The sequence below is a fragment of the Schistocerca nitens genome, chromosome 5 (genome assembly GCF_023898315.1).
Source record: "Schistocerca nitens isolate TAMUIC-IGC-003100 chromosome 5, iqSchNite1.1, whole genome shotgun sequence".
NCBI classification, from domain to species: domain Eukaryota; kingdom Metazoa; phylum Arthropoda; class Insecta; order Orthoptera; family Acrididae; genus Schistocerca; species Schistocerca nitens.
Window position 1 is genome coordinate 61277258 of NC_064618.1, and position 72089 is coordinate 61349346.

Here is a 72089-nt window from a genome sequence, read left to right on the forward strand (position 1 = left end):
AAAAACTCTCTCTTACAGCCGTGATTATCCCAAGTCATAAACCTGGATAGCTATCCTATCATAGTGAATTTCATTCCGAGTGTCCTAATTTATTATGAGAAAGTGGTTGAACATGAATTTAATGTTTACTTCCCATTTACACAGCCAATAATATTTTTCAGTAGGTCAAAAGACTGCTTATCAAAGCACATTTGTTATTTGCAGAGTCAGAGTTTGTTGTGCTTAACTTAGTTAATTATTAATGATAAGAATACGTATCTTTTCTCATAATACTGGTGTAGTTTCTTTAATGAGCATGGTTCTTCAAACCATGAAAGTTTAAGGGTCCTCATATACCAGCCCAGTTAGTTAATGAAGCACTGCAAAGGCTCCTTCAGAGCCAGTGTAATTAGATTTTCATTCAGTTTAATTGCTTCAAACGGAGTTTAAGAAAGACCTATTTACCGTATTATCTATTCTAATGTAAGTTGGTTAGTGCACAGGCATAGAGACCCTGTACTAAGCAGTGCAGTGTCAGAATATGATCATTAACAGACTCCCTGATTTAAATTCAGGATCTTTTCCCTGTTCAGTATTGATACTAGTTTCATGTGTGTCGGTATTTGGTTTTATAAACTGCTGCACCTAGCTCATTTATGACACGTTTTGTTGAGAGGCACATGTTCCTGTGTACTGTATCAATGGCCATTTGCGTATCTGACTTACTAGTTAGGAGCACATTTATCTGCAAGTTTAGGTTACTGTGTTGTAGTGGGTACAGATTTACGAAAAGAGTTTAGTGTGTGTGTCAAGGAAGGTTAGGCTTAGCACTGCCTTCTGCTTTATCATTTTGATTGACACAAGAATGCCTAATTAGGATTTGGACCTGTTTTAATATGTAATGTTACAACTTGCTTTTGTGCTGGGAGAACGGCTGTGCCTGACCCACCGGCTACTATCGCTTATACTCTGCTGGAGTATTTCGGAAACGAATCCTAGTGTCCTTGATATGTTTCCATTACGTTATCTCACGGTCTACTTTCTTAAAAATTCCTAGCAGAGTTATAACGTTGGCACTGATTGTCTTTGAAGGCGACCGGTCGTACCGTTACAAGATACAGGGTGTTTCAAAAATGACCGGTGTATTTGAAACGGCAATAAAAACTAAACGAGTAGCGATAGAAATACACCGTTTGTTGCAATATGCTTGGGACAACAGTACATTTTCAGGCAGACAAACTTTCGAAATTACAGTAGTTACAATTTTCAACAACAGATGGCGCTGCGGTCTGGGAAACTCTATAGTACGATATTTTCCACATATCCACCATGCGTAGCAATAATATGGCGTAGTCTCTGAATGAAATTACCCGAAACCTTTGACAACGTGTCTGGCGGAATGGCTTCACATGTAGATGAGATGTACTGCTTCAGCTGTTCAATTGTTTCTGGATTCTGGCGGTACACCTGGTCTTTCAAGTGTCCCCACAGAAAGAAGTCACAGGAGTTCATGTGTGGCGAATAGGGAGGCCAATCCACGCCGCCTCCTGTATGTTTCGGATAGCCCAAAGCAATCACACGATCATCGAAATATTCATTCAGGAAATTAAAGACGTCGGCCGTGCGATGTGGCCGGGCACCATCTTGCATAAACCACGAGGTGTTCGCAGTGTCGTCTAAGGCAGTTTGTACCGCCACAAATTCACGAAGAATGTCCAGATAGCGTGATGCAGTAATCGCTTCGGATCTGAAAAATGGGCCAATGATTCCTTTGGAAGACATGGCGGCCCAGACCAGTACTTTTTGAGGATGCAGGGACGATGGGACTGCAACATGGGGCTTTTCGGTTCCACATATGCGCCAGTTCTGTTTATTGACAAAGCCGTCCAGGTAAAAATAAGCTTCGTCAGTAAACCAAATGCTGGCCACATGCATATCGCCGTCATCAATCCTGTGCACTATATCGTTAGCGAATGTCTCTCGTGCAGCAATGGTAGCGGCGCTGAGGGGTTGCCGCGTTTGAATTTTGTATGGATAGAGGTGTAAACCCTGGCGCATGAGACGATACGTGGACGTTGGCGTCATTTTGACCGCAGCTGCAACACGGCGAACGGAAACCCGAGGCCGCTGTTGGATCACCTGCTGCACTAGCTGCGCGTTGCCCTCTGTGGTTGCCGTACGCGGTCGCCCTACCTTTCCAGCACGTTCATCCGTCATGTTCCCAGTCCGTCGAAATTTTTCAAACAGATCCTTTATTGTATCGCTTTTCGGTCCTTTGGTTACATTAAACCTCCGCTGAAAACTTCGTCTTGTTGCAACAACACTGTGTTCTAGGCGGTGGAATTCCAACACCAGAAAAATCCTCTGTTCTAAGGAATAAACCATGTTGTCTACAGCACACGTGCACGTTGTGAACAACACACGCTTACGGCAGAAAGACGACGTACAGAATGGCGCACCCACAGTCTGCGTTGTCTTCTATATCTTTCACATCACTTGCAGCGCCATCTGTTGTTGAAAATTGTAACTACTGCAATTTCGAAAGTTTTTCCGCCTGAAAATATACTGTTGTCCCAAGCATATTGCAACAAACGGTGTATTTCTATCGCTGCTCGTTTAGTTTTTATTGCCGTTTCAAATATACCGGTCATTTTTGAAACACCCTATACAAAGAGTGGATTTACTACAGGAGACGGCTCCCCCAACCTGATCTCGAAATGCAGCTGTTGGTACCCAGTAGTCTCATCATCTGGCATGGCACTGACATTGTGGTGGTGCTGCTGGACTCTGAATTAATTTCCCTCAAGAACCATTGTTATTTATACGGCTCTGAGGCACGTTAGTTGCGCTTGATATTATCTAGCCCCCAGTCACATTGCTCATTACATGGTTTTTGCTCTGGCTTGGTGATACCGTCGTGCCCGCTCTGGCTATTAATGCAACGTGGTGCAGCTTCCACCAAGCACAGCTTAGCCGCCACGCAATCCCCATGCATAAATCTTGAAATAACCTACACTGATCAGCTACATCATTGTTACCACTAACCTACTATCGATATAAACCCATCCAGTCTATACCAGCGTCACCTAGTGTTGAATAACTGCTAGTCAGATACACGCACAGTGCATGTAGCCTGAGTGAGTGTTTTGTGTGCGTAATGTGGAAGGAGTGCGATCTGTCCGACTTTGACTGACAAGGGGAGGCCGCCAATTGTGAAATTCAGATTCGATTCATACTGCGCACAATAAAAGCTCATGGCCAGAGGTGCAATGTGGCAAAGCACCAAGATGCACTTCTCAGCCGTTGTCGAGAAAATCGACAGTTAAAAGAAACCGTTGCGATGAAATACTCTCTACGATTAATACTTTCCCACAGCGTCATGGTGCAGCGGTAAGCGCTCGGGTTCGTAATCCGAAGGTTGCCGGATCGAATATCACGCCATGCAACTTTTTTTTAGTGTTTGTTTTTTGTAATTCATATATATATATATATATATATATATATATATATATATATATATATATATATAACGGAAGACGTAGTAACGATATTCCGAAACGAATACGTATAGTGTAAGTCAAACGTTCGAATTAGAATAGAGACCCCACGATATATATATATATATATATATGAACTACAAAAAACAAATACTAAAAAAAAAGGTTGCATTGCGCGAGATTCGATCCGGCGACTATCGGATTACGAACCGGAGCGCTTACCCTTGCGCCACGACACTGTGGAAAATTATTAATCGTAGAGAGTATTTCACCGCAACGGTTTCTTTTAACTCTCGATTTTCTCGACAACGGCTGAGAAGTGCATCTTGGTGCTTTGCCACATTGCACCTCTGGCCATGAGCTTTTATTGTGCGCAGTATGAATCGAATCTGAATTTCACAATTGGCGGCCTCCCCTTGTGAGGGCAGATTGTGATGGCCTGAAGGCCCATCACGAGAATTTCGGAACTGAGCGACTTGGTGGGTGTTCGAGGAGTGCTGTTGGGAGTGTCTCCAACATGTGGCGAAGTCAACGTGAAACCATGTCCAGACGTCGTGGGGCTGGGTGGCCAGCCATCATTACAAATGTCGGACATTGTAGGCTGGGAAGAGTGGTAAAACACGACAGGTAGCGAATTATGGCGGAACTGACATCAGACTTTGAAGGTGCCCAGAGTACAAGTGCATCCGAACACACAGTGCACCGAACAATCCTATTGATGGGCCTCCATAACCGACGACCTACGCATGCGCGAATGTTAACACCACGACAATGGTGACTACGACTGAAATGGAAACGTGACCGTCAGCACTGGAATTTGGCGCAGGACAGAGACAAGCTGGCAGTGGCTCTATTAAGCAATTGGCAACATTTATGTGGGCGTCCACGGGTCCAGTGGAGCTGGTGCAAGTCTCCATGACAGCCAAAGTGTATCGTACTCTAATTGCAGACCACATACACCCCTTCAAGACGTTTCCATACTGCTGTGGCATTTTTCAACAAGATAACGTGCCATGTCACAAGGTGAGGAGTGTGATGGTGAGGTTCGAGGAACGCAACGGCGAAATCCAGTTCCAGTTGATCTGTGCCCAGTCCCCTCGCCCTCCACGCAACTCACCAGATATGAAGCAAATCGTACACATCTGGGTTGTGGTTGAATGTGGCGTCGGAGCTCATCGCTGCCCAGAATTAATGAGAATTAAGTGATTTCTGTGTCTGGATGTAGTGACAACGCCCTCCAGCGACCCACCGTGTCATTGCTTCAATGCCACGATACGACACAACATGGCGCTGTTGTTATGCGTGCCAAAGGTGGACTTACCGGCTCTTAGGCAGATGGTCATAATGTTCGGGCAGATCAGTGTATAAGTTACCACACTGCGCTTACCGGCCAGTGGCAGCTAAAGCACGCCCCACTACAACTTTTTCTTAAAACGGTACAACGAAGCTACAGAGTAAATGATCTACCATTGACGAGAACGGCCTTTTCTATCGTTAACAAATTTATGTTTCAGCTGCCATTACAGTGTCAGTGATTCTCCGCAAAAACCTTAGGTGGTTAGTGATGGCATGATATTTTCATACTCAAGTTGGAGATCAAACTGGTTTCCGCCTTTCCTGTTTTAGCTTACTGTCGTTAAAGAGCATTTCTTACTAGACAGTTTGCGATTTAATTGATTCAGCAGCACCTGTGGTCATTGTTGTTGTAGTCACTTGGGCTGGCCGGTGTGGCCGAGAGGTTCTAGGTGCTTCAGTCTGGAATTGCGCGACCACTGCGGTCGCAGGTTCGAATCCTGCCTCGAGCATGGTTGTGTGTAATGTCCTTAGGTTAGTTAGGTTTATGTAGTTCTAAGTTCTAGGGGACTGATGACCTCAGAAGTTATGTCGCATAGCGCTCAGTGACATTTGAACCATTTTTTAGTCTCTTGTTAGTGATTATGGAGTTCTGTGCGTTTTTCTTCATTCTTATTAGGGACCGAAGTGTGTAAAAATCGTGGGTACACATATATTTTCCACAATTTTTCACCTGTTATGAACACTTTCCTATACGCTGCATTTCTGGTTTTTCGATTTTACCTCACTTCTGTAAACTGCTAACAGAAACAGTATTGCAGTTTTCACACCCTCCGCTCTCAGCACTGTGCTGACAGCGCTTTCATAAAACCCGAAATATTGAGAAAAGCGAGTGGGCAACCACGTTTAGTTTCTTTTTTATTTGAATCTCAGATAACAACGAAGGAAAAAGTACGTGACTTCTGAACATATGACAAGAGGAGAAAACACCAGCGAATATAAAAAATACTTTAGAAATAAAAGTGAAACGCTTCTTGAGAAAAATAATTTTTATATGTGTTAGCTTAGGACGGAAAAATCCGACAACAATTGATTATAGTAGATGTTCCGGAAGGTGCTCATGAAAACAATCACACCAACTTAAGGACTTTCTATTTGCTCATTATCTACGACTGTTGCTTACAGGCATGGAATAAAGGATATACTATCTTCGTAATTGATATGCAGCATTTTTGCTTGTTCCGATTTTGTAATACCACGATTTTCACAAAATAATGAATGATCATTACTTTTTTTACAACGTACGTTTACTCATACCAGTAATTCTGGTGATCCTTCTCAAATCAATCACCTTCTGATGCGATGCACTTGTTCCGGCGTTTCGGCAGGCTGCCGAGGTAAATCTCCTTTTTTTTATGACGGCAAATGGCTCCCGCGATGGTGTTTCTGCAGGTTTTGGAATAGAAAAATGACACACGGGGCTAAATCCGGACAATATATAGGCCAATTGCCCCACTTCACCTTGCTCCTCTTCCTTTAACTATTGTAGAGACCTGGCAGAAGATGATGAAGAAAATGAAATTCATGCAATTACCGAAGAAAATAGTGTTGTCCACAAGTCGGAATGCAACTCCATAACTGCTCCATAACTGTTCTTTCAGACTGCTCTCGTGCAAGATTTGAATTTGCGTAATTAATCTACCGAACTACTTGGCACACAGTTAAAAAGTAAGAATCTTCTGGAACCAGCAACACATTACTCATAGTACAGACATGAAGACTAAGAATTAGATCATGTTTTATTCACACACAACGAGTTATTGGTTTACAGCTATAACATAAACCAGTTAATCCACTTCTAAGGCATTGAACATTTTACTACACAGTGGAGACTTTTCTAGACTCGACAATGGGGAGCCCTAAAGGCGTGTTACTGCTTAATGGAAATGTTTACGGGTCCATTCTTATGGCCCATTCAGTGCAAATGAAAGCGACATATGAGAACATGAAGATACTCTTAACAAGTATTCAGTATGAGGTGACTTCAAAGTTATCGGAATACTATTGGGACAACAAGCTGGTTTCACGAAAATGCCTTGCTTCCTATGCAACTGGGACAGTCGGTTAAGGCAAAAACATCGGAGTTTGAGAGTTTGATCAGAGCGGAGAAATTTTGGGCACGTAACTAAAAATATCTTGCACGAACCGCTTGTAGAACAAAAAAAGTCTTGCTACCATCTCCACAAATAAAATTGGGCTTGATGGAGTAATTTGTAAAGGCTCTACCGCAGACTAGGCCCTGCACCAAGTACTTTTCCTAGAAATTTCCCTTCACCACACGAGACAAATTGAAGACTGGAATTTTTTTCAGTCGTCAAATAAAGAAACTGATGAAGGATGAAGATCCTGAGAAGACAATGTAGAAAAGAGAAAAAGGTGCACTACTGCTTTCCACTCAGTTACTGAGATCTTTCTATGGAATACCAAAGATCCTAATTACAAGGCCGTTGTTGAAAATAGTTGCGAAATTTCAAGAAAATGGGTAGCTAAATAAGAGTGAAAGCTCACTTTCTACATTCACATATCGACTAGTTTCCGAAAATTAGGGACATTATACTGAAGTGCAGAGTGAACGTTTCTACCGAGATGTTAAGGATATAGAGAGGAGGGCTCAGCGGCAATGGACTGCAGCTATGATGGCCGACTACTGTTGGATGTTGAAGAGGGACAGTTCATACAGACGGATCTCTAAGGAAATCAGAGAAGAGAAAGTATGAAAATTAATGGAATACTGTTGACTATTTGTTTCTGTACATGGTAGTCTCGAGACCAATTAGGGGAGTTCTGAGGAGTCTCTTTTTTTACATGTGTTTTGATCAAAAACTCACCTGGTGTGAAAATGGTTTTAGAATGAGCTTGTGTCTCAGAAGTGAAAATAGTCAAAATATTGCTTCTTATTTTCTGTAAAAACCTGACATGATAGGGGAAATGGTAGTTATTTCTAGAATCAGCATAATAATTGATACAAGAACACCTACAAATCATCTGAAAAAAAGTTTTAAAGTGCAGATTAGTGTAATATGCCGCTTTGAAATTCTGCTTTCGTCTCGACAAAAAATCATCTGCTGCAGGCTCTGCAGTGTTACAGGAGGCTTACGAAGAATCTGATCTTCCGTACAACACGGCTCGAAAACGGCTGAAATTGCTGACAACGTTGGACGAATTCCCTGGCGCTCCAGTTAGTGCTCTTACGGAAGGAACCATCAACAGCGCTGTTGTCATTTAGAGAGTGGATCTACGAATAAACTTACGAACACTTTCTGAAATACTGAAAATTTCGTTGGATTCTACCCACACACTGGTGACAGCAAACTTGTATATCGGACATACTTGTGCCCGGTGAGTTCTAGAAGTACTGATTCACGTAGGAAAGGAAATTTGCCTCCTTTTCTGCATGTAGTCGACGTTAGAGGAAGCTACCAAGTTGCTTTCTGGGGTAATCACTGCTGAGGGAACTTGCCTACATCATTTCGATCATGAGGGCAGACAGCAAGCTCAGTGTAGAAATATTCTTCGTCACTAACTCTCAAAGAGGAAAAGTGGTTACTTCTGCTGCGAAAGTTATGGTCATCTCATTCATTCGATATTCATTGAATGGTTTATGAAACTGGTGTATCTGGAGGCACACCATTAACTGGACGATAATAGAGAGATGTCCCGAAAACTTCGCATGTTCGTTTCAGGCTCGGAAGACCTCATATCTTGGAAACCGCTGGACGCCGCTCCAAAATAAAGCACGGCCGCTTGTTACAAACAGTGAAAGTAGTGCGACGTGCTTGTTGCAGATTAAGCTAGCAGAATGTCATAAGATTAGATTCTACCGCTATAAATTATGACTGTAAATAAAATTGTGGTCATTCCTTATTCAACAGCACTCGTATATCCAGCGCTTGTTAGAGAATAATTTTCCCCGCATGCGAGTTATCATTTGGGGGTCCCTATCCCTCGTACACAATTTTTTTTTCTTTTTGGCAGTATCCCTCTCAATTTGGCGTCCAAAGCAGCAATCTGCGTAGCTTCGGCTTTAAACTGGCTCTCCTTTTATGAGGTACATAGGGGATCCTCAAAGGCAGGACTGAGAGAAGAGACAGAGAATATCCAAGGAAGAGCGGCGCGTTTCGTCACAGGATCGCTTAATCGTCGCGAGATGGCTACAGAGATGGTAAACTGCTGACCAAGTTCCCGTGGTAGACGCTACAACGCTACAAGAGGCGCTGTGCTTCAACAAGAGGTTCGCTATTGAAATTTCGAGAGACCACTTTCCGGGTAGAGTCGGACAACATATTACTTCGTCCCAAACACTTGATGCGGAGTGACCACCACGAGAAAATTCGACAAATTAGGGCTAACATGGAGTCTTACCGACAACCATCCCTGCCACCCACATTTGAGTAGAACAGGGAAGGAGGGAATCGGTTACTGCTATCAAAATTACCCTCCGCCACACATCTTTAGGTGTCTAGTGGAGTACAATACAAATTTCGATTTATGTAAGTGTTTATATTTTTAAACGTTTATGACATAAAATTTAGGAAATTATTTATTCATATGAGGCATCGGGTCCATGGATTCATGAGGTTGTCTCCATACCTGTACACGTCCATCCGCTCGATACAATCTGAAACGAGACTCGTCCGACCAGGCAACATGTTTCCAGTCATCAACGTTCCAATGTTGGTGCTCACAGGCACAGGCGAGGCGTTAAGCTTTGTGGCGTGTAGTCATCAAGGATACACGAGCGGGCTTACGGCTTCAGAATCGCATATCGATGATATTTCGTTGAATGTTTGGCACGCTGACGTGCTGATGGCCCAGCATTGGAAACTGCAGCAATTTGCGGAAGGGTTGAACTTCTGTCACGTTGAACGATTCTCTTCAGTCGTCGTTGCTCCCGTTCTTTCAGAATCTTTTTCGGCGATAGAGGTGTCCCAAATTTGATGTTTTACCTGGTTCCTGATATTCACGGTACACTCGTGAAATACCGAGCGAGGTGGCGCAGTGGTTAGACACTGGACACGCATTCGGGAGGACGACGGTTCAATCCCGCGTCCGGCCATCCTGATTTAGGTTTTCCGTGATTTCCCTAAATCACTCCAGGCAAATGCCGGGATGGTTCCTCTGAAAGGGCACGGCCGACTTCCTTCCCCGTCCTTCCCTAATCCGATAAGACCGATGACCACGCTGTCTGGTCTCCTTCCCCAAACCAACCAACCAACCAACACTCGTGAAATGTTGTTGTTGTGGTCTTCAGTCCTGAGACTGGTTTGTTGCAGCTCTCCATGCTACTCTATCCTGTGCAAGCTTCTTCATCTCCCGGTACCTACTGCAACCTGCATCCTTCTGAATCTGCTTAGTGTATTCACCTCTTGGTCTCCCCCTACGATTGTTACCCTCCATGCTGCCCTCCAATACTAAATTGGTGATCCCTTGATGCCTCAGAACATGTCCTACCAACCGATCCCTTCTTCTGATCAAGTTGTGCCACAAACTCCTCTTCTCCCCAATCCTATTCAGTACCTCCTCATTAGTTATGTGATCTACCCATCTAATGTTCAGCATTCTTCTGTAGCACTACATTTCGAAAGCTTCTATTCTCTTCTTGTCCAAACTATTTACCGTCCATGTTTCACTTCCATACATGGCTACACTCCATACAAATACTTTCAGGAATGACTTCCTGACACTTAAATCTATACTCGATGTTAACAAATTTCTCTTCTTCAGAAACGCTTTCCTAGCCATTGCCAGTCTACATTTTATATCCTCTCTCCTTCGAACATCATCAGTTATTTTGCTCCCCAAATAGCAAAACTCCTTTACTACTTTACGTGTCTCATTTCCTAATCTAATACCCTCAACATCACCCGACTTAATTCGACTACATTCCATTATCCTCGTTTTGCTTTCGTTGATGTTCATCTTATATCCTCCCTTCAAGACACCATCCATTCCGTTCAACTGCTCTTCCAAGTCCTTTGCTGTCTCTGACAGAATTACAATGTCATCGGCGAACCTCAAAGTTTTTATTTCTTCTCCGTGGATTTTAATACCTACTCCGAATTTTTCTTTTGTTTCCTTTACTGCTTGCTCAATATAGAGATTGAATAACATCGGGGAGAGGCTACAACCCTGTCTTACTGCCTTCCCCACCACTGCTTCCCCTTCATGTCCCTCGACTCTTATAACTGCCATCTGGTTTCTGTACAAATTGTAAATAGCCTTTCGCTCCCTGTATTTTACCCCTGCCACCTTTAGAATTTGAAAGAGAGTATTCCAGTCAACATTGTCAAAAGCTTTCTCTAAGTCTACAAATGCTAGAAACGTAGGTTTGCCTATCCTTAATCTTTCTTCTAAGATAAGTCGTAAGGTCAAAAATGGTTCAAATGGCTCTGAGCACTATGGGACTTAACATCTTAGGTCATCAGTCCCCTAGAACTTAGAACTACTTAAACCTAACTAAACTAAAGACATCACACACATCCATTCCCGAGGCAGGATTCGAACCTGCGACCGTAGCAGTCCCGCGGTTCCGGACTGCAGCGCCTAGAACCGCACGGCCACCGCGGCCGGCGGAAGGTCAGTATTGCCTCACGTGTTCCAGTATTTCTACGGAATCCAAACTGATCTTCCCCGAGGTCGGCTTCTACTAGTTTTTCCATTCGTCTGTAAAGAATTCGTGTTAGTATTTTGCAGCTGTGGCTTATTAAATTCATTGTTCGGTAATTCTCACATCTGTCAACACCTGCTTTCTCTGGGATTGGAATTATTATATTCTTCTAGAAGTCTGAGGGCATTTCGCCTGTTTCATACATCTTGCTCACCAGATGGTAGAGTTTTGTCAGGACTGGCTCTCCCAAGGCCGTCAGTAGTTCCAATGGAATGTTGTCTACTCCGGGGGCCTTGTTTCGACTCAGGTCTTTGAGTGCTCTGTCAAACTCTTCACGCAGTATCGTATCTCCCATTTCATCTTCATCTACATCCTCCTCCATTTCCATAATATTGTCCTCAAGTACATCGCCCTTGTATCGACCCTCTATATACTCCTTCCACCTTTCTGCCTTCCCTTCTTTGCTTAGAACTGGGTTGCCATCTGAGCTCTTGATATTCTTACTCGTGAAATGGTCGTACGTGAAAATCCCCACTTCGTCGCCCTCGGAGATACTCTGTCCCAGCGCTCGTGAGCCGACTGTAAAACTACGTTCGAAATCACTTAAATCTTGACAATCTGCCATTGTAGTAGCAGTAACCGATCTAACAACTGCGCCAGACACTTGTCTTATATAGGCGTTGCCGACCGCAGCGCCGTATTCTGCGTGTTTACATATCTCTGCATTTGAATACGCGTACCTATACCAGTTTCTTCGACCCTGCAATACAAATATTAAAAGAAACAGAAATATTCTAAAACACTGAGCTTGAAGTGATGTTTGAGCTCCAATATGGAGCCGCCTGTCATACCGAAGTACTGCTTCTGTGAGGATAACGTACCTCGACATACGATCTTGTGTTTACGTTTCACTCCTGACACGAGAGAGAGAATTCTTTTTACCAGATACGAAGCACCGGCAGGACGTGTTATGAGAGCGATTTCCAGGTAACACACTTTGGCAGCGCATCAATGTTGTACGTGGCAGGCCCTCGAGGCAGCAGCCGTTACGTAAACGATGTTACGTAGGCTCCAACCTCTGAGCAAAATATTTATCGTTCAACACTTTTATGAGACAATTCCTATTTATTAGAGTGCCCAAGGGCTCCGTCAGAGAAAAAAAAATTCGCCAGGAGTTCGAGTAAATAAACAAACCAGTGTATGTAGATGACACACTGAAACGCTGATTTAAACATATTTCAACAGTATTTTGAGCCTCTTTTTCTGTCACAAAACAAAAAAGGAAATACATAGCATAGGATGAAACAACGGACAGTAACGAGAAGTAATAAGGTTCGTTGTCCAAGGAAGACCGAACCTCATTAATGAAAAAGAAGTGTCATTAAGAATAAAAATACAAATTAACGTAAAATCCTCTACAAAATTACAAAGAATGTGAAACAGATGAACGATAGCCAAAGTGCGAAATAATTCGAAACAGAAGGATAAATAATTTGAAGCATTGTAAAAGATTGAATCAAATTGATATGGTGATTGGTATTCTCTCAGGAAATAGTCTTGGCAACAGTATACACTAACTGAGACCAGTGAACCATTCCACACAGAGGCGATAATTATTCAACTACTAAAAAACAAACAAGGACACCCACAAAATATGCTGCAGTTCCTTTCAATAAATACAGCCTATATTAACATTATAAAAATCAACAAATATTTGAAAATCTTCTGTCAATAGCACTGTTCCTAGTAGAGTATCCAATCATTGATAGACTCAAACTTGAGCTATCCTCCAAACTAGCTAGTGGTGGAATTAATTTCCTCTGAAGACTATGACACTCATCTATAAAAATGCTAGTATGCAAAAAAAACCATATTGGACATAAATTTCTGTTACTACATTCTTTTCTGACATAGAATTGCTGAACGTACGAAGTATAAGCAGATTTTTTTTTTCAGTAGGAATAGTCAACTCCCTCACAGTTTCAATTTGGTAAATGATTCTCCATGCACACAGTGTCATTATCTTCATGAAAGAAGTAATACGAAGTTCGTAATGGAAGAACATTATGTAAGAAGCAGCAGAGGTTTCAGGATAAGCACAATTTTCGTACTTACTACATGTATATGCGTTGCCAATGATTTCCTTGTTCAATAATTTCAACATCTGATGAGTATTCAACAGTATAAATGACATTCAACTCGCCGGTTCAAATACAGAGCGCTAATGACAGTTAACTGCCGTTGTAATAATTCTCATCAAACAGTTAGAGCATTAAAACCGGCTCAAGTAAATAGTCATATGCTAATGAATCACGAATACACAATAAACTACAGAAGTTACAGGAATATCACATGATAAATTCCTTACAAGATGTGCAATTTTAATTAACATGCAGATGTTCCTTTAATGCAGTGTATTTCCTACTTAGAAGCTTCTGCCATTGCGACTTGAAGGTAGATATTTTGCTTATTTCCCGTGTATTAACTCACTACGCGTTTCAGATTTATCTTCTTTGGCAGTTTAGCTTAAGTGAATGAATTAATTATGTAACAATAGAATGTGGTAGCAATAGTTCAGCGATTGTGTTGTTCCCATCGGAATTGATAGATAACCAATGCCAACACAGTGTTTGAATGGTCACACATGGTCAAATACCTATTGTAATAGGTAGGAATAGTATAGATGTTTTTTAGGATAAGTCCATACAACCTTTTCCCTACACAGAGGCTATATATAGCAGTTTACAAAATTTTGGAGCAATCACTCACAAGATGGATTACAGCACACCAAATGACACTTGTTCTACATGCCCTAAAGAGAAGGAACCATTGGAAACAGCAGCATGCGACATTCCACAGACTTCACAGTCCTTCTTCAAACATGCAGTCAATAAAGAGTAAAATACAACAATTTCATGTTGAGCTCCGCTCACTGTCCTGCACAGTAGTTTGTGGCACTAAGTACTGCTGTAGAGTCACAGAACTCCGACATTCAGTCCTATGGTTGTATGGAAGAACTGATTCATATTGTAGGTCTGCTTCAAAGAGCTCACTACAACTCAAGACACAAACTGATTACAATAAGTGAAGAGAAATGCTTTCAAATGTCAGCCATTTACTTAACAGGGGTTGATAACACCAACAAATTAATCATTTTGTGTGTGCATCGATCTCCTAGCGATCGTATGAACACTTATTTCAATATATTAATATAAGTACTAGATAAAATCTTAAGCACGAAAGACATCATAATTTTGTGTGGAGACATGAACATAAAACAAATATCATAAGTCATACTAGTATCGCCTCCAACGATATGATTCAGAGTTTTGGCACAGTGCAACAAGGGTTACTACAAAGAGTACATTACTAATTCACCGTATAGTCATAAACATGGACAGGAAAAATTGTGGGTTGTAAACGATCTATCTTTTCTGTCGAATAATAAACATAAAATCGGGTCTGGAAAAATTTCATAAATTGTAAAGTTACAAAAGACACTTATCAGAATTCAAAATACAAGATTTTTCAAAACAATTAGCAAATCAATGCTAGGATGAAGTCTACAGGGAAACTAATTTAAAAGTGAAATTCTCTTAGTTCCCAAAGGTAAGTAAACTGAACGTAGAAAAGACGTTTCCAACAGTTCCTGCACCAGTATCACGTCCCACAAAAACAAATGGATAACATTAGATATTAGGAAGTCCTCCCTAACCCATAAGTTCTTCAGTGCAATGGAAATGGGTCATAATGAGCCAGAGGTCTTGAATTTATACCATAGTCACAAAAAGATTTATGGGAAGGTGCAGGTAACTGCTAAAAGTCGTATAATGGTGAAACAATATGTAATGCATATATTAAAATCGGAAGTCTCTGGGATGTCATACAAAACAGGGAACAGGAAGAGAAAAACTGAGGCATAAAAACATGCTGATAACGGATGGAAGATAAAGTAATAAATGATCCACATTAGGTAACTATGTGAGTGAGCATTTTTCGGGTACTCCAAGGGAGTTACAGCAAAAACTCCTAAAAATGAAAATTACACCTGTAAATGATGATGCACTAGATACAATGATGTTGCTGCCAACCACAGTGCTAGAAGTCAGTAAAATTCCACGATAACTAAACACTAGTTTGTCAGGAGGCTTACATGAAATGCCAAATTGTGTACTGAAACAAAGCATAGAGTGCATATAAGCTCCCATAACGAACAATAAACTCATGTTTCACATCAGAGAAATCCTCAGAGTATTTAAACCATTCAAGAATTGTACCTCTGCTAAACGAATATAATGCAGAAGGTACCGACGAGGCAGGCTCAGTTCCACACACAAATACACACACACACACTCAATTTAACTGTGCTATGAAGTGAGGATATTCAACGCTCAGAAAAGATGAATAAAAGGCTTAAATCAGTGATAATGAATTCTGAACGCTTCCTTACGTGTAAACGTATTACCGACGTGTGTGGGTTTTCGATCGCAGAAGAAGTTGTATGAGGGGCGATCAGAAAGTTTCCGTCTGAGAGCGTTGCGGCAGCTTATCCGTAAAGTAGCGTGACTCCGATGCGGGTGTATATCCACCGACGTGTAGGCAAAAGATTCGCGTGATATTTGTCACTTGTCGACGTGCGTACGGTAAATGTGGAAACGTGAACTGTGGCGACGTTATTACCAAATGCGTCCAAATACACTCCTGGAAATGGAAAAAAGAACACATTGACACCGGTGTGTGAGACCCACCATACTTGCTCCGGACACTGCGAGAGGGCTGTACAAGCAATGATCACACGCACGGCACAGCGTACACACCAGGAACCGCGGTGTTGGCCGTCGAATGGCGCTAGCTGCGCAGCATTTGTGCACCGCCGCCGTCAGTGTCAGCCAGTTTGCCGTGGCATACGGAGCTCCATCGCAGTCTTTAACACTGGTAGCATGCCGCGACAGCGTGGACGTGAACCGTATGTGCAGTTGACGGACTTTGAGCGAGGGCGTATAGTGGGCATGCGGGAGGCCGGGTGGACGTACCGCCGAATTGCTCAACACGTGGGGCGTGAGGTCTCCACAGTACATCGATGTTGTCGCCAGTGGTCGGCGGAAGGTGCACGTGCCTGTCGACCTGGGACCGAACCGCAGCGACGCACGGATGCACGCCAAGACCGTAGGATCCTACGCAGTGCCGTAGGGGGCCGCACCGCCACTTCCCAGCAAATTAGTGACACTGTTGCTCCTGGGGTATCGGCGAGGACCATTCGCAACCGTCTCCATGAAGCTGGGCTACGGTCCCGCACACCGTTAGGCCGTCTTCCGCTCACGCCCCAACATCGTGCAGCCCGCCTCCAGTGGTGTCGCGACAGGCGTGAATGGAGGGACGAATGGAGACGTGTCGTCTTCAGCGATGAGAGTCGCTTCTGCCTTGGTGCCAATGATGGTCGTATGCGTGTTTGGCGCCGTGCAGGTGAGCGCCACAATCAGGACTGCATACGACCGAGGCACACAGGGCCAACACCCGGCATCATGGTGTGGGGAGCGATCTCCTACACTGGCCGTACACCACTGGTGATCGTCGAGGGGACACTGAATAGTGCACGGTACATCCAAACCGTCATCGAACCCATCGTTCTACCATTCCTAGACCGGCAAGGGAACTTGCTGTTCCAACAGGACAATGCACGTCCGCATGTATCCCGTGCCACCCAAGGTGCTCTAGAAGGTGTAAGTCAACTACCCTGGCCAGCAAGATCTCCGGATCTGTCCCCCATTGAGCATGTTTGGGACTGGATGAAGCGTCGTCTCACGCGGTCTGCACGTCCAGCACGAACGCTGGTCCAACTGAGGCGCCAGGTGGAAATGGCATGGCAAGCCGTTCCACAGGACTACATCCAGCATCTCTACGATCGTCTCCATGGGAGAATAGCAGCCTGCATTGCTGCGAAAGGTGGATATACACTGTACTAGTGCCGACGTAGTGCATGCTCTGTTGTCTGTGTCTATGTGCCTGTGGTTCTGTCAGTGTGATCATGTGATGTATCTGACCCCAGGAATGTGTCAATAAAGTTTCCCCTTCCTGGGACAATGAATTCACGGTGTTCTTATTTCAATTTCCAGGAGTGTATGTCAATGTCAGAATACAAAGGCTAGTGAACGGGGGCTGACAAGTTGTTTGCGAACTTGCACCTCTTATTGCCCAAACTGATCATTTCTGAGCGAAAAATATCCTTCAGGAATGGGAAGAGTTACCCTAAAATACAATACCATATCACATAATCGAATGAAAACAACCAAAGAAGACTAATTTTCGTGTCGAACGATCACTTACTACAGATACGGTTCGAATTGTAAAAATGGCAGCATTAATTCTTTGAACACGTTCCTGAACGTGGGTCTTCTACGACAGTTTACTATCTGTATAAACACCTAGAAATTTGAATTGTTCAGGTTCAGTAATCATGTGCCCATTCTGTGAAATTAAAACGTCGGGTTTTGTTGAATAGTGTGTTAGAAACTCTAAAAACGGGTCTTACTGTGATGTAACGTTATTTTGTTTTGTACAAGCCATCGACTTATGTCATGAACTGCACGATTTGAAACATAGCCAATGTTGCACACGACATTCTTTACTACCAAGCTGGTGTTATTGGCAAACATAAATATAGAATTGACTGTATTACTACAGGGCATATCATTTATACAAATAAGGAACTGGAGTGGCTCCAACACTGATCCCAGGCCCCTTCCCCCATTTGACTGTGCCCCAGTCAAAGCCTTCTTTACACCCCTTGACCCACCATTCCACAACAGTGGCTTTCGAAAGACATGCTAACCCTTACACATCCTTCAATGTCTGATGCATATGTACCGGTGTCTGCTATTCGGAAAACAAGAAAAAAATAACGACACGTTGGTCTTACACTCCTGGAAATTGAAATAAGAACACCGTGAATTCATTGTCCCAGGAAGGGGAAACTTTATTGACACATTCCTGGGGTCAGATACATCACATGATCACACTGACAGAACCACAGGCACATAGACACAGACAACAGAGCATGCACTACGTCGGCACTAGTACAGTGTATATCCACCTTTCGCAGCAATGCAGGCTGCTATTCTCCCATGGAGACGATCGTAGAGATGCTGGATGTAGTCCTGTGGAACGGCTTGCCATGCCATTTCCACCTGGCGCCTCAGTTGGACCAGCGTTCGTGCTGGACGTGCAGACCGCGTGAGACGACGCTTCATCCAGTCCCAAACATGCTCAATGGGGGACAGATCCGGAGATCTTGCTGGCCAGGGTAGTTGACTTACACCTTCTAGAGCACCTTGGGTGGCACGGGATACATGCGGACGTGCATTGTCCTGTTGGAACAGCAAGTTCCCTTGCCGGTCTAGGAATGGTAGACCGATGGGTTCGATGACGGTTTGGATGTATCGTGCACTATTCAGTGTCCCCTCGACGATCACCAGTGGTGTACGGCCAGTGTAGGAGATCGCTCCCCACACCATGATGCCGGGTGTTGGCCCTGTGTGCCTCGGTCGTATGCAGTCCTGATTGTGGCGCTCACCTGCACGGCGCCAAACACGCATACGACCATCATTGGCACCAAGGCAGAAGCGACTCTCATCGCTGAAGACGACACGTCTCCATTCGTCCCTCCATTCACGCCTGTCGCGACACCACTGGAGGCGGGCTGCACGATGTTGGGGCGTGAGCGGAAGACGGCCTAACGGTGTGCGGGACCGTAGCCCAGCTTCATGGAGACGGTTGCGAATGGTCCTCGCCGATACTCCAGGAGCAACAGTGTCCCTAATTTGCTGGGAAGTGGCGGTGCGGTCCCCTACGGCACTGCGTAGGATCCTACGGTCTTGGCGTGCATCCGTGCGTCGCTGCGGTCCGGTCCCCGGTCGACGGGCACGTGCACCTTCCGCCGACCACTGGCGACAACATCGATGTACTGTGGAGACCTCACGCCCCACGTGTTGAGCAATTCGGCGGTACGTCCACCCGGCCTCCCGCATGCCCACTATGCGCCCTCGCTCAAAGTCCGTCAACTGCACATACGGTTCACGTCCACGCTGTCGCGGCATGCTACCAGTGTTAAAGACTGCGATGGAGCTCCGTATGCCACGGCAAACTGGCTGACACTGACGGCGGCGGTGCACAAATGCTGCGCAGCTAGCGCCATTCGACGGCCAACACCGCGGTTCCTGGTGTGTCCGCTGTGCCGTGCGTGTGATCATTGCTTGTACAGCCCTCTCGCAGTGTCCGGAGCAAGTATGGTGGGTCTGACACACCGGTGTCAATGTGTTCTTTTTTCCATTTCCAGGAGTGTATATTGTTTACTGATATTTCTTGTTAACAGTTATCAGCTTATTCCCAAGAATTAGCATCTTAGTTAATCCAATCTGCATTTGGATCGCATTTCCTTAACACTTCTGAGGATAGTATGCGGTGTACTACTGCATCCATTTGCAGTAAGCTACCACAAAAGTTCAAAAACCTTGGCAGTAATGCAAGCGCTTTCAAATCGAACCTGACGTTTCCTCATGGGTCACTCCTTCTAATGTGTCGTGGAGTTCTTTGAAAACTTAATGCCATTCCTGTGTTATACTGTTGATTGCATTTACTTATGGCTTGACTTTTTTTGGGTTGATAAGCATTTTATTTTATTTTATGTGTCATTACTTTATGTTGTAATTTCATGTAGTGAAAAGTTCCATGACCTTGGAGATTTGCTCCTCGCCTGGGTCCTGCGGAACTAGACGTGTAAATAAATAAATAAATGAAAAGGGTGATATTTATTCATGATAACGCACGTTCCATACTGCAGATGTCGTAAAGCAGAAGTTACTCCAACTCAGGTAAGAGAAGCTCAAGAACTCGACCTATAGTCCTGAACTCTCCCCCTGCTGTTATCACGCCTTCGGTATCTTAAAAGACGTCTCGACGGGTAGACGATTGCTGTCGGACGAGGATGGGCTGCAGGCAGTTGCGGACTTCTGTCACTCATCACGGTTTTTTTTTTTTTTTTTTTTTTTCGAAACGGTTATCTTCAATCTGGTGCGTCCGTGGGAGGATTTCCTCGGGGTGCTCGTGACGATTTTGCCTGGCTAGCGTACCGACCCTGCACCATACGGCCTTCTAAAGGAAACTGTTTGGTCACCCCTTATGGTTTAGCTTAAAGTTCTTTGTTTGAAATCAGGTTTTCAGTGCCGTAGTCAAAGATAAGCATTGAGTAATGACATACTTATGCATTACTTATATCTGAACGAATGGACTGTCATTGTTACATCATTCAAATCTACTTCTGAAGGTCAACCATTAGGAACACCCAGCACAGAGAGGTACATAATTCTGCATACAGAAAAGTAACGTAAGTGAAACAGGCATTCGATATTGACAGTAAGTGAGGTAAACTTGACGAAGTTTACCACAGACCTGCATTAATAAATAAAATAACCTTTTTCGGTTTGCAGAATATTCCTCAATCGGTGACATTCGGCTATTACTGACATGATGGTCCTTGCTTTATATTCCAACTAGTTCGTGTTTCTTCTTTGAGTCCGCTTCTTCGGAACAATGCACTTATGTCCTTTGTAAAATAACTTTGTATCGCAGTTATGCTTTGGAGTTTCTATCTGATCTGCCAGCGGTAATACAATTTCGTAACCTGCTTTTTGGTGTGAATTGCCACACCTGCGTAATTGTATTGTTCCCTCTCAACCATAACTATTATAAATAGTCTACAGTAGCTTTGCACACTTAACCTTTCATTTGTTGAAGATAAATCATCAATGACAAAAAAAAATTGCGCGAGCGCCGATTTTGTTTTCATTCTTTAGATCAAATTCAGTGAATAAATTACAGTGTGGCCAGAACATTTGTATTCTAGGTGATAAACGAGTTAATATGATACACATATCCGCATAAAACTTATTGTCCTCATCTCACCCTGTTGTACTGCTACCACCACTTAACTAGTTGTATATAGCTGACTAAAAAGCAGTTGCATACAACTCGTGCAAATAAGATTACGGCTGTAACATACCACTTAAAATACGTATTATAATTAGAAAAAGGTTTACGCTCAGGATTAAATTTTAGGTAGCTTTTAGCTACTTGTCGCATTCTCCATCAGCTACCATATGCAATATTTACCATACAGAATTTTCCATTTAACTTTTCTAATGGTGCTCATGTCATGAGAACATCTTAGATCTAAGTACCCTTCCATTTTTCTATCACACTGATGTGCATGAAGAAAATATTTACATATTCATGCATGATCTGTCAAAATAGAGGGACTGAAATAACCTTCGTGATGTAATTTCTTCCGTTATATAATTTCAAAGAAGAGAGCATGGTAATTATCACATGAGAATTTCAGTTCAACTAATTCTCTGTGACTGATGGATATACTTGGATGATTTCACTTCATATATGTTACAAAGATGTAAAAATGAAATATTGTATGTAGAAGGACTTAGCCGTTTAAAACAACAGCTTCCACAGTGGATGGTAGCTGTGGGCAGGAGTGGTCAGAGAAATTTACCGTACACTAGTAACTAAACACCTTCTTTCAAGAGTACGGAGATCTCACCACACAATTACAATGCGCTGACAAATAGCTCTTTTGTCTCGCAGAAAGCCGCTTTTTCCTTAATAGGGCCGTTATTCTTGTCGAGCACCAGTAAATTCTGCTCGCCGATTCACGGAACGCTTCAGCTCCCCAGAGAGGGCACTGTTAAAACCGTTTCATCTCAAAGCCACTCGCAAAACATTTTGAGGCAAATAATGGTCTGAACGTAATCCCCTGCGCTCTGAACTTGCCTCAATGTAAGAGTACATCGTGTAAAGTATATACTACCCACCCTCCCCTTTCCAACAAAGCGGTCTCAAGGTACATATAGACCGTTTCACAACGACAATGTTGTCTCTCTACTCAACCAGAATTTGGATGGGAAATTCGCTATGCATGTGTTTGTGGAACACCTATAAAGCTGAAAATTTCAAAATGAAAATATGGTATTCGACATGTCGCAAGGGCTCTCGAGTGTGTGTCAGCAACGGCTCTGGCCGAAATTCGTTAATGCTCGCGTTCATATGGTAGCAACCAAGAACAGTAGAGAGTCCTACGACGCTGATTCACCACGGAAAATACATTGACGGAAAAATATCGTAGCACGAAGAAGGAATTGTGCGACACAAACGGATCTGGTACCTGTGTTTCTACATCTGTAGGATTATGTCTGTTCAAATTTGACGCCAGCCGCGTTGGAATGGCGCTGGTAGTGCCGCCATCAGAATGCAAATCAAGTTAGCTGTGAATACACGCTGTAACGGCAGTGGGCGTTAGTTACAACAGAGATTGGACGCGGTGAGTTAATATTAGTCAAGAGTGCTTTTAAGGCGACAAAGACACAATTCTCACCAGCTCACTGAGTTTGAAAGTGATCGTATAACAGGGCTAGGAGAAGCTTTATGTGCCTTCTGCGATATTGCAGAAAGGACTGGCAGCAATGTAGTCACGATACGTGATTCCTGGCTGTGGTAATCACGAGAGCGTACTGTCGCAAAAATACAGAGATCCGGACGGCCACGTGGACTACCGAGAGGGAATACCATCGTGTTCTGCGTACGGCTCTTGCGCATCGTAAGGCACCTGCAGAAGCAATTCGATCAACAACTGGCATCACAGTGACACAACGATATATTACAAACCTTTACTTCGAGGAAACCTCCAAGCCATTCGCCCTGTAGCGTGCATGCCACTGACCCCAAACCACTACTATTTGCTGCTCGGTGTCAAGCTCATTGGAGGGTTGGGTGGAAATCTGTTGTGTTTCCTGACGAAAGCTGTTTGTGCCTCGGTGGCACCGATGGCCGACTGTAGTTTAGAAGGAGGATAGTTGATGCCCTGCAGCCAACCTGCCTACGTGCTGGACGCACTGTACTTACACCTGGACTCATGGTCTGCGAAGCGATTGCTGACAAGCACCAAGACTCCAAATTTGTAAGTCAGTCTCGTGATTCGTCATGTTGTAGTGCCACTCAGAGGGTGTCTCCCAACAGGATAATGCTCGTCCACTTACCGCTGTTGTAACACAACATACTCTACAGAGTTTCGACATGTTGCCTCGGCCTGCTGGATTACCAGAAGTCTCCACCCTGGCACAAGTGAGACATCATCGGATGACAACTCCAGTGTCATCAACAATCATCATTAACAGTCCCTGTAGTGATCGACTAAATGCAACAGTCATGGAACGCAATCCCACAAACAGACGTCTGAAAAAATGCATGCTCGTTTGTATGCTTTCATTCAACGTCCTGGCGGCTTCACCGGTCATTAATATTCCAACATTTCACATTTACGATGTTTTATCTCGTGCTTACATGAACCTGTGATTTTGCAATGTTAATCATGTTTAAATAAGTTACCCAGAGAAATGTATTCCCAAAACTTCATTAGTCGGCAATAATTATTTTTTGGTGTTGCGATTTTTCTTCCGTCAGTACATTTTCAGAGAGCATGCGTAGGGAGGAAAGAGGATGTGTTAGCAGATTTGATCTTGTGAGCTAAAGGGTAAATACCAATGCAGGAGTTCTTTGGGGTCACAGCACACTGTACGAACGTTTTGCTTCAGATAATGTTGTACAATGAGTATGTACCACAGTGGACGAAACACTGAAATAAGGAAATTGGACCAAAATGGTTCGAGGAGAGACTGTCGTGCCACGTTGGAGAATCCAAAGAAATTTAGGGAAAAGGAGAAAGTAAGGTCAGATGGCAGCCTGATGAAAATAGTGGAATTCTTTTTCGTGGGGAAGCAAAGGCAGGTCGTTGGCGGTAATACTCGTACATGGACAGCGTGTACAGGGGAGAATCGTCCGGGTACGTTATGGAGGATATAGAGCAGACAGAGATTGACGTAACTGTAGTTAAACTGAGCTCAAACTAGTTAGCCAGATTCACTGATGATTACTTGAAGGTTTCAAAAACTAGGATAACTACAGAAACTGAAACGTTTGATCCTGAGTAAGGAAATCGAGCTGAACCAATAAGTCTTAATGCATAGAAATGTGACTAATGAAAGCTGACGTCCAAGATATTCCATTTCTAAAAAAAAAAAAAAATTGCGTAAGGCACAGTTGCTGTTCTTTAAACTGGTGTTTAACTGGAATACAGAGAAACACTGAAGAAACACAGTGAGAGTGGGAGTCAATCTGCAAGCAGATTTTCTGCCTTTCCATTGACTTCACAACTGTTCTACATCGCAAAAGCATTATTTTTAAACTTAACACGGTACGTGTAATCTTAAGATAGTTTGCAATAAATTGCGAGTGTATGTAAAGAGATTAAGATGTGATTGTGACTGTATTGAGTAAATATTTGTTACACCTCTGTTATCGGGCGACCAATAAAGCCCTGAAAGAAAGGAAAACTTGAAGAGAAATATATATCAGTCTTAAAGGTCGCACTTTATACAGGGTGTTACAAAAAGGTACGACCAAACTTTTAGGAAACATTCCTCACACACAAATAAAGAAAATATGTTACGTGGACATTTCTCCGGAAACACTTACTTTCCATGTTAGAGCTCATTTTATTACTTCTCTTCAAATCACATTAATCATGGAATGGAAACACACAGCAACAGAACGTACCAGCGTGACTTAAAACACTTTGTTACAGGAAATGTTCAAAATGTCCTCCGTTAGCGAGGATACATGCATCAAACCTCCGTCGCATGGAATCCCTGATGCGCTGATGCAGCCCTGGAGAATGGCGTATTGTGTCACAGCCGTCCACAATACGAGCACGAAGAGTCTCTACATTTGGTACCGGGGTTGCGTATACAAGAGCATTCAAATGCCGCCATAAATGAAAGTCAAGAGGGTTGAGGTCAGGAGAGCGTGGAGGCCATGGAATTGGTCCGCCTCTACCAATCCATCGGTCACCGAATCTGTTGTTGAGAAGCGTATGAACACTTCGACTGAAATGTGCAGGGGCTCCATCGTGCATGAAGCACATGTTGTTTCGTACTTGTAAAGGCACATGTTCTAGCAGCACAGGTAGAGTATCCCGTATGAAATAATGATAACGTGCTCCATTGAGCATAGGTGGAAGAACATGGGGCCCAATCAAGACATCACCAACAATGCCTGCCCAAACGTTCACAGAAAATCTGTGTTGATGACGTGATTGCACCATTGCGTGCGGATTCTCGTCAGCCCACACAATTTGATTGTGAAAATTTACTATTTGATCACGTTGGAATGAAGTCTCATCCGTAAAGAGAACATTTGAACTGAAATGAGGATTGACACATTGTTGGATGAACCATTCGCAGAAGTGTACCCGTGGAGGCCAATCAGGAGCTGATAGTGCCTGCACACGCTGTACATGGTACGGAAACAACTGGTTCCCCGGAGCATTCTCCATACAGTCAACGTTACCTTGTACAGCAGCAACTTCTCTGACGCTGATATTAGAGTTATCGTCAACTGCACGAAGAAAAGCCTCGTCCATTGCAGGTGTCCTCGTCGTTCTAGGCCTTCCCCAGTCGCGAGTCATAGGCTGGAATGTTCCGTGCTCCCTAAAACGCCGATCAATTGCTTCGAACGTCTTCCTGTCGGGACAACTTCGTTCTGGAAATCTGTCTCGATACAAACGTATCGCGGCACGGCTATTGCCCCGTGCTAATCCGTGCATCAAATGGGCATCTGCCAACTCGGCATTTGTAAACATTGGACTGACTGCAAAACCACGTTCGTGATGAACACTAACCTGTTAATGCTACGTACTGATGTGCTTGATGCTAGTACTGTAGAGCAATGAGTCGCATGTCAACACAAGCACCGAAGTCAACATTACCTTCCTTCAATTGGGCCAACTGGCGATAAATCGAGGAGGTACAGTACATACTCACGAAACTAAAATGAGCTCTAACTTGGAAACTAAGCGTTTCCGGACACATGTCCACAAAACATCTTTTCTTTATTTGTGTGTGAGGAATGTTTCCTGAAAGTTTGGCCGTACCTTTTTGTAACACCCTGTATAGAGTGAAAAGCATCCTTTGCACCACATATTAGGTTGTTACATAGGTTCGAAACTTTTTTGATTTCGATGTTGTTATTCCTGTTGCTATGGGCTTCTTTCATCGCTTGTCATTTCTTATTTGTTGTTCACTGTTGCTTCTTCGATATACATATTCTCATTTTGTCATCTGCAGATTGTGTGTGGGGTTGTGGACGGTAGAAAATTGAGTGTCAAGTGGAGAAAGTGGAGAAAACCTAACATTTCCGACATATTATTCGGTTTGAGTCCAATAGAGACGTGACAGGAGCGGAGGCAGTCAGAAAGATTAGCATCATGTATGGGAAATATTTCACTGGACAGAGCACGGCAAGAAAATGGTTTAGTCGTTTTAAGGAGGATCATTTCGTTACTAGAGACTCCACTTTCAGGAAGAATGTCGGGGTTCGATGATCGTCGTTTAAACGAATTAATCCACAATCATCCACGGCAGTGTATTCGAGTACTGGCAAATGTGAACTCTTATCGTTCCACCATCGTGCGACATTTGCACGCAGTGGTGAAAGCTCGAAAATCGGGTGTATCGGTACCACACGTTCTAAGACAAAAATCAGTGGCTAGCCACATGTGAATCTTTGCTTGCTCGTCATCAATTGGCTCGTTAACATCACCTACCACTCCTGCCTTATATCGTTACTGGTGACAAGAAATGGCACATCTATGCTAACATAAGGAAAACAAACATATCAGCATCTCTCCGAACAACGACCTGCGTGCACCCACAGAAGATAACATCAGGTGGAAGAGCGACGATGTGGTGTACTACAAATTGCTTCCTCGAGGTGTAACAGCACTGCAGACATTTATTGTCAACAACTGAGACGCCTCTGACACGCGGCCCAGAACAACGTGCAGGAAGACTGCGTGAAGTGGTGCTCTTACACTATAACGGCCACCCACATTCTCCTACACTGACAAAAAATGATGTACTGAATTTGAGGTGGAACGTCATTCCACCTTTTATGCTCTGTATCCAACAACCTTCAAGACACTTCCTTCCCAGACTAATATGAACATGGCTCAACGATTTCTTCGCCTCAAAGCCACCTGATTTCTACGGTCGTGGAATCGAGGAGTTATGCCAGCGTCATGGGACTGTTGTAAATAGTGGGTCGAAGTAGTCTATTGATGACTAAAGTCTCTGCTTTGTGTTTATTAAACTTACCGGAAGACGCAACGAACTTATGAATCAATCTAGTATATATTTGTAAAAAGATAAAAATAAAGGAGGAGTAGCAGAAAGGTAAAGAGTGATTAACGTGTCAGATTAGTGGAAGAAACAGTAACACAAAAAGTGGAGTAGCGGCTTTTTGTGGAAAGGAAGATTGCGCAGGACGGCCAGAATGAGCTGTAAGTCAGAGGTAGCCCTACATTAGTGCAGATGGAGAACATTAACAGAACTAGTACAATATATTAAAACGGAATTCAGTAACAATTTCCCGAAATTATTTAGAAGCTAGACGTAGAACATGGGGCACGCGGAAAAGATATCGAATATTATAGACAAGACAGTGGCAGTAGGGGAAAGACATCAGGGGCAATGAGCAATTATTGATCTCCTATACTGTGAAATCAATCTCTTATACTGCAAGCTCTTTGCTTTCCATGTTTTGGGAAGTGGTAGTATAGACCAAAACAAGGAAAAAATGTTCAGTAAATTATACTGATATTCTGCAAACATCACGTACAGAAGAACGTGAAGAGGAGATGGACAGATTTACTGCAGCTAAGAAGTAGTTTCGAGTAACGAATGTATTACATGTAACTGGTAGTGGTCACGGCAAGATATCAGCCCAACACCGGAAAACATTAAGATGCAACTGATAAACTGGACAGTTATTGCAGTCAAACAGGAAGGACGTTTGGAAGAGCTTCGAAAATCGAATGAGATATTACGAGCAACCCTACATGCGTCCTATGGGGCTGTTTTCAGTACAACCCTATGGAGCTGTTGTCAATACAGCAACTCACAAGGTGCCTGAACAAGTGCTTTAAGCGACGGAAACGACATAAAAGAGGTTTGAGAGACTTTTGTTAACGACGATCGACATTAAGAGAAAGTGAAGATAAATAGTTTCCGCGTGGCAGCAAATACCCTAGCAGTCGAGGTTCTGATTTATCTAGGAAACAGTTTATGGCGGAATTTAAATTAAGGTTTAATAGAGGACAGAAAGATAAGGAAACAGTGCACAACGTTTTCTAAACACCAGCTAATTTTAGAACAAAATATTTGAAACAGAAAGACTGACAGTCGGATTTAGTTAGGTAGCGATGAAAGATATTCAGCGCTAGCGAAGTGCAGTAAGAACTGTAGAGTCACATAGTGCTATTCTGTAGCTAGAAAAATCTGTGCACGCCTCGAGGTACACATTATGCGTAAGGACCGTCAATTTAAAAACAATTAAAATCCTATGAGCATCCCCTGTAAATACTGGAGGTAAGAACTGTGACAAGCCAGGGTCTGACTATCCAACGTTGATGGAGTGGGAGCAAAGGTAAATTGTACGTTCCATAGCAAGGTTCACAGAAATGCAAGATCAGCTCTCTATGGGAGTGCCAACTCAGTATTACAAGAGACAAGAGTGGAGGGTACCAAAGTCTTCACGAAGTAAAGATGGACTAACCTGCAATTGAATCCCACCTTTCCACCTATGTGGACGTTGGGAAACATACCGAAATTGATGTGATAGTGTTAAGGCGAAAAGTGCTGAGGAATTGGTAGCACGGGAAAACGTTGAAGACACAGGGAGTGAGCCGGTTGAAGACGACGTTGCAGGCGTAGTCGGGTTTGCAATTACAGCTAAATACAACGCAGTCGGTACAGAAAATGTTTACGCATTACGCGATAGTGCTGTCCGTATATCACAGTTAGAAGAACCAAATGTTTTAACGTCAGCTTTGAGACAACTTGTGCATTCTGGGCATCCAGGGAGTCCAGGATAGTCTTCCCATGTATTTTACCATGTGGACTTCATCCAGTTGGTTTCTTTAAATGTTCCAACAGATCCGACTGAATCGAAAGAACTAGTGATACAACTATATAGTAGGCGCTTGAAGGCTTTTGACCTTCATAATATCTATCAACAAATGTTGATGGGTATGGAAGCGGGGCCTCTGATAGCAGTAAAAATGACCTGATTCTTATGTATACACGTAGCATTCTTGATGGGCTCTGCGGTAAACGAATTACAATAAAATGGAGTGAGAAGTAAGATTGCGATTAGGGAGATTCGGAAGATTGGAGAAGATCAGCAAGGTGATACAATTCGGTTCCAAAAACCTTACTACTGGTGATGCAAGATACCGAACATGGCAGTAACATCACAGGTAATTGTACATGGTTAGGTTCCAATGGCTGTTGCAGTAATTTTAAGTTGAAGTATTAGAGCAGTTAGACTCATACAGTTTTCTAATGGACATGTACTAGCAGTAGTTGAAATTTTGTTATCCTACAGTAGTTTTGTTTTGATTAATATGTAATGTTGGTATAGACACGACCTAGTAATACACCAGACACTACTGAAAGACATACTACAGGTTTTAGAGGGTAAACGAGTCATTTTAATATTGGAGGCTAATGCTAAATCCTTGTTGTGGTTCGGTAATGTACAAGATGAAAAATGAGCCACGATGGTAGTTCTGAGTATGAATTTAAACTTACATGTTGATGTAACTGTTTCGGATCTCCAGTGGGGACTACTCAGGAGGACGTCGTTTTCAGGAGATACAAAATTGGCGTTTACGGATCGCAGTGTGGAATGTCAGATCCCTAAATTGGGTTAGAAAATTTGAAAACGAGAATAGACAGGTTAAAGGTAGATGTAATGGGAGTTAGTGAAGTTCGGTGGCAGGAAGAACAGGACTCCTGGTTGCGGAAATACAGGGTTGCAAACATAAAACAAACAGGGGAAACGTAGGAGTAGGTTTAATAATGGAACGCGGATTACCTAATATGAAAAACATAGTGGACGCAGAAGATGATGAGATTGAAGAAATGTGTGAAGAGATAAAATAAATTATTCAGACAGTTAAAGGAGACGAAAATTTGCTAATAATTGGGGAATGAAATTCAATAGCAGGAAAAGGAAGAGATAGAAAAATGTGTGAATAAGGACTGGGAGACAGGAATGAAACAGGAAGCCGCATGAATTATGCACAGAGAGTAACTTAATCATCGATAACACTTTGTCTAAGAAAGCCTATATAATTGGGAGGGACCTGGAGACACCAGAAGGTTGGAAATTGGTTATACAAAAGTAAGACAGAGATTCCGGAACCAGCTTTCAACGTGTAAGATATTTCCAAGGACAGAAGTGGACTCTGACCGCAATTCATTGGATATGTACTGTAGATTAAAACTGAAGAAACAGCAAAAAGGCAACAATTGAAGGAGATGGGCCTTGCATAAACTGAAAGAACGAGAGTTTGTGGAGAGTTTCAGAGGGAGCACTAGGGAACGATAGACATGAACAAAAAAGAAATACAGTAGAAGAAGAATGGGTAGGTTTGAGAGATGAAATAGTGAAGGCCGCAGAGGCTCAAGTAGGTAAAAAGACGAGGGCTAGTAGAAATTCTAGGGTAAAACAAGATATATCGAATTTAATCAACGAAAGGAGAAAATATAAGAACGAAGTAAAAGAAGCTAGCGAGGGGGAATACAAACATCTAAAAAATGGGATTCACAGGAAGTGCGAAATGGTTAAACAGAATGTGTAGAGGACACATATAAGTATTTAGAATCATATTTCACTGGGGAAATATAGGTACTACTTACAGAAAACTAAAGATGCATTTGGAGAAAAGAGAAGTCATGAGTCAAGAAATCAGATGGAAAACAATGCTAAGGAAACAAGTTAAAGCTGGAAGGAGGGAGGACTATATAGAAGATCTACACAAAGGTGACGAACTTACACTCAATATTATAGAAATGGAAGGGAACACAAATGAAGATGAGATGTGAGAAGAGGCACTACGAGATGAATTTGACTGTTCACTGAAAGACCCTAAGTCGAAAGAATTCCCACAGGAGTAGGCTACATTCCGTCAGACTAACTGACAGCCTTGTAATAGCCAGTCATGACCAAAATCTTCCATCTGGTGTGCAAGATGTTGAAAAACGCAAAATGCCCTCAGACTTCACGAAGAATTTAGTCATTCCAAATCTAAAGAACGGTGGTGCTGACGGAGTGAGCCTTACCAAACTATCAGCTTAGTAAGTCGTGGCTACAAAATACTAACGGGATATCTTTACGGAAGAATGGCAAACGGGAAGAAGCCGACGGGTGGATCAGTTTGAATTCCGGAGAAACGCAAGAAGACACGCAGCAATACTGACCCTACAACTTTTCTTAGAAGATAGTTTACGGAAATGCAAACTTACGTTTATAACATTTGTAGACTTGGAGAAAGCTTTTGACAACGTTGAGTGGAATATTCTCTTTCAAATTATAAAGGTGGAAGGGGTAATACACAAGGAGCGAAAGGCTGTTTGAAGCTTGTACAGGAAGCAGATGGCACTTATAATAGCCGAGAGGAACAAAAGGGAGGCAGTGCTCGAGACCGGAGTGAGACAGGGTTGTAACCGATCCCCGACGTTATTCAGTCTGTATACTGAGCAGTAAAGTAAGCAGAGGAAAAATTTGGAATAGAAATTAAACTCCAGACAGAAGAAATAAATCCTTGAGGTTAGCCGATGACATTGTGATTCTGGGCTTGGAAGCGCAGTTGATCGGAATGGACAGTGTCCTGAAAGTAGGATATTAGATGAACATAGACAAGCAATACGAGGGTAATAGAATTAAATCAGGTGATTCTGAGGGAATTAGATTAGGAAATGAGACACTTGAAGTAGCGGCGAGTTTTGCTATTTGGGCAACAAAATAACTGATGATGGTCGATATAGAGAGGATATAAAATGTAAACTGGCAACGGCAAGAAAAGCGTTTGTAAAGAAGAGAATTTATTTGTTGTGACTTGGCGAGACAGCCAAGCCACTATGAGGTAGCCGAAAGCCACGCGTTTAAGCTCACGCAGGCTGGCGTGAGGTCTGGAACAAAGGAGTTGAGTCTAGTAAAAAAAGTACGTAGCTTCTGGAATACTTTAATCCATAGTTGGTGAACATCGGTCTGACGGTACATGCATCGCAAGATAAATAGCAAATGATAATGGCGCATTGCTAGGTCGTAGCAAATGACGTAGCTGAAGACTATGCTAACTATAGTCTGGGCAAATGAGAGCGTATTTGTCAGTGTAGCTTCGCTAGCAAAGTCGGCTGTACAACTGGGGCGAGTGCTAGGACGTCTCTCTAGACCTGCCGTGTGGCGGCGCTCGGTCTGTAATAACTGATAGTGGCGACACGCGGGTCCGACGTATACCACCAGACCGCGGCCGATTTAAAGGCTACCACCTAGCAAGTGTGGTGTCTGGCGGTGACACCACATTATTAACATCGAGTACAGATTTAAGTGTCAGGAAGTATTATTTGTATGGAGTGTAGTCCTGTATGGAAGTGAAACAAGGATGATAAAGAGTGTAGGCAAGAAGAGAATAGAAGCTTTTGAAATGTGGTGCTACATACGAATGTTGAAGATTAGTTGGGTATATTACGTAACTAATGTGGAGGTACTGAATAGAATTTGTAGCAGAGCCTGACTAGAAGAAGTTATCGGTTGGTATGACACAATGTGCGACATTTAAGGTTCTCCCAACTTATTACTGGAGTGAAGCGTGGTTGGTAAAAATCGTAAAGGGAGACAAAGAGTTGAATGCAGTAAGCAGATTCATAAAAATGTAGGTTGCCGGAAAAGACGAGGCTTCCACAGGATAGAGCAACACGCTGAGCTGCATCGAACCAGTCTTCCACCTGAAGGTCAATAGAACAACAACATTGATGTGAAATTTGCCACTAAAATGATTGTGACAATACTCCCGAATTGGAAAGTTCTGGACGGCGCTGTCATCAGCGGTCATAATGTAATTGAATTCCAAGTGGAGAAACTTCATGTAGAACCACACCAATGGCTTACGATAAAAAATTATGACAAAACCAACTGGGGACTGCTTCTACGGGAGTTTTAGCCTCCTTAGTCGTGCGGATACATGATTGTAGACGTGTTTGGAGAAGAATTAACGTCTTGGATTCAAAATGTTTTAGAAAGAGTTGTGCCAGATACGTGGACGTCGTCTACTCCGAGCCTAGTTCCTTGATTCCAAGAACACAATGTGGGGTCAAAAAGGCGATATCAGAAGAGTTTCATTCCAGAAGATAGACGGTATTTACTAATCATTTACACGAGGAAAAAAAAAAGTCTATAAAGGGAATATTCAGGAAACCTACACGCAGAGTTGAGAGGATTTTGTGAAGGAATATTTTCGTTTAGATCCATGGGCCGTTCCCCATAAAATTACAAGTTTGTGATACGTACAAATGCTTCAGCCACAAACAAATTCTTTTGCAGAATCGCGGTATCACTTTGCAGTTTCCGTCAACAAAATTCGGACAAACGTAACCAATTTCGAATGTCACATCCATCGTGCTAGTGACGTAACGAAAATCGTAAAACATGAAATGCTCTGGAATTTTATAATTTCAGAATAGTGCTATCATTCATCCAATTCACTCATTCTAACTAACTCGTAGACATGTGTACAATTTGACACCATTGTTAACACGTTAGCTGCGGTTCTTTCTCGTTGCAGTATTTAATTCTTCTCACCTCATTGCATGATTTCTTATAATATTTCGAATGACTGTTCTTGAGAGCTCGGCACAATTGTGATTCCTTTCAGAGTAAACCGTTCCGCCTATTTATCAGTTTGACGACTGTCATCAAGGACGAAAACGATAGCCATTATTTGGGATGTCATATACACTGTGCATCTTTAGTTATCTCCTTGAACAAATAGTTTGATAGCTACAATAGCAGAGCAGAGACTGATTAGCTCCTAGCGCACAAGAAAGCTCACGAACGGTGCCAGAATTATAAGACTACTAACAATTTTTTGTAATGAGGCATACACTTGAGGGACCTCTTCTGATTGCGCGACTGTAGCTTCCGGTGCTTGTACCAAGTAACAATTGGATACAGTCCCATACGTAATATGTGTTAATGTCCTCGCGTATGGCACTGTCTAGTGCTACAGGAAAAGGTATTAAATTCGACTTTTAAAAAATTTGGCATCGTAATCCGTCACACAAAAGTTACAAATTATCTCTGTTAAATGATTCCTCACATCCACCGCCAAACCTCTGCCAAAACAGCATAGAGATATACATTGAAGCCCCAAAGAAATCGGTACAGGAATCCGTATTCAAGTACAGAGATATGTAAACAGGCAGAATATGGTGCTGCGTTCGGCAACGCCTATGTAAGGCAACGAGGCAACAAGTGTCTGGCGCAATTGTTAGATCGCTTACTGCTGCTACAAGGGCAGGTTATGAAGATTTAAGTGAGACTGAAAGTGGTGTTACATTCGGTGCGAGGGGGCACAGCTTCTCCGAGACAGCGGTAAAGTGGCAATTTTCCAGTACCGCCATTTCATGAGCGTACCTTGAATATCAGGAATCAGGTAAATATCACACTTTCCCCAAATTGCTTCAGATTTTAAGGCAGGACCATCTACGTCAGCGTGCGAACCATTCAACGATACATCATCGATATGGCGTTCTGAGTCGAAGGCTCACTCGTGCACCCTTGATGAGTGCACGACACAAAGCTTTAAGCCTCACCTGGGCCCGTCAACACCGACATTGGACCTTTGATGACTGGAAACAAGCTGCCTGGTGGGACGAGTCTCGGATGAAATTGTATCGATTGGGTGGACGTGTACCGGTATGGAGACAATCTCATGAGTCCATGGACCCTGCATGTCATCAGGGGACTGGTCAAGCTGGTGGAGGCTGTGGGATGGTGTGGAGCGTGTGCAGTTGGTGTGATATAGGACCCCTGATATGTCTAGATACGATTCTGACAGGTGACACGTATGTGAGCATCGTGTCTGATCTCCTGCACAAATTTATGTCCATTCCGCAACCCGACGGACTTGAGCAATTCCAGAAGAACGGTGTGACACCCTATACGTCCACAATTGTTTCAGAGTGGCTCCAGGAATACTCTTTTAAGTTTAAACACTTCCGCTGGCTATCAACCTCCCCATTTATGAACATTATTGAGCATATCTGGGATGCCTTGCAACGTGCTGTTCAGAAGAGACCTCCACCACCTCGTCATCTTACGGATTTATCGACAGCCCTACAGAATTCATGGTGTCAGTTCCCTCCAGCACTACTTCAGACATTAGTCGAGTAGATGCCAGGTCATGCTGCGTAACTTCTGCGTGCTCGCGGGAGTTCTACACGATATTAGCCAGGTGTACCAGTTTATTTCGCTCTTCAGGTTATATACCAGTCCTCGATATACTGGGTGATCAAAAAGTCAGTATAAATTTGAAAGCTGAATAAATCAGGGAATAATGTAGGTAGAGAGGTACAAATTGACACACATGCTTGGAATGACATGGGATTTTATTAGAACCAAGAAAATACAGAAGATCAAAAATGTCCGACAGATGGCGCTTCATCTGATCAGAATAGCAATAATTAGCATAACAAAGTAAGACAAAGCAAAGATGATGTTCTTTACAGGAAATGCTCCATATGTCCACCATCATTGCTCAACAATAGCTGTAGTCGAGGAATTATGTTGTGAACAGCATTGTAAAACATATCCGGAGTTATGGTGAGGCATTGGCGTCAGATGTTGTCTTTCAGCATCCCTGGAGATGTCGGTCGATCACGATACACTTGCGACTTCAGGTAACCCCAAAGCCAATAATCGCACGGACTGAGGTCTGGGGACCTGGGAGGCCAAGCATGACGAAAGTGGCGGTTGAGCACACGATCATCAATCACCAAATGACGCGCGCAAGAGATCTTTCACGCGTCTAGCTATATGGGGTGGAGCGCCATCCTGCATAAACATCGTACGTTCCAGCAGGTGTTTATCAGCCATGCTGGGGATGATGCGATTCTGTAACATATCGGCGTACCACTCACCCGTCACGGTAGCAGTTACAAAACCTGAATCACGCATTTCCTAGAAGAAAAAAGGCCCGATAACGGTAGATGTGGTAAATCCAACCCATACCGTGACTTTCTCGTCGTGTAATGGAGTTTCCACGACAGTTCTAGGATTTTCGGTAGCCCAAATTCTGCACTTGTGGGCGTTGACAGACCCTCGGAGCGTGAAATGAGCTTCGTCGGTCCACAACACATTACTTAACCGATCGTCATCTTCCGCCATCTTTTGAAACGCCCACACTGCAAATGCCCCCCGCTTCACTAAATCGCCAGGTAACAGTTCATGATGCCGATGGATTTTGTACGGATACCATTGGACAGTACGACTCAGTACTAACCAAACAGTAGTGTATGGAATGCCGGTGTTACGTGCAATTGCACGATTGCTGACTTCCCCGTGTATAGACGAACCCGCTACAGTCTCCATTTCTTCCTGAACTGTCTCAGCAGCATGACGCCTTCTGCTCGGTCGGCCACTACGGGATCTATCGTCTAAACAACCCATGGCTTCGAACTTCGAAATCATTGTCACCACAGCTGCATTTGTCAACGGGAATTTATCAGTTCGAATCCCCTTCCTATGGCGATAGGATCGTAACGCTGAACTAGCACATTCCCCATTCTGATAATACAGCTTCACTAAAAGCGCCTTTTCAGGTAACGTCAACATGCTGCGACTGCTGGCGCATCTGATTCTCTCTCTCATTACAGCTCCTTTTATACACGATTGTCACTGACGTTTTGCTGTCCAGCGCCATCTGTCGGACATTTAGTGAACTTTGTTTTTTTTTTTTGTTCTGATAAAAGCCCATATCATTCCAAGCATGTGTGTCAATTTTTACCTCTCTATCTACATTATTCCGTGGTTTATTAAGTTATCAAATTTATACCGACGTTTTGATCACCCGGTATCTGTAGTGGTCTGTCCTGTGCGTTGATGCTATACAGGTGTGAAAATCTTCGTATAAGTCGTTTCTGGAATACACTTGCTACGTCAGACTACGAGATTAGTGTCTATGAGGTAGCTGTTACCAGTGGCGAAATACGTGACGTCATTGACACCGAGACGTCCATATTTTCAAAAGAGCATGCCTCGCCTGCCTCTACAAAGAAGATGTCAGTGTACGTCCCTGAGATCGCCGCGGATGGTTAATGAGCCTTCAGCCGACTTCATCGCTCACATGAGCTGCTGATGACGCGTTGGCAGCTGGTGATTGATGCCCTGCACTGCGCTCAGCTACGTTACATCAGATACGTACTCTGTCCGAAGTCTTAATCAATTTCCCACTACCGTCGTTCCATGAATAAGCGACACGATTCACTGTAACGTACGTCACTTCTTTAATTAGAAAACATAAATAAGAAGCATCGTTTCAAAACGTATTATAATTATAGCCGAAGTGACAATAGAGACTGATGCGTTTTCACCCCATTTGTGGTACGCTCTTTAACGCTATTGGGTCAGATTGTGTTATTTTGTGGTCATTCCCACAGTGATTTAGTGATGAAAACGTGACTCGGATAAAACCGTATAATGTACATTACAGCCGACAGTTCATAGGTATTATTTTCAAGACATATTTCCCTGGATGCATGCTTTATTAATCCTTTAATTTGTTGGCCGTTCCCACTATGTAGATCCTGAAGCTCACCGAAAGTACGTAGAAGGGGAAATAGCCGCAAAAACTAAAAGACAGCGTGAAAGGAAGCTCACTAACTACGAACGATCGTTGTCAGTGAAATCTGTAAATTTCCGTCCACTGATGTATTATTCGTGTGAGTGTATAAAAGCATGTTTTTACACTTTTATGCAGTTTTACTATCTGTAGTTATGACGTGAGGAGACGTATTTCGCTTTAAGTGCTTTAACCGGCATGCACATTTAAGTAATTTCGAGCGGCCTTGTAACCACAAAGAAGTAGATTCAACTGCGAAAGGATCACAGAATTCTAACTGGCGAAAGCAAAAATTAAAGTTTATCGCGTCCCGAACGAAATGAACCATGATCGCAGACTCTGTGTGATGAAAGTTACATCTCCAAAACCATGAAGAACTGGAAAGCAGTATGCAGGATACCGCAACTGGAATTCCATAGTTGTGTCGTATGAGGTAGATTAAAAATGTTGTTTATAATACGCCTACTAAAGCGTTAAAGTGTTATGCTGCTTTTGAGATATCATTATCATTCGGCAGTAAACAGTTGAGTAACTGGATATTGTAGAACGATAAGTGTCTGGCAGGTGCGCGAGAAAGAAGTAATTGCAGGATTGTAACACTTCAGTCTAGCGTCAATAATGTTAATAACATTTTTTCCTTGCGATGGCCTGCGTCCAGCAATAAAATGAATAAAAATAATTGAAATGAATATTTCAAACAATTTTATGTGAGAACAGGATTGGTTGAAAAAGTATTTTGTCCTGTGTTTGGGTTCAAAACGTATTAAGTGCAATTTAAAAATTAAAACCGCACCTTCATGCATAGGGAAATGATTCAATGGTGACTATATTTGGAACATAATCTAAATACCTGGATCCTCTCATCAAGAATTTTTACATATTTTCTTTGATTGGGAAGCGAAACATACACAAACAGTAAGCAGTCACTTACCAGCGAGCTTTCGACACACAGATCTACATCGTGCTAAGACAGCGTTATTTAAAACTTGAATAAAGAGACGCTCGTTCAGGAAGAAAAAGCTTACACCTGCAGTAATGACTATATGACAGTGAATCCGCGGTCACTGTAGGTTGCACCGGTTTGGAAGAGAGATTTCGATCCGATCCAAAATTATTTATTTTAACGTTTAACGTCTAATTTTAAGCTGCTTTCTCAGCTATCAGATTACTATACAGTGGAGTTTAATTTACTGTTCTGGAAGTGCAGTGTAAGTTTTACCAAGACTAACTGTATTGACAGTGCTCGGATACGCTGTCTAAAACCAAAAGACAGCGGACACCAACCTGTCGGTATATAATAAATTATTGTCAGTTGATGTTTGTTGTTGTGCTATTGTGGTATTCAGTCTGTGGTATGATGCACCCCTCCACGCCCTCTATCATAAGCAAGCCTCTTCAACTCCGAATAATCGTCGTATCAACCGACTGCTTCTTCTAGTCAGGTTGTTCCACAAATTTCTTTTCTCGCTTACTCTGCTTAGTACTTCCTCACTAGTTACGAGATCTACACATATAATCTTCAGCATTCTTCTGTAGCATTACATTCCAAAAACTTCTATTCTCCTCATGTCCAAACTGTTCATCGTGTATCTATCTTTCATTGCCATCCGCAACTTACAAATTCTTCCAGAGAAGACTTCCTGACAATCTGTATTCGATGTTAATACATTTCTTTTCTTTACATTTTCTTGTCACTGTAGGACTAATTTTTATATTCCCTCTACTTCGACAATTTTTAATTACTTTGTGCTCAAAAAGCAACACTCATCTACTACTTTGAGTGTCTAGTTTCATAATCTAATTCCCTCAGCCTTACCTCATTTAATTGGACCACATTCTATTATTCTTCTGTTGTTTTTGTTCATGTTCATCTTATATCATCCTTTCAAGAAACTTTCCTTTCCATTTAACTCCTCTTCCAACTCCTTTGCCGTCTCTGACAGAATTAAATTATCGTCAGCGAACGGCAAAGTTTTTATTTCATATCCATGAACTTTAATTACTACTCCTAATTTTTCTTTCATTCTTGTTGCTGCTTGCTTAATGTACCGATAATAACACCGAGTACAGGCTACAATCCTGTCTCACGTCGTTCTCAGCCGCTGCTTCCCTTTCGTGCCCCTCGACTCTTACAACTGCCACCTGGTTTCTGTACAGTTTGTAAATAGTCCTTTGCGCCCTGTACTTTACCGCTACTGTGCTGATCGATTAGTAGGCGGTTGATCAAGTGCACCTATCATGAGAGAATAATAATATCGCTTTTAAGTTCATCTCCATTGTATAGATCCTCTATATACTATTTCTACCGTTCAGTTTTCTCTTCTTTGTTTAGGATTGGTTTTTCATCCGAGCTCTTGAGGTGGTACCTGTCCTTCCCGTTGTAAGTAGGCTTATATCTTGGTAACGCCACATAGTGCTTTGTTTCAAAATCGCTGATTGTGCTGTGTGCAGTCTGTGGCTGGTTGGACTCATTGTTGGAATATCCGATCGTGTAGTGCTGGACAGGTGGATGTGAACAACGCGTATCGTTAGGCAGTTGGAGATGAGCCGCCAGCAGTGGTGGATATGGGGAGAGAGATGCCAGAGTTTTGAGCGGACAGTCTGGACGTGTGTCCGTCAGAAAAAGGAAATTCGTGTAATTGGATGTCTCAAATATATATCTATATATATATAAAATCGCTGATTGTGCTGTGTGCAGTCTGTGGCTGATTGGACTCATTGTTGGAATAGCCGATCGTGTAGTGTTGGACAGGTGGATGTGAACAACGCGTATCGTTAGGCAGTTGGAGATGAGCCGCCAGCAGTGGTGGATATGGGGAGAGAGATGCCAGAGTTTTGAGCGGACAGTCTGGACGTGTGTCCGTCAGAAAAAGGAAATTCGTGTAATTGGATGTCTCAAATATATATATATATATATATATATATATATATATATATATATATATATATATATATATATATATATATATATATATATAAAAAATCGCTGATTGTGCTGTGTGCAGTCTGTGGCTGGTTGGACTCATTGTTGGAATATCGGATCGTGTAGTGTTGGACAGGTGGATGTGAACAACGCGTATCGTTAGGCAGTTGGAGATGAGCCGCCAGCAGTGGTGGATGTGGGGAGAGAGATGCCAGAGTTTTGAGCGGACAGTCTGGACGTGTGTCCGTCAGAAAAAGGAAATTCGTGTAATTGGATGTCTCAAATATATATCTATATATATATAAAATCGCTGATTGTGCTGTGTGCAGTCTGTGGCTGGTTGGACTCATTGTTGGAATATCGGATCGTGTAGTGTTGGACAGGTGGATGTGAACAACGCGTATCGTTAGGCAGTTGGAGATGAGCCGCCAGCAGTGGTGGATATGGGGAGAGAGATGCCAGAGTTTTGAGCGGACAGTCTGGACGTGTGTCCGTCAGAAAAAGGAAATTCGTGTAATTGGATGTCTCAAATATATATCTATATATATATATATATAAAATCGCTGATTGTCCTGTGTGCAGTCTGTGGCTGGTTGGACTCATTGTTGTAATATCCGATCGTGTAGTGTTGGACAGGTGGATGTGAACAACGCGTATCGTTAGGCAGTTGGAGGTGAGCCGCCAGCAGTGGTGGATATGGGGAGAGAGATGCCAGAGTTTTGAGCGGACAGTCTGGACGTGTGTCCGTCAGAAAAAGGAAATTCGTGTAATTGGATGTCTCAAATAAATATATATATATACACTCCTGGAAATGGAAAAAAGAACACATTGACACCGGTGTGTCAGACCCACCATACTTGCTCCGGACACTGCGAGAGGGCTGTACAAGCAATGATCACACGCACGGCACAGCGGACACACCAGGAACCGCGGTGTTGGCCGTCGAATGGCGCTAGCTGCGCAGCATTTGTGCACCGCCGCCGTCAGTGTCAGCCAGTTTGCCGTGGCATACGGAGCTCCATCGCAGTCTTTAACACTGGTAGCATGCCGCGACAGCGTGGACGTGAACCGTATGTGCAGTTGACGGACTTTGAGCGAGGGCGTATAGTGGGCATGCGGGAGGCCGGGTGGACGTACCGCCGAATTGCTCAACACGTGGGGCGTGAGGTCTCCACAGTACATCGATGTTGTCGCCAGTGGTCGGCGGAAGGTGCACGTGCCCGTCGACCTGGGACCGGACCGCAGCGATGCACGGATGCACGCCAAGACCGTAGGATCCTACGCAGTGCCGTAGGGGACCGCACCGCCACTTCCCAGCAAATTAGGGACACTGTTGCTCCTGGGGTATCGGCGAGGACCATTCGCAACCGTCTCCATGAAGCTGGGCTACGGTCCCGCACACCGTTAGGCCGTCTTCCGCTCACGCCCCAACATCGTGCAGCCCGCCTCCAGTGGTGTCGCGACAGGCGTGAATGGAGGGACGAATGGAGACGTGTCGTCTTCAGCGATGAGAGTCGCTTCTGCCTTGGTGCCAATGATGGTCGTATGCGTGTTTGGCGCCGTGCAGGTGAGCGCCACAATCAGGACTGCATACGACCGAGGCACACAGGGCCAACACCCGGCATCATGGTGTGGGGAGCGATCTCCTACACTGGCCGTACACCACTGGTGATCGTCGAGGGGGCACTGAATAGTGCACGGTACATCCAAACCGTCATCGAACCCATCGTTCTACCATTCCTAGACCGGCAAGGGAACTTGCTGTTCCAACAGGACAATGCACGTCCGCATGTATCCCGTGCCACCCAACGTGCTCTAGAAGGTGTAAGTCAACTACTCTGGCCAGCAAGATCTCCGGATCTGTCCCCCATTGAGCATGTTTGGGACTGGATGAAGCGTCGTCTCACGCGGTCTGCACGTCCAGCACGAACGCTGGCCCAACTGAGGCGCCAGGTGGAAATGACATGGCAAGCCGTTCCACAGGACTACATCCAGCATCTCTACGATCGTCTCCATGGGAGAATAGCAGCCTGCATTGCTGCGAAAGGTGGATATACACTGTACTAGTGCCGACATTGTGCATGTTCTGTTGCCTGTGTCTATGTGCCTGTGGTTCTGTCAGTGTGATCATGTGATGTATCTGACCCCAGGAATGTGTCAAAAAAGTTTCCCCTTCCTGGGACAATGAATTCACGGTGTTCTTATTTCAATTTCCAGGAGTGTATATATATATATATATATATATATATATATATATATATATATATATATATATATAAAATCGCTGATTGTGCTGCGTGCAGTCTGTGGCTGGTTGGACTCATTGTTGGAATATCCGATCGTGTAGTGTTGGACAGGTGGATGTGAACAACGCGTATCGTTAGGCAGTTGGAGATGAGCCGCCAGCATTGGTAGATATGGGGAGAGAGATGCCAGAGTTTTGAGCGGACAGTCTGGACGTGTGTCCGTCAGAAAAAGGAAATTCGTGTAATTGGATGTCTCAAATATATATCTATATATATATATATATATATATATATATATAAAATCGCTGATTGTGCTGTGTGCAGTCTGTGGCTGGTTGGACTCATTGTTGGAATATCGGATCGTGTAGTGTTGGACAGGTGGATGTGAACAACGCGTATCGTTAGGCAGTTGGAGATGAGCCGCCAGCAGTGGTGGATATGGGGAGAGAGATGCCAGAGTTTTGAGCGGACAGTCTGGACATGTGTCCGTCAGAAAAAGGAAATTCGTGTAATTGGATGTCTCAAATATATATATATATATATATATATATATATATATATATATATATATAAAATCGCTGATTGTGCTGTGTGCAGTCTGTGGCTGGTTGGACTCATTGTTGGAATATCCGATCGTGTAGTGTTGGACAGGTGGATGTGAACAACGCGTATCGTTAGGCAGTTGGAGATGAGCCGCCAGCAGTGGTGGATATGGGGAGAGAGATGCCAGAGTTTTGAGCGGACAGTCTGGACGTGTGTCCGTCAGAAAAAGGAAATTCATGTAATTGGATGTCTCAAATATATATATATATATATATATATATATATATATATATATATATATATATATATATATATATATAAAAATCGCTGATTGTGCTGTGTGCAGTCTGTGGCTGGTTGGACTCATTGTTGGAATATCCAATCGTGTAGTGTTGGACAGGTGGATGTGAACAACGCGTATCGTTAGGAAGTTGGAGATGAGCCGCCAGCAGTGGTGGATATGGGGAGAGAGATGCCAGAGTTTTGAGCGGACAGTCTGGACGTGTGTCCGTCAGAAAAAGGAAAATCGTGTAATTGGATGTCTCAAATATATAAAAATCGCTGATTGTGCTGTGTGCTGTCTGTGGCTGGTTGGACTCATTGTTGGAGTATCCGATCGTGTAGTGTTGGACAGGTGGATGTGAACAACGCGTATCGTTAGGCAGTTGGAGATGAGCCTCCAGCAGTGGTGGATATGGGGAGAGAGATGCCAGAGTTTTGAGCGGACAGTCTGGACGTGTGTCCGTCAGAAAAAGGAAATTCGTGTAATTGGATGTCTCAAATATATATATATATATATATATATATATATATATATATATATATATATATATAATGACCTTTGATCGCTATTAAGGTAAATACATTGTTTATTCTCTATCAAAATCTTTCATTTGCTAACTATGCCTATAAGTAGTTAGTGTCTTCAGTAGTTAGAATCTTTTATTTACCTGGCAATATTGGCGCTCGCTGTATTGCAGTAGTTCGGGTAGCGAAGATTTTTTGTGAGGTAAGTGATTCACAAAAGGGTATAGGTTATTGTTAGTCAGGGCCATTCTTTGTAGGGGTTATTAAAAGTCAGATTGCGTTGCGCAACAAATATTGTGTGTCAGTTTAGTGATGATCAGAATGAGTAAAGAGAAAACTGTTTCAGTATGTTGAGTTTTGCTCAGCCATTTCACTATCAAATAACATAGCAGTTTACCAGCACAGTCATTTATAGTTTTTCGAAGGGTACGTTTCATATGTCGACCCTTAGCCGAGGATACCTCACTGGACTGGATTAGTATAGTCATTGTTTATTGCTAGCGCGTAATTGTAGAGAGAATTTCCTTTGTAATTTTAGTTTTTCATTGTTGTACAGTAAAACTGTTGTGGCATGCATGTAGATTTGCACCAAAAAATTCGCAGCCTTGCTTGCAATTAATTAGATAGTATTTTCAGTGCTATGTTAATGTGTTTTATGGTTTTACTCTTCAAATTGTGCTTTTCAATGTTATTGTGTGAAACATTTTGACAATCATGGCGTGTGAAAAACGTAACACCAGGCTCCAAAAATTAAGAAATGATAGTGACGAAGAGCGTAGCTTAACAGCACCACAGTGTAATGAATTAACAGATATTCAAAGTAGTAATTTGGTAATCGTGCGTAGGGAAATGGACCAGGCGGCAAATAATGGTGTAGACAGTGAAACAATTAGTGAACATGGAAGCATTGCCGATCGATCGGCTGGCAACAGCTCGCCCCAGGAACCCGAAATAACATGACACAATCTTGCAAATACCGTAGATTCAGGTTTTGAGTCCTCACCTTTTCGTCAGTTAGGTCAAGACGCATTTTCTGCTTTTCAAAATGCGAATGTTGCCGGTGCAAATGCACTGCCGAAAACCATAGAGGAACAGTCTCCAGACACAAATACATTATTATTGCAATCAATGCAACAAACGAAACAAAATCAAAAACAAATGGAACAAAATCAAACACAGCAACAGCTTCAAAAGTTAGACTCAGTGGAACAAACGCTTGAATAAACACGAGAAGATTTAACTGAAGAGTTACTTAAAACTGAATATAAATGTCAAAAAGTCTGTAATGACGTGAAAACACAAATTTGTGAGCTTTACAACCATTTTTTCGCGTCATGAAAATGCATTGCAAAATCACGAAGCAGCCATAAAAGTACTGCAAACAATTGTTAATGAAAATCACGACACCTTGCAAGCTAAAATTGACTCAGTTGCATCTACCGATTCGGTTACGCAACTTGCAAAAACGCAGGAGAACTTAAAAGACACAGTAAATACGCTTTCGACACAAAGAGACACTCTGAAACATCGTTCAGAAAGACACACGGAGGAAATCAGTTCATTATCAGAGAAAGTAGTCGAACTTTCGGACCAGCTAAATAATTTACCTACGAAGTTAGATGCTCCCACAGAACAGTACGAACAAATTAGGAAGTTCGAACAAAATCAGAATCAAATTAATATGCAACACAAAGAGAAATCTGGGGAGTACAAGATCAGTTCGCCCAAGTAATAGGAGAATTACATATTTCAGAGGAAACTCGCGCTCCAATACCAGAAGAAGGATTTAGAAATACGGAAACGCCACAAAATAACTACACAGGGCATTTTGGAAATGATGAAAGAAATGGACAAGGTGCACCGAATTGTGAGATGGAGCCACCGACACGACGCAACAATGACCGACATGCGACTCGCCGACATGATGATTTTGACTATAAACTGTTCATTACTACACCTAAGTTGAAAACATTTAATTAAGTCTGGCAACGACATTGACTCAAAAACGTGGCTTCATCGATTCTCTCATAGTTTTCCTCCCGATTAGCTGTTAGAGCACAAATTAGAAGTGATGTGTGGCTATTTTGAAAATGAACCTGCTGTAAGAATGCGTTCGATCATTCGCGATTTTCACAGTGAAGGAGAATTTTATCATGCCTTCCTCTCAGTATATTGGTCTCAAGCTACTCAAAACCGAGTAAGACATAGCATCATAATGATGAAGCATTTTGAACAGTCTGAATTTTCGAGTTCGGTAAAATATTTTAATGACATGTTGCACAAAAATCAGTACCTGTCAAACTCATACAGCCCCTCAGAACTCATCCACATTTGCTTAATCAAATTTCCTGAATGTTTAAGACACATTATTTTTGCAGGACGTTGCAAAGACCACATCGAATGTTTTCAGGGACTTTACAAGAATTAGAAATTGACACAGACAGTTGTGGATAATTCTTCCGGGTTATATGGCCGTGGTCCATGGAATACTTCAATTCCTAACGTTTCGTCCAATACTACGTTGGACATCCTCAGAGGTATGGCTGGTCCTGTTGAGTCCTGCCTTCCTCTCAGTATATTGGTCTCAAGCTACTCAAAACCGAGTAAGACATAGCCTCATAATGATGAAGCATTTTGAACAGTCTAAATTTTCGAGTTCGGTAAAATATTTTGATGACATGATTGACACAGACAGTCGCGGGATGGGAAAACAGGAAAACAAACATTACAGATCACGTCTGTTACAAATCCGTGACGACAGAAACAATAACCGGACACGACAATACTACTATTATAACGCAAATCGTGACCAAAACAGACACCACACGTATGTCAACCGTTGGCAGAGTAACAATAATTACAGGGAAAGATCACCTCTCCACAGTTATGACTATGACAGAGACAATCAGAGAAACAGACAATATGGGAACCAAAATAATTATTATTTAGGAATACAGAATAACTTCAGATGTAACAGTCCACCTTTTAGCTACGATTCCGGGAGAAATTCTCCACCACGTGACTGACAGGAAAGAAACTATGGAAACTACCAGCAAGACGACAGATGATATAATCTTAATAACAGAACAGAATGCAATCAGAACTGGCGGGATGCAAACAAGGCAGGACCCTCTCGACAAGTTGAAATTTTAGATTGCCTAATCCCAATAACGATCCACGACAAGAAAGAGACAGTAGGCAATGACTCACACCGCTGGCAGCCACAAAACGTACTTACGAAGCTGACGACGTAGCTGCCGTGGCTATTAGTTACATAAAAATGGAAGACATCTTACCCCAGGGACCTCCCGTAAAACAGAACAACATTGCATAGCCTGTAATTCACATCACAGTAAATGACGTAAAATTTACGGCCGAACTTGACTCTGTCAGCCCCATTTCAGTAATTAGTGAAACAGCTTTTAACAAATACAACAAACCGAACGATTGCCCCGCATTCCCTTTACATAATATTAAATTACAAAGTGCAATTTTAGGAAAAAGTGTAGATGTACACCAACAAACCAACTTAGAATTCTTTTGTCATAACCATGAATTCACTATGAACTTTCTTATTGTTCCATTATTGTCGACGTAAATTATATTGGGAGGTGAATTTTCGAATGAATAGAAAGCCATCTTCAACTTTCACAATGCTGCAATAAGTTTAGAGAAAAAAGGTATGTCAATAGCTTTGAAATTTGAAGATTGGCTCTCAAACCATGACGAGGATATTAATCGGCTTTACCTCTTGTTAGACAACAGTGTGGAACTTTCCACGGAACTTCACACTGATAATCACTCTGCAAGTACTGACAGGGATGATATCGACGACGTATTTTATACTAATGACTTAATTCAGAGTAAAATTCAAACAACAGAGAACAGTAATGACACTGAGAGGCAGGACCTTCTTGACACTTTAGAAAGTACATTCCACGTTTTTACTCACAAAGCAGGAACAATCAAGGGATTTCAATACCAGTTTCGTGTTCGTGAGCATACTAAATTATGTGTTAGGTCATACGTAATTCTGGCATATTACAGGGACCATGTTAGAACAGAAATACAATCTATGCTTGACGAGGGCATTATTGAGCCTGCAGTAAGCTCATAAAACAATCCATCACATTTTGTCGAGAAGAAAAATGGATCGATCTGGCTTATCTTGGATTCGAGACAAATCAGAACTATCATCATTCCTGAAACAGAAAGGCCGCAAATGTTGGAAGAACTTCTTCAAAATGTTAATGGTATAAAAGTGTTGCCTTCTATTGATCTGAGATCTAGCTTTTATCAGATCAAACTTCATCCAGAATGTTGAAAATACACAGCTTATCTTTGTTTCGGCGTTTATTATCAATTTCGGAAACTTCCTTTTGGTTTGAACGTTTCTTCGGCAGAATTCATTCATGCGCTAAATTCCATATTACCCGAGTTCTTAAAACGTCATATCACCTTCTATGTGGACGATATTCAAATAGCAAAAGCCTCATGGGATTAACATAAAAGCATCCTCAACAGTGTGTTACGTATTTTTGCAGAATCTGAAATTACAGTTCACTTGGAAATGTCTGAATTCGGTAGGACAAAGGTGAAGTATTTTGGACATATTATTTCTTCTGAAGGCATTCAGCCGGATCCTGAAAAGTTAGAAGCAATCAGAGCCATTCCAGTTCCATCCACGAAAAAACAAATCGCCAGTTTTGTAGGTCTCGTAAATTTTTACCGTCGTTTCCTGAATATGCAAATTCTAGTTACACCAAAACTTCGTTCTCACACTGGAAAAAATACTAATTGGAACTGGGACGAACAGACACAGTTGGAATTCAATTCTTTGAAAGAAACGCCACTTAATGCGCCTATATTAGCTCACCTAGGTCTGTCACGAGATTTCTGCCTTATCACGGATTCCTCTAAATTCGGTCTTGGTGCCCATTTATTTCAAGAAGCCATAGAAAATGACACTACTGTCCAGAAAACCATTGCATTTGCTAGCCGAGTTGTAACAAAATCTGTCACTGAATTCGAAGCTTTTTCTATCGTTTGGCCATTCAACAAATTCGGTTTCTTTCTTCCTGGTAAACACGTAAAAGTATAAAACGATCATCGTGCATTACAATTTCCTATATCTTCAAAATTAAATCATAACAGGTGAAAATGTTGGGCATTGTTTCTGCGAGAATTCCACTTCACAGTCGTCTACATTCCCGGCAAGGAGAACATTGTTGCGGACGCACTATCGCGTGCACCGACTGGGCTTGAGAAAAGAAACACAGAAGGCAACCTCGAAAAAAATTTCGGTATTCTTTACATTAGAAACTCGCCTTCGAAAACTTCATCACCACATCTTTAAAAGACGTTGCTTATGGACACGATAAGAATCCGAATTGGGAAGACATCAAAAGTAAATGGCAGAAAAGGACAAATAATCAGATTCGGTATTATTATCTGGTTAGAAACAACATACTCTCAAACGTTGCACTGTGGATGACAAGCTGTGGGTACTCTGCATTCCTGACAATTTTGTTAATAAGCTTATTTGGTACATTCATTTCAGCTTTGCACATTTTGGTCCACGAAAATGTTATCATATTCTCTGGATGACTAGTTATTTTAACAACATGGAAAAGAGAAATCGAAGAGTCTTGTCAATTTGTAAACTTTGTCAAAAACTAAACCGTCGACCACTCACATCATGCTCCGTTGTTTCCTGTCATTCCTTCTAAATTAAAAGGATTTGTGCTGTTGATCTCTTGGGACCCCTTGTCAGAACATCTAATGGATTTTCGTACGTTCTATTCGCTGTTGAACTTACTTAAAAATTTGTTTCTTTCACTCTGTTGCGTAAAGCCACTGGACCGTCTGTATCCAGCGCTTTTGTTAAAAATTCCTGACGTGAAAACGGTCACATTGCTAAAGTCATTTCAGATAACGGATCTGCTGTTTGGTCATGCATGTTTCGGATCGGTAAAATCAAACATCTTTTTATTTCATTGTACTCACCACATTGTAACTCCCTTGAATGAATTATGAAAGAAATCAGTAAGCTTTGCAGGCTTTATTGTCACAGAAAGCATCAGTATTGGAACTGATATTTACATTTCAAAACGTGCTCAATGAATTGCCTGATGACTCCACTGCTTTACCACCTATTATTGTACTGAAGCATGAAGAACCACCAAACAGAATCAAAGAGCTTGTACCGAGTACACGTAAACTTCGACACAAGATTATAACTGATTTGGCTATTGAAAATATAAATTCTGCTGCAGACAAAAGGAGATAACTACACATTAAATCAGCTGCAAAGAAACTATATATGAGTCAGAAAGTTCTCGTTAAAGCTTATTCATTGTCACATAAGATGATACAGTTGAGTCACCAATTCTTTCTCATTTATAACGGACCTTACAGAATCCGACATATACCACATGATAATTACGTTGAAGTTGAATCTCTGCGTACCAGGAAGAGTAAAGGATTGTACCACATTTCACATGTAAAACCATAATTTGCTTTCTGAATTAGTCGTTGCTATAAATTTCTACTTCACGTTACTCGTACGCTTTGTCGCACCTAGAAACTGTTAACATGCAACAATGTTTTGAAGATAACTATCAAGGCAATATTCTAGGTAACCTATTTAGACAGTAATTACGACTCCATTGTTACAGTCAACAGAATACACAGTGTTATTGCGTGTTAATCTAGCTTGTTAGTTGCACAATTACATAACGACTATAAGGCTTACATACTTAGAACATATACTGCTAAAGAGATTTTAAGGCAACATTTTGGTTTACTTCAAAAGACATTCTCTATTTAAAGTACTTTCTGTGAGATTACAGATGACTTAGTATTTGGTTTGTGTGACAGCTACGCGATTATATTATCACGCTATTAATGAGTGACACACTATGTATATTACTTCTTTTGCACTTTATCTGTTTTGTATCTGCACAGTTTTTATGTATTATTCTGGAAAGTACAACATGTTTTAGTAGTAACTTTTGTGGCATAGCTACAGTGAGATAGGTATTTTTCGTAACAAAAAATGGCTCTGAGCACTATGGGACTCAACTGCTGAGGTCATTAGTCCCCTAGAACTTAGAACTAGTTAAACCTAACTAACCTAAGGACATCACAAACATCCATGCCCGAGGCAGGATTCAAACCTGCGACCGTAGCGGTCTTGCGGTTCCAGACTGCAGCGCCTCTAACCGCACGGCCACTTCGGCCGGCTTTTTCGTAACACAACAATACGTTACAGTACAGTACTTTCTTGGTCATGGTAATGTACATACTACCTACGATATCTATACGCATAGCAATTCTCTTTTATGTATGACGACGTAAGTATATTGACTTATGCAGAACTTTGCTTATGGACGACGATAATTACGACACTTGGCACATTTTTACCGTCAAGTATTGACAGAAATTATCTTACAGCAAGACGCATAGCTTAGCGCTACAGTACACCTATTGAAGTGATTAAGTTTTGTACTTATATTTTTTTTAAAGATTCTTGAATTACAAAGAAGGTTTTCGATGATAAATTTCATTCCATTGCTACAATCTGTTAACACCTGATGGTATAATTACATTAATCCTCAAAGGGTACAGGCCTACTTTGTGTACTAAGCGTGTGGCAAGTTCTAGAAGCCCAAGCTAATATGATATTTTCTTATACATCTTTACACATCGGTACCATATTTCTCTAACACAGAATTACACAGCTATGTGATTATTTAACAGTGAGACAAACTTTTTTTACTATGTCAGTGACACCTATTTACATAATTACACAATTAAATTAATTCACACATATGAAATTGTATTTTGTCTTTACTTTGTGGACTGTTCATATGTTTTCCAAATCATTGTGATACTATGAGAGCTTTGGATGATGTATTTGGTAAGGGATCATGATTTTTGAAGTACGTTTGGGGTAGATGACTTTATTGAAACGAGCAGAGACAATTTTTTTAAAGGTTTTGAGATTAATGAAGAAAGCTACAACATTTTTGAGATTTGACTGAGGCGTTATGATGTAATTATTGCGACGATGATGTGTGTTGTGAAGTCGAGGTGTAGTTGTAATCATTATAAGGGTGAGTGAGTGCTTGAATGTGAGTACCACTATGGTATCAGAAATTTGGAACTCTATGATATATGAGATTTCGTTTCTACACACTTCTAACATAACATTTCAACCTGTAAAATTTTTTACAGGAGATTGTCACTGTGCCAGAAACTGCTCTAGTAAATATTTCAGTAAAGGAGGTAGGTGACCTTCATGTAATGCGTATTGGGCGCCCAGCTGTGTGACAGTTGCCTGGAAAAAAGCTATTGGTGTGTGCCCTTCAGAGGCACAGGTGGATAAAAAAAGGCCATTAACCTCGCTATTGACATTTCTTTGTAGAAAGCGTCTCATATACGACACGCTCATATTGGAAAACAAATGTTTACCGTTTGGAGCTCGTTATTTTTTATATTTACTGAAATGCCTAATGAAATGACGATAAATATTTTACGTCTATACACCAGAATACACCAGATATTACTGCGTTATGAAATGCCACATGGCTAGTAAATGAAGTTTCATGCCTTGCTTTATGTATATATTTGCTTCTTTTGTTTAACATTTAGTTTCTACCTACACTGCAGCATTGGTTAAAATAAAATTTAATAGATGTACTAATATAACTATTTTCTGTCTACAGATGCATTAAAAAATAATTTTCTGATCTACTTTCTTAAAAAAAAGGAAGCACAAATATACATTTCCCTTCACAGGAATTGCACACATAGTTTTTTCAACGATTAGATAACTTGTTTGGTAGAGTAAGTTATCGTGATGCATCACTTTAGTGCTAAGATGTGACATAGGTATTAGACATTTCCTATCTTTACTGTAATATTTTTCCGCTTGAGCTTCGTCATTTTTAGGTATGAGTTATTGCATTTGCTGCTGCTGTTTGCCAGGCATAGTGATACTGAATTTCACTTTGTATTATTCTGTTAAGCCAGTTTTACTACTGATTTATTTTTCTTGTTGCTGCACATTGCCTCATATAAGTTGTAATGTTGCATTTCCTTTGCTAATTTAGATATAGGCCCTACTGCTGTTTGCTTTGCCAATTTGCATTTTTGTCATTTCTGTTTTTGCTGCTACGTTGCCTCGTTCATATAAGAGAATGAGTTGTGATGAACTGGAAGAAATCCATTGAGAAGATATAAGAAAAAAGTTTGGCCAAAAAGTAGTGTACAATGAAGAATACTTTTTTTGAAAGAGGATATGAACAAAAAAATGTAGGGTTTTTGGGACATCAGGTATAGGTAGGACTTTGTAAGAAACAAATGTCGAGGTAAGATAATGGAAAATAAATAATGAAGTAAGAAATATGTGAACATATAAGTACAGAAAGCAGGCATAGATAAGACTTTTTAGGAATAATGATGAACTAAGGGAGATCTCCGAAAAGTAAAGTAAGTTTTGTTTGCAAATTAAATACTGTAAATACTGCACTATCAAATGTTATACTGAAAACAAACACTGTCCTTTCCTTTTGAGTTATTGCACTATGTGTTTTTGTACCCTAGTGTATTTGTGTTCTTCCTGTCTTAATATGTTTATCTGACAATAGTAGAAGCTACATTCTTATGAACAGGAATACTATTATCGTCAAATACTTTGGAAAAAGTTTTCCTTTAATGATCATGTGTCAAATTAGGGTTAGAATATTGTCATTTACTTACTTATGTCATAATTCCTGTAACACTGATGTATATGCTTGTTTCTATTCTTTTGTAAAGCAAAGCTGTTCTTGGCGTTACAGTCTGGAACCGCGCGACTTCTACGGTCGCAGGTTAGAATCCTGCCTCGGGCATGGATGTGTGTGATGTCCTTAGGTTAGTTAGATTTAAGTAGTTCTAAGTTCTAGGGAACTGATGACCTCAGAAGTTGAGTCCCATAGTGCTGAGAGCCATTTGAACCGTTTGCTGGAGAGCTGGAATGACGTGGTTGCACAAAAGTCACTCATAGCGCCTACCTTGTAACGGTACAGGTAACACGACCGGAAGCAACTGTCTCTTCGTAAAAATATGGCCCTGTGATAAATGATGCCGTAAACTCATACCACACAGTGACCTTTTCAAGATGAAGTGGTACTGGTTGATATGCGTGTTGATTTTCCGTTGCCCATATTCGACAATGTTGACATATCCTGTCAGAAGTTCGCCCGTTCACAAAATCTTCCACGGACAATCATTGTCCAATTCGATGCCAGAAAAAAAATTCTAAAACAAAGGTCTCACTTGTTGGCAGGTCAACAGGAAGCAGCTCGTGCACATGGGGTATCATTAATGGATAGCAAATGAGGATCTTTCGTAGGGTTTTACGCACTGTGCTCACGGGTATGTCCAATGTTTGGCCAATTCTCCGAGCACTACACGTTTGCACACCACCACTCGTCTCCTCCTGCATTGCTGTGGTCACTGCGTCCACTGACGTCGAACGAATTCGTTTCCTCCCTCTACCAAGTTGCACACTAGACGAAGCCCCGATGATGGCAGTCATTCGATCAACGCTTTTTTTCTAACCCTTCAGTGTCTGGAACTTCTACAGAGCGATGAGCGCACAGTCATTATTCTTTTAATACAGCTTTACAAGCAGAGCGGGATCTTGCATTGAGACGCGAGAGGAGGAAAAGCCGTGTACCAGGCGTATTTATACTAACATCAATAGGTCGTGCGCATGACAGGTGTTTGCATTTACGTATTCTGACACATACAGCTCCATCTGTTAATCAATTTTCACACAATATTTTCCTTCTGCCATACGTTTTCCCCCTTCTCCGATAAAATTCCGTTGCAATTTGACGTCATTCTGATCAGTGTTGTTATTTTTACAGCGTTTTGAAAGTTTAATTATAATCACCGTGTATATTACGGTATTTTTGTCTCATATTAAGACGTTATTTTCCATATCCAGCCATTTAGTGCCACTGTATGAGTGATAAATCGATTGACGTAAGTCCATGGTTAGTAAATACAACAAATCTTAGACTTGCGTTTTTTTAGTGTTCAATCAGGAGGACTGGGGGAGAGGCCATTGCTGCCTTCAGGGATACGCTACTGATCTCGCTCCCTCCCACTTAGGCCATCCTCCTCTACCGCTCATTCAACCTGCACGTTCTTCTGACTCTCTTGCAAGTTTGCTCGGCCCCTGTCCCTTTCTTCTAATTTCGTCCTTATTAAATTTTATTACCCACCACCCCATTCCCTACCAAACTAGCATATGGTGGAACTCTACCTTCCTGGAAGGTCCCATGGTAAACTGAACTCCAATAAACGCACACATAACTTTCACTGTATTTGTGACTTTTCAGTCACCCCTGACACAACTATTTCTTCCACCCTCCACATATACCACTCGGCGTCACGTGCACCTTCTCAAATTAATTTTTTTTTAATTTGATTCTGGCTGACTTCTTTTGTCAGTGAATGCTCTCTCCACGCATGCAAGTCTCCTTCTACAGCTTTGCTACTTTTAAATTCACTCCGTATTCGGGTTCCTAGTAACAAATGTTCGTTCACTTGGTCTTCTAAGCGAATCCCTATTTTTACGTTACGTTTGCCTTTATCGTATTTTGGTTACCCACTGACCATACTGTTGAACACGTTGTGTAATATAACGTATTTCAATATACATAGACGTGATCGCATTTAAGTTGTTTGTTTTTATTTTTAAGTGACCGTCAAAAGCAAACAACTTGAATACGTTCACAACTGTGTGTACTGAGGTTAGTTATGGGAGTATGAAGATCACTGCTTTTCCTGGGACGATGTTTTAAAAAATTTTAAATTATTTTCTGTAATAAACTCCTAGGCTTTCCCTGATGATGGCAACATCATCAGCTTATCTTATCGTTAACATCGTTTCCCCTTTTGCTGTTTTATTCCATGTCCGATGAACGGTTTCAGCATTAGGGCAGATCAAGTACATACCTTTGGTAATCGAAGCGTTTCCCTCCTTGCCTTCCATGTTTCTTGTTATCTCTCCGTTGAGGTACATATTGTCTATTGTCAGGCTTCCCTTGTAGCTACTTCATGTTTTTCTGCGGATTTCAAACAGACTGTTTTATACGTTGTCAAAACCTATGAATGCGACTTATTTTACAGGTTGATTCCTGCAGAGAAGATAACTGCAACCAACCACTTTTACTGGTTTCGAACGGACAGGTTTGTCATCAGTCGTTTACATTAGTTTCTACTCTTTGTTTCCTCATATGGTCAAAATTCTTGGGGGTGTTGGTGTCCCACAACGAAAACCTGAGATGAGAGTCTGTCTATTTGATCATGATTGTGTCTCATAAAGATTTCAAAGATGTAAGGAAATTATTAAATTTAGTTTTAGGGCATCAATACCCCAAGGAATTTATACCATATGGGGGAATAACAAGTGAAAATTAGTGTAGACTGCTACAAAATTATATATCTGAACATGAGCAAGCCGTCTCATGATGAACACGTCGGTTCGAAACCACTAACGGGGCTATTTATGTGAGTAAACAGCATTGTAGAAAGTGGCTAGTTGCTTTTACCTTCTCTGGAAGAGTCAGACTGTATTTTGTACACAACCTCTCTCTCTAAACGTCAGTTTTCAACAAAATAGTACGTGTCTGACTTTACTGAAAGTCTCGTCTCCTTTACCAAGCGCCACGTCAGAACTATCTCACTTTTGGATTTACCGCCTCTCACTGTGAATGTTTGGAGGCTATGATCCTACTTCTTCCTACCATGCATCACAGAGAATAGGGACTAGCACAGTTACGTCAAAACCACCAGTAGCTTGTTTATTCTAGGGCACGTTGTGCGAACTGAGTCCACAAGTATACTCACGTGATCGTAAGATACAGAAGAGCTACCAAAGAGCGAGGGTACTGATTACTTTGCTTTAGCCTCTCCTCCAAATTTCATAGGCATTTAGTATAGCGTTCATGTAAGGTGATATAAAGAGCCAGTGGAGTTGCAGAAGATTCCTGGGTAATCGCCAAATGTTTTGCCGCAGCAGCTGCAGACCACACCTTGCAGCGAACCGAAAGGCGTAGAGACGAGCCGTCTCCATAAACCTGCTGCTGAGTACTAAACCACTGCTGACACAGTGTTGCGCAATACAGCAGTATGTCGTATCACAGGACTGGGTTTTCGCAGACCACGACACAACGCTGCAGCCACATTTGTGACCGGAGGCCGGCTCCTAATGACACTTTCTGCAGGGCCTGACCATCATTTTGCAGGACATTGCTCAAACACGTACAGTGCTAGCTGTTACTAATTTGTTTGACTGATGGGGCCGCTAAGTGCTATACCACATACTGCACTCCCCTCACTTAAGCCCTCGTGGGTTCAACTCGACTTCTAAACTGAAGCAAATAGTTCACGGCATTCGCTTCAGAGCTGCTACAAATTCGTCGGGCAATATACCGCACCGCTCGAACTGTCAACACAACTGGCAGTGTCCTACGACATCCACATCGCTGGCAACGGGTTATATACCATGCTGGTGACTACTCTGAAGGTCAGTAAAACTTTGAAACACTTATCTACTTTGTACGAGCTGTAAACAAATAGTTGCCACTATTAAAGTTCCAACACCCGCATAAGACGAACATCAACAAAAGCAAAACATAGATAATAGAAGATGGGGCCCCTCCACGCCCGCACCAACGTGGTGACCAAACCAAAAGTTCTACTGTCACCTCCGTAAAACATGTTAGTTATCTAGTAAGTGGATCACAGGATGCTGGGCTGTGATGTTGTCCGTGCGTCTGGGTAAGACTACGCATTAACACGGTCCATCAGGTGATAGATAGTGGACGAAACGCGAGTGAGGGTAGCGATTTGAAAAGCAGAGGGAAAAAAAGTGCCATGGCTCGTGCCGTGGGAAAAAAACCTCTGCGACAGTGGGATGGGTAGTAAGAGCAGTAGTGGCTTACTAGCTGCGATAGCTCATGCAAGGTTGGATTTGTTAGTATGGGTATCATGCATCATTACCGTGACAAGCAATGGCGATGTATCCCAGTGGCTGCAGCTGCTACATTCCTGGAACAATCAAGATCGTTATACAGTAGTGGGAGATCGGCCATAGATCGTCTCACTGTGTGGGGGATGTGTGGAGCTTGTTTGCATGCAGTGTACGGTACGGCTTCCCTGTGTGGTGCCAGTTGTTCGGCAGTGTATTTCAGCTGGATATCCAGTAATAGCGTCTGATTAACAGGGGCTCGCCTGTGCCGTTATGTTTGCGTATGCTTGGCCATAGATGTTATGCCCTTACAAGTATATCTTTTGGTCTTTTATGTTTCCATCTATGGTTGTGGTCGTAGTTCCCCAGATTCAGAATAAACGGGTTCTGCGAATGTCTGGAGTTTCTGTATAGTCTTGTGGTGAGTTTGTGGATTACCTCCGTGAGAGTCTCAAGTCGGTATTCCCGGTGAAGGTCCGCGATGCGTGTGTATCGTGGAGCATTGCTTATGATTTTGAGTACTTTGTTTTGTATGAGCTGCAGACGGCGCAGGCGTGTAGGCGCAGCGTATCCCCAGACAGGAGCTGCGTACGTCATCAGGGGTCGGATAAGTGTCATGTACATGGACCTCGACACCCTTCTGTTCAGTGTGCTACGCCTGTTGAGCATAGGATAGAGCTGTTTGAGCCTCGCGCTAGCTCGGTTGGTCATGTGTTGTATGTGGTCCCCCCAGAGTAATTTCCGGTCCAGCCAGACACCGAGGTATTTGACTTTCTCGCGGAAACGTATTGGGCGTGCATGTAGGGTTATTGGTCTGCAGTAACGGTGTTTGCGCAGTTGCTTCGGTCTTCTAGTGAACAGAACGGCTTCGCACTTGTCGACGTTTACTCTAACACGCCATTTCTCCAACCAAGGCTCGGCCACTCTGAGTGCAGTCTGTAGGCGTGACGTAATGTTTGATGGTTTCCAATCTTGCGCAAGGATGGCTGTGTCATCCGCGTAGATTGCCATCATTGTGTTGTGTGTGGTTGGGAGATCGTTTATGTAGAGGTTAAACAGTAGGGGCCCTAGGATGCTTCCCTGGGGTACTCCCGCGTGTATACCGTGTCGTGTTGATTGTTTTCCCTGCACATCAGTGTTGAAACTCCTGTCTGTGAGGTATGAGTGTATGAGACGCAGCAGCCCGTCGGGGAATCCCGCGTCGCTGAGTTTGCGAATGAGGCCGTTGTGCCATAGACGGTCGAAAGCCTTTTCGATGTCCAGGAACACTGCCCCTGTAGCTTTGTTTATGTTGAAACCATGTGTTATATGTTCAACGACCCGTAGGAGTTGTTGTGTTGTGGAGTGGTGATTCCTGAAGCCGAATTGCTCCGGTCTCAGGATGTCATTTGTTATGCAGTGCCTAGTGATGCGTTTGAGAATCACCTTCTCAACAATCTTACTGAGCGAGCTCAGAAGGCTGATGGGTCGGTAATTTTGTGGGAGGCTGTGGTCTTTCCCCGGCTTCCTGAACATCAGGACCTTGGCCGTCTTCCAAAAGGCGGGGAAGTGTTGGTGTTTTAGTATGGCATTCGTTATGTGTGTTAGGTACTCAGTTGCTTTATCCGTGAACTCCTGGAGGACACGGTTTTGAATGCCATCATGACCAGGGGCTTTCCTAGCGGCGGAATGCATTATAGCCCAGGAGACTTCGGCTGTGCTAGCATGTCGAATGTCGTCGCGCGATGGTTGGGCTAGAATGCGTGTAACCTCTTGGTCAGAAGCAAGTGTGAACACTGGATCTGATGGTACCAGGTTCGGTGTGAATGACGCTGCGAGTGTTCGGGCCATTAGTTCTGCTTTCTCTTCCGCTGAGTATGCAGGTCCGTCGGGCCCTTGAAGCGTTGGGGTGTATATTTTCTCCCTGGTGAAGTGTCGGGCTAGTTGCCACACGCCAGGTCGTGTGGTGTCCAGCCCTTCGAGTTTTTGGTCCCACTGTTGTGTTCTATGTGTTTGTATTTTATCGTGTATGATGCCCTGTAGTCTGTTAATGTGCCGTTTGAAGTACGGACGCCTGGTGCGCTGCCATTGTCTCCTGAGGCGATTCCTCATTGAGATTAGGCCCAGGATTTCCTGGGGCAGGGCCGCACTGCGTTGTTGTGAGGTGCGATCAGGTATGGTGCCTGCCATTGCGTCCTGGACGGCGTTAGTGAGGGTTTCTACTGCCTCGTCAATTTGTGCTGTTTCATTAATTTCGTGTATAGGTGGGATGTGGCTATCGAGCGTTTGCTTGAACCTTGTCCAATTTGCACGCCCGTAGTCCAACATCTTGCGTTGTTCCATGTGCTGCAGTGTTTCCTCAATGTATAGTATTACAGGTTGGTGGTTTGAGGGCAGATCGTTTTCAACGGCAACGTTGAGTGTCGTTGTAATGCCCTTGATGAGGGCCATGTCTATCACGTCTGGCATGAGTCCCCTCTGATAGGGAATGTGCGTCGGTTCAGTCGGCGCTAGTATAATGTAGTTTCTGCCAAGTGAATGTTCGTACAGTTTTTTGCCGTTGGGATTTCGTATGCGTGAATTCCATTCTGGGTGTTTTGCGTTCAGATCTCCAGCGACGATTACTCGCGGTGAAATGTTGAGTAATGTGCTGATATCGCGTGTTGAAATGCCTACAGGGCTGTTGTATACCGATATCAGTGTGGTGTAGGCTCCGTTGAACTTGACTCTGACGGCCGTAGCCTCGATTTTTTCCAGTTCAGGGAGCTCTATGTTTGTGTGCTCGATGTCTTTGTGTATGACGATTGCAGTTCCACCTGCCACGGCGTCGCCCGGTCGGTCGGTACGATAGACACAGTAGCCAGGAAAGTTTAATTGTTTGTGCGGTTTAAGTTTAGTCTCGCTCAGTAGCGCGACAAGGATTCCCTTGCGCTCCATGAACGCGGCAAATTCTGCCCTTTTGTTGTGGATCGAGTCTGCATTCCAGAACAGGATCCGTGATAGTGTGTGCGGGTCTGCGTTATGGGCCAGGTGTGGTGTATTATTCATGTAAGAGTGTGAAAGAGTGTTGTGATGGCAGTGTGTATGACAGCCCAGTATTGCCCGGGTTCGGCGCTCATGAGCTGGGTGATGAGTGTAGTGACGGCCATCAGCACCTTGGTAAGGATTTCAATGGTCGTGTGACGGGGGAATAGTGTTTCCAGTATTCCCCCAGGTGATGTGTTGGTGTTGGGTGTGGCAGCCTGAGGTGCTGCTGTGGGGTTAGCGGCCGCTTGTGCGGGTATTGGTGTGTTGTTTGGGGCGGCATTTGTGTTTTGTGACAGAGGTTGTGGCGCCTGTGTTACTTCTGTGGTGAGGGGGATGGTAGTGTGAGTTACAGTCTCGGTGTCTTGTTGACTGTTTTCCTGTGTGTTGCTGTTCTGTTGTTGCTGCGTGGCCTGTTGTGGTGATTTCGTGTTCCCCGCCCTGTGTTTGCGTGTACGTCTATTCCTCCTCTGGGCTTGGGGTTCGGGGGGTTCTTGTGTGGATGTGTTTTCCCGTATATGGTGCGTTTCTTCGCAGCTCGTGATTTCCGGGAGTGGGGTCGTGTTGTTTGGGGGCATAGGTGTTGGTACCGATGCTAGTTGGGTTTCAGGTGTTGTCTGTAGCTGTTGTGTGGCTGTTGCAGCGGTTGTTTCACGTGTGTGTGTAGGGCGCTGAGGTTCCGCAGCCTGTGCCGTTCCGCCAGGGCGTGCAACCGTGGCAAACGTTACGCCGTTCCTTACTGGGTTCGGCGCTGGCCTTGGGCGTGGTATGTCGTACAGTACCCTGCTTTTTTCTTGTTTTCTCTTCAGCGCCTGTTTGTATGCATTGCACTGTCTGAAGTTTGCCGCATGGGGCCCACCGCAGTTGGCGCAGCGTCGCTGGTTTGGTTGTATTTGTGTGCAAGTGTTGGATCTGTGGTTGCCAGCGCATCCGCGGCAGCGAGTTGCCAGGCCGCAGCGGAGGGCCGAGTGGCCGAACCGCTGGCAGTTGTTGCATTGTTGGGGGACGTTGGGTGGTTCGTATAGTTCTACACGTACGTCCATCCGCAGAAAGCTCTTTATCTGCAGGATGGCGCGGGAATCAGCCGTGTCGGCTAACTCAACCATGTAGTGTGGTAGCGGTGCGTGTGTACGGAACCCTGTCATCCGGGAGGCACTCTTTACAGTCGAATCCCAGATAACAAAGGGCCGCATGTACTGTCTCGTTGGGGGTGCTGGGATCCACTCCCTTGATCACGTACTGCTGGGTTCTCTCGTCCAGCGTTCTGCACGTGTAATGTTCGATCTTCCGATCTTTGAGGAAGGTCAGAAGATCTTTGTATTCGTTGTCTGTGGCTACGTACAGTGAGGCCCTATCCCCCGAGTACTTTGCGTGTAATGTGCTGTTTATGTGCCTCTCCGCGAATGCAGTGTTAAGGGCACTAAGGTTCCCGTAGTTTTGTATAACAACTGGGGGGAAACCAGTCTTGTGTTGTGTGGGCACTGTTGTGGCTTTGTGTGCTTTGTTGTTGTTCGCCACAACTGTGTTTGCGTTTTGTTGTGTGTTAATGTTGCTAGCCTGAGGTGAGCTAGTGGGTGTAGGCAACAGCGCCTTTCGGTTGCCTAGCGAGTTTGGTTGCTCGCTTGTTTGTGCTGGTGTTTTTTTGGGTCTGCGTTTTGGGCCCTCCACCTGCCAGGGCTCTGTGTAATGGTGTTCTGTCTCCACATCCGCCGTCGCTGCCTCGATCTCTTGAGGCTGCGGCGTCGGTGGGAGAATGGTACATGACTGTCCAGTGACAGGTGAGTGTATCGTGATGTTCAGTGTACTTGTTTTTGTGGGAGAGACGTCCGCCCCGAAAAGTTCGGTGATTAGCCGGCGCGTCTCAAGCTGCTTTTGCGCTTTCGCGCCAAGCTGTTGAGCGTCGCCAGCCGCTCCCTTGCCTTCGGTAGCGGGCGGGGCGCAAGTTCCGGCGGGTGCAGTCGATACTCGCGCCTCTTGTGTTGCAGCCTTGCTGCGGGTGACAGCGGGGGAAGTGCTAGTAGCGTCCGCCATCTCGCACTTAGGATTATTTATTGGGTGGGAAGGGGGAAACGACAATTTTACTTTTCTCGAAAGGCGAGAGAAGTGTTGCTTGTTCCCTATGGAAGTGGGTGGTCCCTAATTTACGCTAACATGCGCTGTTTGTGCAAGCGCGGCACCTAAAGGAGGTGCGGAAGAAGAATGGCCTGCAGCACGCGGGCTTGGTCCCGTGAAGGAGCCCTGGTACTGCCTCAGAGTCCCTAAAAGAACGTGAGAATCACGTTGGGGGCGTCGGGTAACCGGAGGCTACCGGGAGCTGCGAGCCGAAGCTCTTTTCGCGGCAGTCCGCGACTGGTTGCGCGGCTTTGCGTCGAAGGGGAGCGAGCTCAACCCTTCGGCACTCGGCCGGTTGCCGCTGGGCGGCTGCGCCGGGAGCGGCTAATGCGCACTCCCCGGGCGCTGCCGGGCGACTGGCTGCGGAGCGCTGGTAGCGGCCGGCTGGCGCGCGGCCGGCTGGAGGGGGTAGCGGGCGAGCTACGGCTGCGGATAGTAAAGTAATGTATGATGGCCAAAAGAGAGGGATATAAAATGCAGACTGGTAACGGCAAGAAAAGCGCTTCTGAAGAAAAAAAATTGTTATCATCATTTATAGATTTGTGTTAGGATGTCTTTTCTTATATTTGTTTGGAGAGTAGCCATGTATGTAAGTCAAAGGTGAGTGGTAAACAGTTCAGACAAGAAGAGAACATAAGCCTTCGAAATGTGCCGCTACATAAGAGTGCTGAGGTGAATATTAGATGAGTAAATAGGGTAACTAATGAGGACGTACTGAGGAGAATTGGGGAGAAAAGAAATTTGTGGCACAAGCTGACTAGAATAGGCGGTCGGATGACAGGGCACGTTCTGAGACATCAAGGGATCACCAGCTTAATACTGGAGGGAGCTGTGGCGACGTTGAGGTCATCGAGGGACACCAAGTGATGAAAACACTAAGCAGATTTAAAAGGATATGAGTTGCAGTAGTTATTCGGACATGAAGAGTCTTGCACAAGATAGAGTAGCATGGAGAGCTGCATCAGACCAGTCTTCGGACTGATGATCACAACAACAATAATTGTTCTCTGCTGGCGGCGTTCTCTGCCCACACCTTGATGTCTGTCAAGTTTTACAAGGATATAAGTCGTCGGCGAACCGTTCCTTTCAGTTTTGAGAAGGGTACACGTCACGTTCAACCAGGCTCTTTTGAAATTCACGGTTGGTTCGCTGTTACGATTTGCGTTACCTCGGATCAGGTATATATTTCTTATTTTTACTATCATTTGTTAGCATTTTTTGACGTTTGAAGTTCCTTGCAAGTAGACCGGCTTCTTTCTCCGTGTGGTTGTCAATTGATGTTCACACATCGTGATGGTTCCGTTAGTATAGTCCTTTTTGCAACTGCGGCGACCGAGTATATTCTGGTTAGTTTATAATCTTCCAGCCGAAGTGAACGATTCATTTCTCAACGCGGCGTTGCTTCGCGTGCAATAACGTACCTTCCTCATTCTAATACAGTGGAGCGACATTCTCTGTCGGACAGTCAGTTGGTGCAGAAAGCTCCAGTCGCTGCATGGCCTGTCTCTTCTTTATCTGAGGCTGGTGTTGATCGCTCCTAGTTGTGTTTACCGCATTCTCTTGAATCCCCCCCCCCCCCCCACACACACACACCCCAAACCACAGTGAGCCGTGGTAAGCCCTTTAACCTTCTGCATCAAGAAGACATGTTGTCACAGAGTGGTGTGAAACAGCTTTTTCAAACTGAGGGCGCAGCGCTGTGCTGAAAAAAAACAAAGCATGGAATCTGCAACTTCCATCGAGGAGGATTCAAATCATACCTTCTCCTCCGCCATCTGCCTGTGTTGTGGAGAGCGGGGCGAGATGGGTAAATTCCTTTCTAGTTCTCTCTTCATATGTTACATGTGTTAATTAATGCAAAATTAATTAATGCCTCAAAAGTTAATAGGATTAGCTATCCGTTACGGCTTGTTGCGTTACGACAGTTTATATATGGTTCAAAGCTGATGTCCAGTGTAAGAAGAGTTCTTTGACGTGTTTCGTATCCATGGATATTCTATGTTTTCTATGTTACGCCTGAAAGTTCTACTGACATCGCCATATTGTATAGGGGCGGTTTTCCGTTGATGGACAAGGAAACTCTGGAGGATGATTGCAGTATACGGTATAATTTTTATGAACTCGTCTTAATTTGTTCTTTACCCTACCTGTGGGTTCGGTCATGCGTAAGACCGCTCGCGTTTTCATAAGGAAGATGCCATTTACTTACTTCGTCAAAATCCGCGATAAATTTTGATGGGGGAAGTTTCCACTGCATCTTAGGTCCTGTGGATCCGACTCACAGTTATAACCATTGTCGTGAACCTAAGGATATGGTGGCATCATTAAATTTAAATCTTGAATCAGCAGATATTCCACATTAGCAGTCGGCTGGACCATCTTTATTTGTCTGTTCCCATTTTGTCAATTGATTTTATTCCTGCCAGCCTCACAGACCACTGAGCTGTTTCAATGACTCTAAATGGCGTCGGGCAGCGGGTATATCTTTCTCGCTCTTTTTGGAAACTGAACATTTTACATCAAACGAGCTCGTCTCTAGATTATATCACTGCTTCCGTGTGGCTCTTGGCACTTCACAAACTGTTCCCCAGTGCGTTATCCATCACATATGGAATCGTGGGTTGCTGTTGCGAAGCCTTGGCTTCGCACTGTACTTATACATTTTGTCTTTAGTAAGCGGCTGAAATTAGGATTGCTCTGAATTTTATTATGCTGTCCTTCGTGATCTTTATGATAGTGCTGGAGACGCCCGTTTGAGGTTTGTGGATGTTCACTGTGTGAAAGCGAAAGTCCTACAACTCCGAAGACTGCAACTGGATGCTCTTCGTTTGCGTCCCCTGCCAAGTTCGATTAACCAGAATGATTTGGTGTATCTGTTTCATCTAATTCGGCTTCGAATGCGATCTCAGAGGACGTGTTTCACTACCATTCGATGTATGGGTGTACGTGAATGATCACCCCATCGCGATATAACACGTGCGATCTTTACACTGGAGTGGAATCAGAATCAGACTGTATACCGTCTGCTGATTTTACTTACCCGTAGTTCCTTGATAGTGTTGTTTGACAGCGCCCCATGAAGAGTGCCCGCATCTCGTGGTCGTGCGGTAGCGTTCCCGCTTCCCACGCCCGCGTTCCCGGGTTCGATTCCCGGCGGGGTCAGGGATTTTCTCTGCCTCGTGATGGCTGGGTGTTGTGTGCTGTCCTTAGGTTAGTTAGGTTTAAGTAGTTCTAAGTTCTAGGGGACTTATGACCACAGCAGTTGAGTCCCATAGTGCTCAGAGCCATTTGAACCCATGAAGAGTTTATGGCAGTGTTCCGCCGTGATGACATTATAGTTCGGTTACCTACCCGCTAACTGTCGGGTCTGGATTGTCCTGTCCAAGAATTTTATGTTCGGTTTTGGCCTCTGATACGGGATACGATAACATCTATGGTGAATAAAATGGTGCAATGGGTACAGAAGCCGTCCTTCTCCACTGGCGGAAAAATTGTTATAATTCCCGTGGGTCGGGTCCGACCGGGAACGCTACTCAATTTTGATTATGAAAACGTATCGCGGGCAATAAATGGCCGATTGTCGGTTTTGCTTGCTGACACTGTCGTGTGTTATCAAAGTTGTCTCCCGGGTCACACTCTCCTGACACCCGTTGCTGAATGTCGTGACCTCATCATGATTCCGTCCACTGTTCACCTGTTGGACGCTTTGCCTTTTTATTGTTTTTAGTCAGCATTCTGACCGAGTTAGACACGATTTTCCATTGCGATTGCCGGTGGCTGTTGGTTTTAATTATGCTGCGTGACGGATGTTCACCTTTATAATTAGTGGTATTTGAGACGAAGAACAACGATCGGCGTTAACTGAAGGAAAACACATGGAAGGATGACCCAACTTGATATGTCATTTATCATTCCCAAACATTTATATTTATTTAATAACAATTCAATCGTGAGCCAACTGACTGTAACCAAGTTCCTTGCGAAGTGCATACAAATAGTTAAGATTTCTGAATTAAATTCAAACTGTATAAGAACCTTTTCATTATACATAAAATTACAAATAGTTCTCAAAAAATGCCAACTGTGCAACACGATGGTGGCCCAACTACAAACAGTTAAGTAACGAAACAATCCCGCGGCGGCAGTCTTTCCCTGCTACTGGATCACAATGAGACCTGAATATAAGACATTAAAATGCATAAATCTCAACTGGTTAATCTGCTCTCATGTAGACAAGATAGGGGCAAGCTGTCCAAAGCCTGTCCACATGCAAAACCGAAGCAACAATAGCACTTGACTGCCACAAGCCTGTTCGACATAAACCACACTAGTACACTGTCGGGCCCTTAGAACACAATTACAGTCATAATGACAATTAAATCCTCAAGTTTTTAAGAAATCAAGAATCTCATTGTTAGTTTGCTCAAAGACTTTCATCACACGCCTACAAGGGCCTTACAATAGCAGAAATAATGTGTTAGTTCCCTCCTAATGTACCGACACCCCCGAGGTAGCACGATACGAAAAGAATAAAAACAAACTACTCAACTTGAGACTAGAACGAGAGATCCGCAGAATCGTGTGTGACCTGTCAAAACTTAGGCCTCGTGCGATGACGGGAAAGCCGCCGAAGCAAAAGGAAAACCCGTTAGTGCCTCGGAGCAGCAGAACAGCAACGCGTCAACCGCTGCCGATATAAGACTGTCAACACATTCAACAACGAACAGAAAATAAATTTGATACAAATTATCATACATAGTAATAATTAAGCGGGCAATTAAAACTTAAACTATTAAAACTTTGGTATGGGAGCGGTTCGCACAAAACATTGCTAGTTAACATTCCCAGCAACAACAAGAAGCCAAAAAGAATAACTACAAAATAATTCAAACAAGATTTAAAAAAATAATGTATACCTTTACTGGGGCCTATTAGAGGGTAATAGACATTGTAATTGGGATACGCACGAAGTGGTAGATGGCCGGTTAAACTGTACAACTATAACCCGAAAAGTGAGAGGTTGTGAAAATACCAGCATGCAAAAACACACATGACCCACACAAGCGTGCCATTAGGCTGAGCGCACACAACTTCAGTTACAGGCCAAATCAACGACTCGCCCCAGCAAGGGCCATGAGGACTACAACAAACAGAAATTGCAACCAGTAGTATCAAAAACTCAATAACAACACGCCATGATATCTGTTGTGACTTGGCAAGACAGCCAAGCCACTAGGAGGTGAAGCCGAAAGGCACGCGTTTAAGCTCACGCAGGCTGGCGTGAGGTCTGGAACAGTTAAAGGACTTGAGTCTAGCAAATAAAGTACGTAGTGTTGTGGCGTAACAAGCGAGTTACGCCACACTGTGAAGGAAGCCGAAAGGCACGCGTACACACACGCCGACTGGCGTCAAGTCTGGATCAGGATACGTTATGACTGCTATAAAGAAAATACGTAGCTTTGGAATATACTTAACTTTTAATGCTTCCTTTGGTACATCTCTCTTGACTATACAATTGAGACTCGTAAGATACATGCACTGTTACAGTTGGCGCCTTGCTAGGTTGTAGCCATTAACTTAGCTGAAGGCTATTCTAACTGTCTCTCGGCAAATGAGAGCAGAGGCTTCGTCAGTATAGTCGCTAGCAACGTCGTCGTACAACTGGGGCTGAGTTCTCGTACGTCTCTCGAGACCTGCCGTGTGGTGGCGCTCGGTCTGCTATCACACAGTGGCGACACGCGGGTCCGACATGTACTAATGGACCGCGGCCGATTTAAAGCTACCACCTAGCAAGTGTGGTGTCTGGCAGTGACACCACACGTAGCTTCTGGAATACTAACTTTAATCCATAATTGGTGAACATCGGTCTGACGGTACATGCATCACAAGATAAATAGCAAATGATAATGGCGCCTTGCTAGGTCGTAGCAAATGACGTAGCTGATGGCTATGCTAAACTATCGTCTCGGCAAATGAGAGCGTAATTTGTCAGTGAACCATCGCTAGCAAAGTCGGCTGTACAACTGGGGCGAGTGCTAGGGAGTCTCTCTAGACCTGCCGTGTGGCGGCGCTCGGTCTGCAATCACTGATAGTGGCGACACGTGGGTCCGACGTATACTACCGGACCGCGGCCGATTTAAAGGCTACCACCTAGCAAGTGTGGTGTCCGGCGGTGACACCACAAAATCAAGTACAATATTGACACTGCAAAATACTAGCTTGGCGCATACAGAAACCTCCAGATTGAGACACGCTGGCCCAAATGGGTCACCGAAAAGCGTGACGAAACAGCATTCCCTCCAGATTACACCGGGCAGAATTAACAGTCTTCAGGAACCGTACTTACTAATCAGTCTTCATAGAAAATATGAAGCAAATGCCAAGAGGGCCAATAGCTTGAGCAGCGCAGGTAGGCTCGTGGCTTCTAGCAAGTTGTTCTATACTTCTCGGCATTCTGACTGATGCACGTTGTATCCAGGTTGCACGGAACGAGAGCCGCTCCTTGTCCACTAAAATCGCCGGTAACAGCGGTCGACTCTGCAGGAAAACGCTGGCTCCCGAAGCCCCACCAGTCAATGGTGTTAACTCTCTACGACGACAGCACGCAGAGTAGCCAGGAACACCCGTCCAACTCCGTGTCCGACACACCACTCGCCCTACAGAACCACAGAGGAAACACATAACCCAGCAAAGATGATACGACGACGGCCGGGGTCGATGGAACACGGCACAAGAGGCACCAATAGGATATCGCACGTGCCCGGACAGAAGCCACGAGGGCTCAGAATTCAGGCCCCTACAGACGTGAATGGTCGTCTTAATCCCCACACAGAAGTGTGTCGAGATTCCCTGCTAGGGAGTCCGCTGTCTACGTGGTTATTAGTGTTCCTTCTGAAAACTTTATTGCTGTCCATAGCTGCCCGACTGTGTGGCTGGTCGTTTTTGGGAGAAAGATTTCTCGTCCATGCGTATGTCGATGACGTTAAAATACTTCTTCGTACTCATGACGACATCGCTTTGTTCAAGGACGTTTTGGATGATTTTTTTGTCGTTTTACGGGAGCACAGGTTAACGACCGGAGATGTTGGTAACTCAGTTTGCGGGATTTTGACGTGGTTGGAATTCCATGTACTGTGGCGTTTGCCCGCTGTCGACCGTTGGATGTTATTATTGATTGTTGTTCGATGAAGATGGCTGCACCAAACTGGAATTCATGACGGAAAGGATAGAAGGAGCGATCCTTGAACATGAGCATCGCTCCCACTCATTGCTTCATAAGGTTTGTCACTGGAAACATGTGTTGCGTAAAGCGTATTTTGCTGCACAAATTTTCCCTTGCTATTATGTCTCGATAGTTACAACGATTATCGGACACATTTTTCTGGAGACACTCTAACTTCCCAGGAGCGCTGTTAAGTTACGGTGGGATTCCATCTGATGAGAGTTTGTGCCTCCCTGATCTCCGGTCCCGGGCTTCTACTTTATTTCGTCGACGCACTGTTTTAGCGTGTCGTCGCAGCCCCCAATCGCTTAACAGATCGCCATTTTGCCTATCTCCGATCTGTGAATTTAGCCCCTCCAATAGATGGTGGTAGCATAAAGTTTCAATTAAGGCGTATTCGAGAATTTTTATAGATGTCAGTTACTTGGGGGTTGACATTCCTCCACAGTCGCATCTCTCTGTCAAAACGCTGTTAGTCGCTGGATGTTTCCAGATCTCGTCTCCTATGTGGAGTCCCTATCGCCAGAGACATATAGGGAGATTGTTGTCAGCCTACCTATTCTTCTGATGACAGTGGTGGCCTCATGGTACCAAGTCGTTCATAATCTTGTCCCTATCAAAGTTCGACTTTTTTGCAGTGGCGTTAGTGAGACAGAACGATGCAGTCGTTGCCATCAAACGGATACTTTATTCCGTCGGTTGGCCTCCCGGGGTCACAGACATTAGGATCGGTTCCGCCAACAATTCGTCTTTGTTGCCAGGACAACGGAAGTGACTACCTCCGGAGAGATTCTCCTCCGTCCCGACTCAACCTTCTTTCTCAGTACGAAGAACAATATAGTTATATGGCATACCGAGCATTATGTTCATTCCATTGTGGGGAGCGGGTGTAACCAGGGCAGTAG